At 48.3% G+C, this 63,195-nt stretch overlaps 1 protein-coding gene across 1 annotated transcript; it reads right to left on the reverse strand.

The window, feature by feature from the left end:
• Nucleotides 1-32,148: 32,148 nt before the first annotated feature.
• On the reverse strand, nucleotides 32,149-37,072 carry LOC142249229 (uncharacterized). Its single transcript, XM_075320843.1, has 3 exons — nucleotides 36,956-37,072; nucleotides 34,672-35,093; nucleotides 32,149-33,997 (listed from the first exon to the last, which is right to left on the reverse strand). Exon 3 carries the CDS (start codon nucleotides 33,967-33,969, stop codon nucleotides 32,872-32,874), a length of 1,098 nt encoding a protein of 365 aa, XP_075176958.1. The 5' UTR covers nucleotides 33,970-33,997; nucleotides 34,672-35,093; nucleotides 36,956-37,072; the 3' UTR covers nucleotides 32,149-32,871.
• Between the last annotated feature and the right edge of the window lie 26,123 nt (nucleotides 37,073-63,195).

Consider the following 63,195-nt stretch of genomic DNA (forward strand, 5'->3'; position numbering starts at 1 on the left):
AAATTCCTTTTCTTCTAGCTCCAATTGGGAGACCCAGACAATTGGGTGTATAGCTATGCCTCCGGAGGCCACACAAAGTATTACACTAAAAGTGTAAAGCCCCTCCCCTTCAGCCTATACACCCCCCGTACTGCTACGGGCTCATCAGTTTTGGTGCAAAAGCCAGAAGGAGGAAAAAATTATAAACTGGTTTAAAGTAAATTCAATCCGAAGGAATATCGGAGAACTGAAACCATTTAACATGAACAACATGTGTATACAAAAAACAGGGGCGGGTGCTGGGTCTCCCAATTGGAGCTAGAAGAAAAGGAATTTACGGTAAGTAAACAAAATTCCCTTCTTCTTTGTCGCTCCTAATTGGGAGACCCAGACAATTGGGACGTCCAAAAGCAGTCCCTGGGTGGGTAAATAATACCTCATAATAGAGCCGTAACGGCTCCGTCCTACAGGTGGGCAACTGCCGCCTGAAGGACTCGCCTACCTAGGCTGGCATCTGCCGAAGCATAGGTATGCATCTGATAGTGTTTCGTGAAAGTGTGCAGGCTCGACCAGGTAGCCGCCTGACACATCTGCTGAGCCGTAGCCTGGTGTCGCAAGGCCCAGGACGCTCCCACGGCCCTGGTAGAATGGGCCTTCAGTCCTGAGGGAACCGGAAGCCCCGAGGAACGGTAAGCTTCGAGAATTGGTTCCTTGATCCACCAAGCCAGGGTTGATTTGGAAGCTTGTGTCCCTTTACGCTGGCCAGCGACAAGGACAAAGAGATCATCGGAGCGGCGCAGGGGCGACGTACGAGAAATGTAGAGTCTGAGTGCTCTCACCAGATCTAACAAGTGCAAATCCTTTTCACATTGGTGAACTGGATGAGGACAAAACGAGGGTAAGGAGATGTCCTGATTGAGATGAAAAGTGGGCAAGGCAAATGGCCAGGGAGAAAACGCCTGAGCAGAGCACCACGACAGGAATATTTTCCACGTCCTGTGGTAGATCTTGGCGGACGTTGGTTTCCTAGCCTGTCTCATAGTGGCAATGACCTCTTGAGATAATCCTGAAGACGCTAGGATCCAGGGCTCAATGGCCACACAGTCAGGTTGAGGGCCGCAGAATTCAGATGGAAAAACGGCCCTTGAGACAGCAAATCTGGTCGGTCTGGCAGTGCCCACGGTTGGCCGACCGTGAGATGCCACAGATCCGGGTACCACGACCTCCTCGGCCAGTCTGGAGCGACGAGGATGGCACGGCGGCAGTCGGCCCTGATCTTGCGTAACACTCTGGGCAATAGAGCCAGAGGAAGAAACACATAAGGAAGCTGAAACTGCGACCAATCCTGAACTAAGGCGTCTGCCGCCAGAGCTCTGTGATCTTGAGATCGAGCCATGAATGTTGGGACCTTGTTGTTGTGCCGTGACGCCATTAGGTCGACGTCCGGCATCCCCCAGCGGCAACAGATCTCCTGAAACACGTCCGGGTGAAGGGACCATTCCCCTGCGTCCATGCCCTGGCGACTGAGAAAGTCTGCTTCCCAGTTTTCTACGCCCGGGATGTGAACTGCGGATATGGTGGATGCTGTGGCTTCCACCCACAGCAGAATCCTCCGGACTTCCTGGAAGGCTTGCCGACTGCGTGTCCCACCTTGGTGGTTGATGTAAGCCACCGCTGTGGAGTTGTCCGACTGAATTCGGATCTGCTTGCCTTCCAGCCACTGCTGGAACGCTTTTAGGGCAAGATACACTGCCCTGATCTCCAGAACATTGATCTGAAGTGAGGACTCTTGCTGAGTCCACGTACCCTGAGCCCTGTGGTGGAGAAAAACTGCTCCCCACCCTGACAGGCTCGCGTCCGTCGTGACCACCGCCCCGGATGGGGGTAGGAAGGATTTCCCTTTCGATAATGAGGTGGGAAGAAGCCACCACCGAAGGGAAGCTTTGGTTGCTTGAGAGAGGGAGACGTTCCTGTCTAGGGACGTCGGCCTCCTGTCCCACTTGCGTAGGATGTCCCATTGAAGAGGACGCAGGTGAAACTGCGCGAAAGGGACTGCTTCCATTGCTGCCACCATCTTCCCCAGGAAGTGCATGAGGTGCGTCAAGGGGTGTGACCGACCTTGAAGGAGAGATTGTACCCCTGTGTGTAGTGAACGCTGTTTGTCCAGCGGAAGCTTCACTATCGCTGGAAGAGTATGAAACTCCATGCCAAGATATGTCAGTGATTGGACCGGTGTCAGATTTGACTTTGGAAAATTGATGATCCACCCGAAACTCTGGAGAATCTCCAGAGTAACGTTGAGGCTGTGTTGGCATGCCTCTTGAGAGGGTGCCTTGACCAGCAGATCGTCTAAGTAAGGTATCACTGAGTGACCCTGAGAGTGGAGGACCGCAACTACTGTAGCCATGACCTTGGTGACAACCCTTGGGGCGTCGCCAGGCCGAACGGCAGTGCCGCGAACTGAAGGTGTTCGTCTCCTATGGCGAAGCGCAAGAAGCGCTGATGCTCTGGAGCAATTGGTACGTGGAGATAAGCATCCTTGATATCGATCGATGCTAGGAAATCTCCTTGGGACATTGAGGCGATGACGGAGCGGAGGGATTCCATCCGGAACCGCCTGGTCCTTACGTGTTTGTTGAGCAGTTTTAGGTCCAAAACAGGACGGAAGGACCCGTCCTTCTTTGGAACCACAAACAGGTTGGAGTAGAAACCGTGACCCTGTTGCTGAAGAGGAACCGGGACCACCACTCCTTCTGCCTTCAGAATGCCCTCCGCCTGCAGAAGAGCCTCGGCTCGCTCGGGAGGCGGAGATGTTCTGAAGAATCGAGTCGGAGGACGAGAGCTGAACTCTATCCTGTAACCGTGAGACAAAATGTCTCTCACCCAACGGTCTTTTACTTGTGGCAGCCAGGTGTCGCAAAAGCGGGAGAGCCTGCCACCGACCGAGGATGCGGTGTGAGGAGGCCGTAAGTCATGAGGAAGCCGCCTTGGTAGCGGCACCTCCGGCGGTCTTTTTAGGGCGTGATTTAGACCACCATGCGTCGGCGTTCCTCTGATCCTTCTGAGGCCTTTTGGACGAGGAGAATTGTGACCTGCCCGCACCCCGAAAGGACCGAAACCTCGACTGTCCCCTCCTCTGTTGGGGTGTTTTTGGTTTGGCTTGGGGTAAGGATGTTTCCTTTCCCTTGGATTGTTTGATGATTTCATCCAATCTCTCACCAAACAAACGGTCGCCAGAAAATGGCAATCCAGTTAAGCACTTTTTGGAAGCCGAATCTGCCTTCCATTCCCGCAGCCACAAGGCCCTGCGTATTACCACCGAATTGGCGGCTGCAACCGCCGTACGGGTCGCAGAGTCCAGGACAGCATTAATAGCGTAGGACGCAAATGCCGACGTTTGAGAGGTTATGGACGCCACCTGCGGCGCAGACGTACGTGAGTGCGTCAATTTGCGCCTGACCAGCTGAGATAGCTTGGAGTGCCCATACGGCTGCGAATGCTGGAGCAAAAGACGCGCCGATAGCTTCATAGATGGATTTCAACCAGAGCTCCATCTGTCTGTCAGTGGCATCCTTGAGTGAAGCTCCATCTTCCACTGCAACTATGGATCTAGCCGCCAGTCTGGAGATTGGAGGATCCACCTTGGGACACTGAGTCCAGCCCTTGACCACGTCAGGGGGAAAAGGGTAACGTGTATCCTTAAGGCGCTTGGAAAAACGCTTATCTGGATAAGCTCGGTGTTTCTGGACTGCCTCTCTGAAGTCAGAGTGGTCCAGAAACATACTCTTTGTACGCTTGGGAAACCTGAAACGGAATTTCTCCTGCTGAGAGGCTGACTCCTCTACTGGAGGAGCTGAGGGAGAAATATCCAACATTTCATTGATGGACGCAATAAGATCATTCACTATGGCGTCCCCATCAGGAGTATCAAGGTTGAGAGCGGCTTCAGGATCAGAATCCTGATCAGCTACCTCCGCTTCATCATATAGAGAGTCCTCTCACTGAGACCCTGAACATTGTGATGATGTCGAGGGAATTTCATAGCGAGCTCGCTTAGTCGGTCTGGGGCTGCGGTCCGTGTCAGAGACCTCACCCTGGGATCCATGAGACACCCCGGGAAGACATTGCTGTTCCAACTGAGGGGAACCAGGGGACAATGATAACACAGTGCCCCTGGCTTGAGATGCCGGCCTGGACTGCAAGGCTTCTAATATCTTAGCCATAGTCTCAGAAAGTCTATCAGTAAAAACTGCAAACTCCGTCCCTGTCACCTGGACAGTGTTAACAGGTGGATCTCCCTGGGTCACCCTTAGCAGAGGCTCCGGCTGAGAAAGTGCCACAGGGGCCGAGCATTGCACACAATGAGGGTCAGTGGAACCTGCCGGCAGTATAGCCGTACATGCTGCACAGGCAGCATAGTAAGTCTGTGCCATGGCACCCTTGCTATTTGTGGACGACATGCTGTTGTCTCCTCTGAGCAATACAGGAGGGTAAATAGCCACAAATCAACAGTGCACCATACAGTGTAAAGTATAGACTATAATCATATAAACTATAAATACACTTCTGCACTAGTGGGGCCAGCACCACAGGTGCTGCTTACCGCCTGCGCAAAGCGTTTGTATGGGCACCAGAATTCCTGCCTGGGTCTCCCTGAGCTTGTCTCTCCTCTCCAGCGTTAGCAGAGCTGAGAGGAATGGCTGCCGGCGTCCTGAGGAGAGGAGGGAGCCGTGGGCGTGACCCAGAAAAGTGCGGGAACTGGTGCCCCACTGTGCAGAGTGAGGGGGGGTGGAGTATGCAAAGCATGCTCCAGCCCTCAGTGCTGCCGACCTGTACAGCGTCCCGCCCTTCCCCTGACTGGCAGGGCTGGGGGCGGGAAAAGAATGAGACTAGGCCGCAGAAGCCGGGGACTATAGTTATAAGCGCGGCCGCCGTATAAGCGCGGTCGGCGCGGAAGTCCCCGGCGCACTAACAGTCCCAGCCGCGCCGCAGGCATAACCATGGCAGCGGCGGTCAGCGCGGCAGTCCCCCTACACAAATACACTCAGCAACGCTGAGTGTATAGTGGCACACATGCAGCCAGCGCTGCTGTCCCCGGTGCACTAGCACACCCAGCAATGCTGGAGTGTTGCTGTGCGCAGTCCCCACGGGGACACAGAGTACCTCCAAGTAGCAGGGCCATGTCCCTGAACGATACTCTGCTCCTATCCAGCATGGTCCTCAGGAGCTGTGGATGGAGCACGGTCTCCTGTGCCTGGAGACCGATGGGATCCCACTTCACCCAGAGCCCTAATTGAGGGATGGGGAAGGAAAGCAGCATGTGGGCTCCAGCCTGCGTACCCGCAATGGATACCTCAACCTTAACAACACCGCCGACAAAAGTGGGGTGAGAAGGGAGCATACTGGGGGCCCTGTTATGGGCCCTCTTTTCTTCCATCCGACATAGTCAGCAGCTGCTGCTGACTAAGCTGTGGAGCTATGCGTGGATGTCTGACCTCCTTCGCACAAAGCATAAAAACTGATGAGCCCGTAGCAGTACGGGGGGTGTATAGGCTGAAGGGGAGGGGCTTTACACTTTTAGTGTAATACTTTGTGTGGCCTCCGGAGGCATAGCTATACACCCAATTGTCTGGGTCTCCCAATTAGGAGCGACAAAGAAAAAATGCTTTTCTATACTCGTCTGTCTCCAGCACTGATGTCTTCAGTGCTGCTGTCACTTCCTTCCGACTCCCGTAAATTATGCTCATTGCATATTCATTGCACCTTGGACCGGAAGCAGCAGCAGTGACTGACACAGCAGCACCGTGGACAGGTAAGTATAGAAGTTCATGCTGTCTGTGTGCTATGTGGATGTCACACGGATAGCACACTGACAGCACACGCTAAACAAACACATACACACACGTGTGTTTTGCACGAACGTGTGAAAGAGGCCTTAGGCTATGTGCCCACGGGAGCTTGCTTGCGGATTTCGCCGCAGAAAACCTGCGGATTTATCTGGATTTTCCAGATAAATCTGCAGGTTTCAGCAAGTACAGACACTCCCCATGTTAACCTATGGGACATGGGGAGTGCTGTGTCCATGCTGCGGTATGTGCGGCTGCGGAATATGCTGAGGATGTCCCGCAGCCGCACATAACTGCATGTCAATTATTCCTGCGGAATTACCTGCGAAAATCTGCCTTGGTCCTTGATAGCAGACACCCGAGTCCCTTTCCCTCGGTGCACAGGAGCAGGAAGGTGGAGGAGGTGGGCAGGGCCTGCACGAGCTCCGGTCATGTGACAGCCAGAGCTAGTTCAGGCCCGCCCACCTTCTCCTGCACAGTGCAGATGCTGACAGACACGGTGGCCAGAAAGTGAAGTGCTGCATGATGGAGGTAAGTATGAACTCCCCGATCACCCAGCACTTGTTCTGCATTGAGGATGCAGTGCCGAAGCCATGGTACTGTATCCTCATTGCAGAATGCCCGCAGCATATCCACTGGACATTCCACAAATAAACCGCAGCATTACAGACAAACAGACAAAGTTGTGCTGCGGATTTCTGGGAGCTCCTGCAGAATGTCCTGCGGATATAACCGCAGGACACTTTCCCTGTGGGCACATAGCCTTAGGCTATGTGCCCACAAGACAACGTACACACCTATTTTGCCGAGGAAAACCTGCAGATTTATCTGGATTTTCCAGACAAATCTGCAGGTTTGCGCAAGTACAGACACTCCCCATGTTATCCTATAGGATTTGGGGAGTTCTGTATCAATATTGCGGTATGTGCCCCTGCGGAAAATGCTGCAGATTCCCGCAGCCGCACGTAACTGCATGTCAATTATTCATGCGGAAATATCTGTGGATGTCCAGCCTTTCCACTATGGAGATACAGGGCGGGACGTCCGCAGGTATTTCCGCACTTGTTCCGTAGGTTTACCGCAACAAAAATGCTCGAATCTCGTAGCAATGGATAGCTGCGGATTCCGGGGAGCAGCTGCGGGAAACCTGCGGACAAACCTGCGGCAAAATCTGCGGGTGCATTATCCCGTGGGCACATAGCCTTAGGCTGGTTGCCTTGTGCATTTGTCATTTTTGTCAATTTCTTTATGCCTGAGGGTTCAGACATCAGTGATTTTTCTCATACACACAGACAAAAAAAAAAGCCCAAGTTTCATTGTTTTGGTTTGTTTTTTTTATTAATGCCTCAGAGTATGGGCAACGACAATTTTAACTATGAGAGTTTGGTCAGAAAAAACAGACAGCAGACAGATGGCATTCGGGTGCTGGTTTTTTTTCCCCCCTCTGACTTATATTTTAGTTTGATCCAAGACGTGTCTCTGTACTTGGTTTACAATAATACACGCACATGTGAACAGCCCAATGGATTATAGTGATGAGCGGGTACTACCATGCTCTAGACTTGTAACGAGCAGTTGGATGCTCAGATGGGAGCGACTCAAGTATAATGGAAGTCAATGAGGAACCTGAGCACTTTTTTTCCAGAAGATCTTCCAGAAAAATGCTCGAGTACCCCATTGACTTCCATTATACTCCGGTCGTGCCCATCCAAGCATTAACTTCTCGTTATGACTGAGTACACAGCACCCAAGCATGGTAGTGCCCTCTCATCACTAACTGTAATAGATTCTATTAGTCCACAGCGTAGAAGCACAATTCAGACTCACGATTTATGCATGGGTTTGAAGTCTGGACTCCTACACCTGGCAGTCATGCGCACTATGAAGCCGGGTGTACGAGTCCTGGCTTTAAACCCATGTAGTGCGAATGACCGAAAGTCCGGGATCATGCGCACTGAGCCGAAATCCAGGACTCGGATCCGATGGCAGCGGAGAGGTGAGTGCGACCGTCCTCTGACGCTGCACATTCATTACCATGTTAGCACGCCCACAGGGGCATACTAATATGCTAAGCAGCCGACTAGGCAGTGGAAATCACGCCCTTGTGACTAGTCCCTGGCCTCAATAGCATACGATAAAAGATCTTTAGAAATACTCTGTCATATTGCACCGGACAGATTCCCTTTAAGAAGAAAAAAAAATACGTGAATATGTTCCAACATAGAGGGAACAAGACACCACAACGACATGCCATTATGAATACTTTTATGTGCTAAATAAATGCAACACACAGTGACTGACATGGCCTAAAATGTATCTGAAAAGTGCCCCACCACAAAAAAATAATAGTAATAACCATGGACATGGTGGCAGTATATGTGAAAATGTACCAGGCTGATATATTATACGTTATCCAGGGCAGATAACCTAACCCTTACCTGACTGATGGGGAATTTAGCAGTTGGGATACATACATAGTAATACACAATGTCTTTTTAGTAAGGCTTTATTGTAATTACAAAATGTTGCTGAGTGAAAAGAGGGAAAAAAAAAGCAGAGTCTGCTAGAAATTTTCATTATTAAATAAAAAAAAGGCCATTGCCGTTGTTAACACTATGTAGGGCTGAATGGTTTTGCTGATGCACCCGGTGGGATGTGAATGCGTGATCGTACCTTTCACCAGCTCTGTGTGTGACAACAGCCAGCAGCAAGGTGTCAAATCCTGGGTAGAGTCAGTGCACAGAGTAAGAGACAAAAGACCTGGGGATAAAAGGAAAACCAGAGATAAGCAATGTTACAGAATCAAGCTCTGACCTGCTAGAATCGGGAACCTGACCTCAAATCTGCTGCAATACGCACAAGTGGAGAGCGCTGCGGAAGACCCATGTATACAGGAGATATCCCGTACCCACAGCCCAAGCCACCGTGCCAGTAATGAACACCGCAACGTGAACGTCTACAGCGCAGGCTAAGAGAATAGACCTCAAAATCAGTGCCAGGACATATCTGAGCCCTATCATGGCCACCAGCTCTGGCCCAATCACATGGCCCTGTACTGCCCTATATTTGGGTTTAGTGCAGCAATCGTATCTTTATAGCCACAGAATCCACGACCTGCAGCTCTAGTCACCTCCTTGTAGCCACAATCTCAAGGCCAGGAAAGGTCGGGGAACACAAGTTCCATTTCTGGCGAGTGCTGGAAACCACATGGATCCACTGGGTAAGTGGAAACCCCTTAAAATACCTGCATTTAAAAAATAAATATAAAAAAACCATTTCCAAATGGGGTAATGCAGATAATTTATGAAGTGCTGATCGGCAGCAGCGGTCTCTAACAGTCAGATTACTCTGTATTGTTCCGTTCCATGCCAAACGTCAACGATCTGATATTGATGACCGATCCAAAATATAGTTACATTTCTCATTGAATTGAGGCAAAGATAAGATAAATTGATACTTTAAGAAGGGGCAGAGCTTTGGAAATTCTAAAAATGCACTAGTATTTAGGCACCAAATAAAAGATGGTGCAAGTGTTCAACTTTCTGCAGAATGCACCTAATCTAGCACTGCCCCAATATGCTGCGGTCTGACTACTGGATATTGGAGCCAATATGGTTGTGCACAGCATTTCTATTACAATAAGGACATGTCTGATGCACAGCCGTCCTGAGGTCCTAGATGAACAGATATCCTTTAGTATATATGCTGAACCTAGACACTAAGACTAATGGAAAAAAAATGAACAGCCCCATAAAAACAAACAAAAAGGAGTTTCATCAGGAACTGTAAAGTAGCAGATGTCTCATCTCATGCGGCGTCCAGTGTCAAAAACCATGTTGGCATCATGAGCAGAGGCGATGTACACCACTCCTGCAGTATGCCCAACCAGGGTAAACAGATAACAAAGCAGGTTCAGGATCCAGCCAGGGCAGTGTCACCTGGCATCTCCTTGTATACCGGGGTGTCCACAGATCTCAATTGGTGCCAAGCAGGGTTGGCAACAGTGCCCAAAAAACAATGGCATGTGTCGTCGCCGCTCTGCCCCAGTACCAGCAAACCAAGGCATATGCTAGGGGACACTATGCCCCAGTATCCAGGAAAACCAAGGCATGTGTCAGGGGACACTTTGACCCAGTACCCAGCAAATCAAGGAATGTGCCAAAAGATGCTCTGCCCCAGTAGCCACCAAAATAAGACGTAAAAAAGGATGCTCTGCCCCAGTAGCCAGCAAACCAAGGCATGTGCCATGAGCCGCTCTGCCCGAGTAGTCAGCAAACCAAGGCACATGCCATGGGCCGTTCTGTCCCGTACCCAGCAAACCAAGGCATGTGCCATGGGTCGTCCTACCCATGTTTCACTAGGTGACAGCCAGTATATACAGTGCAGGTGACAGCTACGATATACAGCTGACACCTGAGAGCAACTGCTGGGACTGGAGCTGGTCTCTTCAGGATCTTGCTGCTTCCATTCTCCTGCTTTGCTGTTGGCTGGGCGCTCTAGTGGCATGGTAGCTTGCCCGGACTGTGCTCTCTCGCGGGCTCTGGCAGAGGAAGCTTTGTCGCTACAGTATTCTATTCTCAGGATCTCATCCTTCAGCCACATCAGTAATCTGTGCCCACTGGACGGGGCCCTGAGAGTTGCTTCCTACCTCGTGACAGCTCCTCCACCTGGCGTGACGCACATTATGTCGCACCATGTTGGCCAATCAAAAAAAAAAAAGCCACAAATGAGGTCAGGGAGGCGGCGGCTCTCAGGGCTCCTGTCCGGGGGTACAGATGGATGGGATCCTGCAAATCGATTTGCTCCAACTCGACTGCAGCAAGGATGAAACCCCAGAGCACAGACTGGGCAGAGCAGCACTTGTACCCTGTAATGCAAAGAGCCAGCTTGTGCCACGCACTGCTTGCCTGGGTGACCATCAATGCTAGGACTGCAGGGTGGTCGGTAACCAAGGCAACATTATGTATACTATAGAATTAGAGCAATTGAGAAGTGCTGGGGGGGAGGAGCTTGGTTTGCCCCTCCTGAGCCCCATTACTCCCCAGCTGTCAGACTGCTGGTGCCTATGTCATGGCCGTCAGGGTTCTTTGGAGGCCGGTGTCTGCCATGTTTGTACACCCCCAGCCCAGCCCTCACAGATGGGCCCCTGTACACACCCTGCGGTATCACAGTACGGCTGTGCATCGTTCACGTCCCTCAAGGGCACTAAGAAAAAGTGTAAAAAAAAAAAACCATTGGGCCTGTGGGCCAAGGAGCCGCCTCAGCCCGGCGCAGGGCAGGCCGGCAGCCATAGTGATGCACAGACACCGGCAGCAGCACGGAGCACACGTCACCCAGCGCCAGGCCGCACCGTGTGGACAGCGCCACAGGTCCTGCACCTCACACTCTGCCACAACCGCAGGCCGTGCGCGCGCACCGCTCGTCCACGTCGCCTCACACACAACCCGGTCATTCCCCCACACATAGGCAGCGAGCAGCCATAATACCCAACGTCCAAACCCCGTGGACTCCCCGGCATTCCCTCTCACCGGTCTCCCGGTAACTCCCACCTCCGCCAACTCCGCGCTCCCCTGCCTGACTGCACCACAGCCCGCTCCGCCCTCTGGCAACAACACCACAACATGACTCGACGCGGCCACGCCTCTACGCCAGTACCATTGGACAAGAGCTTAACCAGCTTAACCTACGATTGGTTGAACTGACTGACAATCACAGAGACCCGCCTTTCGTTAGTCCTAGCTCCTTATTGGGCCTGTGACGAGCACGCCCTTCCGAGCGTCTCTCTGGCGGGATTGCGTCATGACGTAGGAGCGTGTGCGGGTCACGCCTCGGTTTCCGCTGTTACTGCGGGAATGAAGTCATTTCTGGAGGCTTCTGTGCCGCCAACCAAAGGCTGAGGACTGGCTGCCAATAGTAGCGGCTACACGCTGCGGCGCCATAGCAATGGCCGTGACGAGGGTCGGGGGCCATGTTTATACAGCATTGATATTCTATGTGGACGTGTACGCTGTTCTGTGGGGGGGTGCGGTATATGAGGGCTGCTCGGGCACTGACACGTTAATATCACGTCATTAACGAAAGAGAGACATTTCCACCCAAATTGTGAAGTTAGACGTAAATTAGTAACTCCAGGTTACCATAGCGACCGGCGTTGCTAGGGTTTGTGGCTTCTCTATAGCAACTGTCACCACAGGAATTGCCATAGCGATAGGTGTTGCTAGGGTTTGTGGCTTCTCTATAGCAACTGTCACCACAGGAATTGCCATAGCGATAGGCGTTGCTAGGGTTTGTGGCTTCTCTATAGCAACTGTCACCACAGGAATTGCCATAGCGATAGGCGTTGCTAGGGTTTGTGGCTTCTCTATAGCAACTGTCACCACAGGAATTGCCATAGCGATAGGTGTTGCTAGGGTTTGTGGCTTCTTTATAGCAACTGTCACCACAGGAATTGCCATAGCGATAGGCGTTGCTAGGGTTTGTGGCTTCTCTATAGCAACTGTCACCACAGGAATTGCCATAGCGATAGGTGTTGCTAGGGTTTGTGGCTTCTTTATAGCAACTGTCACCACAGGAATTGCCATAGCGATAGGCGTTGCTAGGGTTTGTGGCTTCTCTATAGCAACTGTCACCACAGGAATTGCCATAGCGATAGGTGTTGCTAGGGTTTGTGGCTTCTTTATAGCAACTGTCACCACAGGAATTGCCATAGCGATAGGCGTTGCTAGGGTTTGTGGCTTCTCTATAGCAACTGTCACCACAGGAATTGCCATAGCGATAGGTGTTGCTAGGGTTTGTGGCTTCTCTATAGCAACTGTCACCACAGGAATTGCCATAGCGATAGGTGTTGCTAGGGTTTGTGGCTTCTCTATAGCAACTGTCACCACAGGAATTGCCATAGCGATAGGCGTTGCTAGGGTTTGTGGCTTCTCTATAGCAACTGTCACCACAGGAATTGCCATAGCGATAGGTGTTGCTAGGGTTTGTGGCTTCTTTATAGCAACTGTCACCACAGGAATTGCCATAGCGATAGGCGTTGCTAGGGTTTGTGGCTTCTCTATAGCAACTGTCACCACAGGAATTGCCATAGCGATAGGTGTTGCTAGGGTTTGTGGCTTCTTTATAGCAACTGTCACCACAGGAATTGCCATAGCGATAGGCGTTGCTAGGGTTTGTGGCTTCTCTATAGCAACTGTCACCACAGGAATTGCCATAGCGATAGGCGTTGCTAGGGTTTGTGGCTTCTCTATAGCAACTGTCACCACAGGAATTGCCATAGCGATAGGTGTTGCTAGGGTTTGTGGCTTTTCGATAGCAACTGTCACCGCAGGAATTGCCATACCGATAGGCGTTGCTAGGGTTTGTGGCTTCTCTATAGCAACTGTCACCACAGGAATTGCCATAGCGATAGGCGTTGCTAGGGTTTGTGGCTTCTCTATAGCAACTGTCACCACAGGAATTGCCATACCGATAGGCGTTGCTAGGGTTTGTGGCTTCTCTATAGCAACTGTCACCACAGGAATTGCCATAGCGATAGGTGTTGCTAGGGTTTGTGGCTTTTCGATAGCAACTGTCACCGCAGGAATTGCCATAGCGATAGGTGTTGCTAGGGTTTGTGGCTTTTCGATAGCAATTGTCACCACAGGAATTGCCATAGCGATAGGCGTTGCTAGGGTTTGTGGCTTCTCTATAGCAACTGTCACCACAGGAATTGCCATAGCGATAGGCGTTGCTAGGGTTTGTGGCTTCTCTATAGCAACTGTCACCACAGGAATTGCCATAGCGATAGGTGTTGCTAGGGTTTGTGGCTTTTCGATAGCAACTGTCACCACAGGATGTGCCTCCATATTGGGCTGCCTGACAATTGTCAGAGTAGACGAGGAATCACAGGTGCCAGTCATTATGGCTGCCCGCAATGAGGACTAGGCCAATGGGCGGTTTTCCTCTTGTTTTTTCTTGCTGCCATTTTCTGCACCTAAAACTGCAAGAAAAAAAAGGAATGTGTGCACCGCACTTCAGAATTCTCATTGACTTTGCTGGGATAAAGACTGACATGCACATTTGGGCAACAAGCTGCACCCAAAAAGGCAACGTGCGCACAGGCCCTTAGTGCGGTAATATTCTCACCAATTGCCAGCTTCTCCGGTTTCCAGCTCCTCTTTATTTTATTTTTTGTAGCAGCAGCAGTCTTCATAAAAAAAATAGTGTTGGAAATAACAAAAACATGCATTACTCTTTCCATTCAATTGAATAGGTAAAATGAATGCAGCAAAAAACAAACTGCTGAGTTAATTTGCTGACGACTTAGTACCTGTTTAAAAAACTTATTTTGCTGCTATTGTAAAACACTGCGCGTAGTATGATTTTTAAAGGGAACCTGTCAGGTCCAATTTGCACCCAGAACCATGAGCAGTTCTGGGTGTATATTGCTAATCCCTGCCTAACCGTCCCTGTATACACTAGCATAGATAAAGAGATCTTTAGAAAAAGGATTTCTAAAGATCTTTTATCGTATGCTAATGAGTGAGGGACTAGTCCCCTGGGTGTTAGTTCCCCGGCCAGTTGCCCCCATTAGCTTGTTAGTATGCCCCTGTGAGTGTACTAACATGCTAATGCATATGCAGCGTCACAGGATGATCTCACTCACCTCTCCGCCACCATCGTGCCCGACGGGGGATTTCGGCTCAGTGCGTATGACCCCAGAGTTTGGGTCATGCGCACTACTTAAGTTTGAAGCCAGAACGCGTACACCCGGCTTCATAGTGCACATAACCCAAACTCCAGGGTCATGCGCACTGAGCCGGAATCCCCCATCAGACGCGATGGCAGCGGAGAGTTGAGTGAGATCATCCTGTGACGCTGCTTATTCATTAGCATATTAGCATGCCCAAAGGGGTGTACTAATATGCTAATGAGGGGCAACTGGCCAGGGAACTAACCCCCAGGGGGCTAGTGCCCTCGCTCATTAGCATACGATAAAAGATCTTTAGAAATACTTATTCTAAAGATCCCTTTATCTATGCTAGAGTACACAGGGGCTGTTAGGCAGGGATTAGCAATATGCACCCAGAACTGCTTGTGGTTCTGGGTGCATATTACACCTGACAGGTATTGCTAATTTGCATTTTATTGCATGAATTAACTATTTGATCACCTTAGGTAGATCACCAAGTATTCTGGCTCTCATAGACCTGCTATTTTTTGTTTAAGAAGGCCTCCTACTCTGCACATTACCTATATTAATTGCAGCTGTTTGAACTCGTTACCTGTATAAAAGACACCTGAGCACGCACTCACTCAATCACACTCCAATCTCTCCAGCATGGCCACGACCATAGAGCTATCTAAGGACACCAGGGACAAAATTGTAGACCTACACAAGGCTGGGATCGGCTACAAGACAATAGGCAAGCAGCTTGGTGAGAAGGCAACAACTGTTGGCGCAATTACTAAAAAATGGAAGAAACAAGATGACTGTCAATCTTACTCAGTCTGGGGCTCCATGCAAGATCTCACCTTGTGGGGAAAGGATGATTGTGAGAAAAGTCAGGAATCAGCCCAGAACTACAGGGAGGACCTGGTCAATGACTTGAAGAAAGCTGGGACCCCAGTCTCAAGGATTAATATAAGTAACACACTACACCGTCATGGCTGAAAATCCTGCAGGGGACGCAAGGTCCCTCTGCTCACGTCGACTCATGTCCAGGCCCGTTTAAAGTTTGGCAATGACCATCTGGATGATCTAGATGAGGCATGGGAGAAGTTCATGTGGTCAGATGAGACCAAAATAAAACTTTTCGGTGTCAACTCCACTCTGTGTTTGGAGGAGGAAGAAGGATGACTACAACCCCAAGAACACCATGAAGCATGGGGGTTGAAACGGCGTAGTGAAAAACAAATGAAAATTGCAGCTTTTCATCCGCTGCAACAACACTAAAAAAATGTAATAAGAGGTGATTAAGACATAGTACCTTATATACCCCAAAGTGATGGCAGTGAAACATTGTCTTACAGTACAAAAAAAAGCCCCTCACTCAGCTCCATATCTGGAAAAATGAAAAAGTTACGACTCTCGTAAAATGTTGACAGAAGAAAAATTTTAGTTTTTTTGCAAATTTCTAAAATAATTTTCACCTCTTGAAATAAAAACGAAACATGTTTGATATCTCAGTAATTGTACAGACCTGGGGAATCATAGTGCTAGGCCATTTTTACCATAAAAATCACACTAAATATAAAAAAAATCCAAAAAGGCAAATTGGACATAATTTCACACAAAACTCTAAAAATGGGCTGTACACTATTTTACCCACAATTTTGGAGAGGTGCCAACAATTTTGTCCAGCTCATTTTTGGAGTTTTGTGTGACATTATGTTCAATGTGTCTTAGTTTCTCTTTTTTTTGTGTGTGTGTTTTTCCAATACACACAAAGTAAATAAACGTGTATAACAAAGCGTGTAATTGCAATAATTGGGAGAAATACTTAATTTTCTGGAGCAGTTTCAAGGGTGCCAACACAACTCCAGGCACATTTAAGGGGGTTGAGAGCACCCAAGTGTCTCATCAGACCATTCAAAACCGTTTACATCTGCGTGGTCTGCATTCTAGACGACCTGCAATGTTACCTGACCACCCCATGAGGTACAGGCGTCATCTACACTGGAGGAGGGACCAGTGGGCCTCAGTGATGTTCACTTATGAAAGTCGAGCCTTTGGCTGTGGTGGTGTTTACAGTGTGAGCAGGTATGTCTAGGCAATAGAGAACTGCCCTACACTTTGTAAATGGGACTGTGACAAGCCCCTACTACTTTAATAACTTCATTAATCCAGTCATTGTGCTTCTGCATGAACAACACAGGCCTAATTTCATCTTCATGGATGATATTGCTCTAGCTAATCGAGGTCACTGTAATGCTTGCAGGTGCAAACAGGGAGTGGACCCACTGAGCCATTGTATACAGAATACCTAAAGGGGCTTGACTATGGCTTCACACCAGGTTTTCACCAGAGCCTCTGATGGTGAAGGTGTTGAGCTGCAGGTAGAAAACAAGTGCCACTCAAGGAGACTGTTGCTGCAACAGCTGATCCCAAGAGTATGGACATGGATTGTCTCTGATATGGTAGGTGCAGCTGGGACGGCTGTTGCAGCAGGCTCGGCCAATGGAGTACGATGCAACAACGGCCGGTAAAGCAGACTTGACCAATAATGTACGATGCAGCAGAAACCAGTATAGCAGACTTGGCTGACAGAGTACGATGCAGCAACAGCCAGTATAGCAGGTTCGGCCTGAGTGCATAGATGCAGCAGCAGTGGATACATCATGTACTGTAGCACAGACAGGTATTTGCAATATGGAACACAGTACTAAACAGCAGTAGCAGCACTTAGGGACCTGACAACTAGCAACGTATAGACCACATGGCCCAGGGACCTCCCTTGAGGGGAGGGTGCTTTAAATACCTGATGCCTGTCAGCCATAGACTGAGAGGCACTGTCGGGTTAGGGCATACTGGCCCTAAGAGCACTCCTATGAGGCCTGTGCGGTGTTTGCAGGCCCTGAGAGACAGCAGCAGGAACCAGGGATGGAGCAGCCACCTCTGAGTGGCGAGAAGGAGAGCGTGCCTGTTTCCTGCCGGGGGAGGGGAGCATGACAGTGCGGGATTCTGGTATCGGCGTTACAGTCGCATCATTAAGGAACGGCTGCTGAAGACTGGGGAACCTCAAATGGAGTGGCCTGCACTTTCTCCAGACCTGAATCCTGTAGAAAACCTATGTGGTCAGCTGAGTATAGAGGCTCATAACTCTGTACCCCAGAACCTCAATGACCTGGGGGCCGCCCTTCAAGAAGACTGATATGCCATGCCTCTGCAGACAATAGCGCCACTTGTGAACAGCAGGAGGTGTCGTTGTCAGCTGTAATTGATGCTCAAGGCCACATGACAAGTTATTGAGACACTGACATTTTGGGGGGTATAACCACCACTATTATTGGCTTTTGTTTCATTAAATTATTTGAGATGAGGAAATCACCATTGCATGCTTCTACTTAACTGCCCTACTTTCATGATACAATATCACTGTAGTGTGAATGTTTTACGTTTTAGCATACTACATGACACCAGCACTTTGAGAACTACTCTAGACAATATTACGTTGAGTAGATTATACAAGGGCATGTTCTAAGAGCTGTTACAAAGCTGTTTTACGCTACTTAAGTGATATAAAGTAAGAAAAATATTTTAGCAAATGTATCATCTGGAAATATAACCATATTGGATATCACTTTTGAAATTTTCTCAGAATTTGATTTTTTTTTTACCATTTGTCGGCATGTCTGATTAATAGCATAGGGCAGAGGTCCCCGACTTATCTGACTTTGAGAGCCACATCCAGCTCTGAAAGATGGTCGCAAGCCACATTTATCTGAGTAAGGTTCACGAGCCACATCCCAACTCCCATCTCCCCTCCAAGTAGTGAGACCTAGATCCCTCATTAAAGGTATAATGACTGCAACACAGAAGTCACACCAATGTGTATACCAAGTTCCATGGGTTCCCACCTTACTCCATTCAGATATTGTCTTCTATGTGGGCTTACTCACAAAAGTCACCATCTGGAGACCTACTATTCATAGCTGTTTCAAAAGTGTTTATATGCCAAGCTGGAAGACATCTGTGAGCTACTTGTGGCTCTCAAGCCACAAGTTGGGGACCTCTGGCATGGTGACACCAAGATGGCTTTTACTTTTGTTTCTTTTTTTTTTTTAAACGGCCTTCAGCTCAATCTCGAGCCATGGCGACTTGATGGATGATCACTGTAAGAAGATCGATCTTGTGCGAGTCTAGATAGGTCCACCAGGGTCTTCTCCGCCTAGATATGTCCACCAGGGTCTTTTCCACAGTTTTCTTGATTGTATCAAGCCCTCGGGTTGCTGGTCATCCTTCTCACTCTGTTACTTCTATTCTTCCGACCATGATGTCCTCCAGTTATTGCTCTCTCCGTCTGATGTGTCCATTGTAGGCAAGTCATAGCTTGGTGATGTTAAGGTGAACTCTTAACCAGAAATCACTAGTTGCCTACTGCCTGGCCTAATTGGTGTAGACCAAGTGCATGCGTAAAGAAATCACACCAGACACAGTCGGATGTGAAATCTCTTCTTGATCACAGTAAAGATGGCACCGAACAGAGCGAGTACAGAGCATGCGTCCTCTTGGTATAGGCTAGGGGCATACACAAGTTCAGATATGCCCATTTATTGGGACAGTTCATGGGCTAGCCAATGGGGAGATCTGTGTTGCTGTTGATGGGCGGGTCTGACTTCAGTGGATGAATCCATGGTGATAGGAGGGACGTCATCTGGTGGATCCATGCTGATGGTACGGTCTGTGATGTCATCGGGGGCCATCTTGGGTTCCTCTGAAAACTGACTGGCTTATGTATAGAGAATTCATTTCATTGAACACACTTCTCACAGTGCTCTATGTCCATGGGTAAATTAAGTATATCATCTTATGGCTTTCCTCAACAGTGATCATTGCTTCAAGTGACATGTCTGGCTTGATTTATTCCAAAATTTATTTATTTGTTCTTCTTGTCATCCATGGTTTTGATAACATTCTTCTCCAGCACCACATTTCAAAGGCGATAACTCTTCTTCTGTCTTGTTTCTTGTTCAGGTTTCGTATCCATATGTTACTACAGAAAAGACCAGACTATGTACGAGTTGTGTCTTTGTCAACAGTTACTACTTTTGCTAAATTGGCAAAAACAACTTATGATTTAGTAAAATGATTTACTAATATGTGTCATGTGTCTGTTTACTTTTTTGAGTGGCAATCTTGTTTAACGCATTAGCCAATCCCCTGAATATTTACTACAGATAGGCACAGCAAGAGTTGAGTTCTCTCAGTAAGGCCTGTTTCAGATGTCAGTGATTCTCGTACGTATGTGCTAGTTTTTATACGGACCAGAATCACTGACATATGCTGACCCATTGAATTATAATGGGTCAGCATATGTAAGTGATTTTTCACTGGCCGTGTCTCCGTGCGGCGTATACGCGTGTCCGTGATTGCCGCATGGAGGCATGTCCGTTTGTTTCTGACACCACTGATGTCCCACAGACCACACTATGGTGTGGTCCGTGAAACACGTACCAGAAAAACATGGACATTGAAAATAAAAAGCATTTTATACTGACCTTCTCCAGTGCTGCTTGTCTCCGGCCTCTGCTGCTGCTTCAGAGTCGGCTAATTACTGTCATGCATACTCATTTATACAGCCACAGCCGACCTGGAAGTAGCTGCAGAGGTCAGACAGCGGTGGCCGGATGCTGCATTGTGGGACTCTTCAGCACCATGGACAGCAGGAAAGGTGAGCTTATCGCCATGTGCAATCACGGATGACCGATAACGGCATATGGAGGGACATATGTGAAACAGGTCCAAACTGCAGGTGCCGGCCATGTTGTACAGCCAGCACATGCTTGTAAAACTCCTGTGATCTGATTAGATCTGATCACAAAAGTCCGTAGAGCCTCTGTTAGGAGTGTCAACACAGAAAACTAGCCAGATATCCCTCCAGGAAGGACCTAGCCAAGGAGTGGCTCTTTTTAGGAAACCACCATATTAAGTGGCCCTTTTAGTCAATATCCGACTCAAACGCAAACGGGGTAATAAGGAGTTAATGGCAGCAGCCCATAGCTGCCACTAAGTCCTAGGTTAATCATGGCAGGCGTCTCCCCGAGATACCCTCCATGATGAACCTGTAAGTTAAAGTAAATAAACACACACATCCAAAAAATCATTTATTTGTAATGAAAGACAAAAAAACACCCTCTTTCACCACTTTATTAACCCCTCAAAAACACCTCCAGGTCCGACGTAATCAATGCAAGGTCCCCCGACGCCTCCAGCTCTGCTACATCGGAAGCTGACAGGAGCGGCAGTAGAACACCGCCGCTCCTGTGAGCTCCATGCAGCAACTGAAGTGAGTCGCACGATCAGCTGTGCTGTCACTGAGGTTACTCGCAGCCACGGCTCTCAGGTGGAGGACTGGAGCTGTGGCCGCGAGTAACCTGAGTGAAAGCACAGCTGATCGCGTGGCTCACTGCAGTCACTCAGGGGATTTGCGATCACAGGTGAGTCATTCACGTGGCACCGCAAATCAAGCCGCGGCACACGCACAGAGCCGCGCGATCACAATGAAGTCCGGTGAAGTTCATCCGAGTTCATTCTGATCGCGTGGCACTGTCCGCAGCCAGCCATGACAGTGACAGTGCGGTCCCACTCGGCTCTGCTGCAAGTCTATGAGGATGCTGCAGAGCCGAGTGAGTGCGTTCTGTGAAAAATGTGCGATCTGGATGCTTTTCCCACTCTGTCTATGGCAGAGAAAGCATCCAGAACGCATGAATTCTCACCAGGAATGTCCGCACTTTGCGTTCTGCCGAATGCGTCTCAGAACGCAGCTTTTTCGGCTGCATTCTGAGACGCACACGCAGTGACTTACACGCTGCAGAATTGAACTGCAAAGTGCGTTCTTACCCTAAAGAAATGACAAGGGAATTACCAAGGCCAGGTATCCATCCACAGACAAACAACATCGTATCTGCAGCAATAACGACATTATGGAAATGAACAACGTGACACAGATCAGCGATTTTTTACGCTTTCGCGCTCGTTCATCGTCGCACCTAGGATTTACACATTGCGATGTCGCTACCGGCGCCGGATGTGCATCACTAACGACGTGACACCGACGATATATCGGTAGCGATGTCGCAGCGTGTAAAGCCCGCTTAAGACACTAGTGATTTTAGACTGATTGTACGGTTTGTATCATTTTCATGACAGCCTATCTACGGTACAAGTAAAATATTTTTTTATATCTACGGTACATAATCTATATAGAAGGGTGACGCACAGATGAGTTGGAGCCTGGTAAAAAAAAAAAAAAAATATTTCGAATGACAATATTATATTAAAATTGAAATAGCTGCATAAAAAATATGAATTGGATTTACAACTGCTTTAATTTTATTTATTTTTTTCTCAACATTTTACCAGGCGGCAACTCCTCTATGCATCACCTTCTACATAGACTATGTAGATACACTGTCGCGAAAATGATACAAGCCGAACAATCAGTAGAAAGTCACTAGTGTCGTAGTCAATAGTGTCCTAGCTGCTCACTTTGAATGAAACCTTTTTTTTTTTTTTTTGTAGGAGCGCAAGCGCACAACTCTGGCTTTAGGTCTCGTATTTCGTCTCACGCATGTATGCAGTAATTGTACTCAGCCTGCATTATGTTTCCCTCACTGCCGGACAGTGGTGTAACTAGAGTTCAATGGGCCCCGATGCAAAGTTTAGACCTGGGCCCCCCACCCCTCCTCAAGGTGCAGGATAATTAAAGTAACACTTGGCTCTTTCCCTCAGCACCCATTGTTCCCATACTCCAATATCCCAATAATATAATATCCAATATTATAATGCATCTCATAGTCCTCCAAATATTATAATACACTCCCCAAAGTCCTCCATACATTATAATACACTGCTCATAGTCCTCCATACATTATAATACACTGCTCATAGTCCTCCATACATTATAATATACTGCTCATAGTCCTCCATACATTATAATACACTGCTAATAGTTATCCATATATTATAATACACTGCTCATAGTCATCCATACATTATAATACACTGCTCATAGTCCTCCATACATTATAATATACTGCTCATAGTCCTCCATACATTATAATATACTGCTCATAGTCCTCCATACATTATAATATACTGCTCATAGTCCTCCATACATTATAATACACTGCTCATAGTTATCCATATATTATAATACACTGCTCATAGTTATCCATATATTATAATATACTGCTCATAGTCATCCATACATTATAATACACTGCTAATAGTTATCCATATATTATAATACACTGCTCATAGTTATCCATATATTATAATACACTGCTCATAGTCGTCCATACATTATAATATACTGCTCATAGTCCTCCATAAATTATAATATACTGCTCATAGTCCTCCATACATTATAATACACTGCTCATAGTTATCCATATATTATAATACACCCCCCATAGTCCTCCATACATTATAATATACTGCTCATAGTCATCCATACATTATAATACACTGCTCATAGTTATCCATATATTATAATACACCCCCCATAGTCCTCCATACATTATAATACACTGCTCATAGTTATCCATACATTATAATACACTGCTCATAGTTATCCATATATTATAATACACCCCCCATAGTCCTCCATACATTATAATATACTTCTCATAGTCCTCCATACATTATAATACACTGCTCATAGTTATCCATATATTATAATACACTGCTAATAGTTATCCATATATTATAATACACTGCTAATAGTTATATATATTATAATACACCCCCATGTCCTCAATACATTATAATACATTCCCCATATTCCTCCATATATTACACTATACTGGTCATAGTCCTCCATACTTTATAATACACTCCCCATAGTTCTCCATACATTATAATACACTAGCCGTAGTTCTCCATACATTATAATACATTCCCAATAGTTCTCCATACATTATCATATACTGCCCATAGTTCTCCATACATTATCATATACTGCCCATAGTTCTCCATACATTATCATATACTGCTCATAGTCCTCCATACATTATAATACACTCCACATAGTCCCCCATGTATTATAATACACTCCCTATAGTCCCCCATGTATTGTAATACACCACCATATAGTATTATGTACCTTCATGTAGTAGCATACAGCTCCCATATCGTTTAATGCACCTCCATAGCCCTCTGGCCACTGTGATTAAATACATACTCACTTCTCCTCGTTCCCTGCTGCTGTGGTCTCTTCAGCGCATCACCATTTGCAGCTCTGCTTATGGCAGCACAGCATGTTCCTCTAAACTAATGTAATATATAAATGTTCTAATATATATTAATAAAAATTATTGTAACCATGTCAGCATAGCGCACAGTGGTGATGTCATTGCGCTCCGCTGTGCTGAGCTGTCAGAGGCAGAGCGGAGACAGACACAGCAGGAGAATGATGAGAGAGGAAGCGCTCTGCTCTGTCTCTCATCATTGCTTTCCATTATATCTGCATCTCCAATGCCAATACATTTGATAGTGCGATCCACGGCGAGGGGCCTGATGACAGCACTGGCACCGGGCCCCCCTGAGTCACAAGCCCCACAGCGGTCGTATTTCCTGCAGCCATTGCCGATGCACCACTGGCTGAGGTCCTCGAGCCCCCTGAACCCCCAAACCCAGTCGCAATGGCGACCACAAATGTTCCACCTCTGCTTCCGGATTTGTGTAGTGAGCCATGCTGGAGATACCATGTGTCGTGTATGATTGTGGACTTGCATCAGCTGGTAAGCTCCTTCCTTCAATTAGTGACTCTGCTTATAAACATTGAACTAGAACATTCAACACTGCTTTCTATTTCTCTGCCCTTGAGAAAGCCACGTTACGTGGCGATACGCGTGGGGCTGCCTCCCTGTCTCCCACTTTCTGTATGCGGACTACTTAGGCTGCTTTCACACATCAGTTTTTTTGCATCAGGCACAATCCGGCTCAAAAACCTATGCAACGGATGCGGCGAAAAAAACGGATCCGTTGCATAAGTTCTTCCATGCGGCCCGTCCGTTTTTTGACAGATGCGGCTTGATACTGAGCATGCGCAGTTCAAAAAAACGCATCTGGCAGCCAGATGCATTTTTTTACCGCAGGGCGCCACATCTGGCGTCCATAGGCTTGCATTGTAAATCGTCTGCATCGCGCCGGAACCGGCGCAATGCGGTTTTTCGCCGCAAACAAAAAATGTTGCATGCAACGTTCCATCCGGCTGCCGCATTGGCTAAATATGCCGCATCCGGCAAAAACTGGACACAACGCAAGGCCATGCGGCACAATCCGGCGCTAATGTAAGTTTATGCGGAAAAAACGCATCTGGCAGCAAAAAAAAAACCGGATGCGTTTTTTCTGCAAAGCGCACAGCAAAAACCTGATGTGTGAAAGCAGCCTTAGGCATATGGTCTATTGGTGCAGAATGTATTACCAGGGCCAGATTAAGGTTAGTGGGGGCCCCTGGGCAGAAAATCTGGTGGGGGCCCAATAACGTTAACAGTAGAGTACGAACTGTAGCATTTAGATATAAATCCAATGAGCATGGATCTTATCCTGTTCTGCCACATTCAGATTTACAGTACTACAATACAGATACAGTCCAAGATCACTCGCAGCAGTCACATATACACAGTACAATACAGATACAGTCCAGGATAACTCACAGCTGTCACTTATACACAGAAAGTAGTTACTCACATTTTATTTATTGATCCCAATGTTAAGACAGCCAAGGAATAGTAAAAATGCAGAAAGGGAAAGTTTTCACTGGCAGCAATGGTTGCTACTGTATAACAATGTGCTCTCTATTGTATTATCTCCGGAGTAGTACATAGCAGCTGATGTCTGTACCCAGTATACCATACACAGTATCAGAGGTGGATCTAGGTTTATCTGCCCATGGGGTAAGAGTTCATTTTGGCGCCCCCTCCTATACAAGGTTTATGCGGTTTGAGTGTTTACCGCTCATGCGCCATTTTTACACCTAGCCACGTGCCGATGAGGTGCTCTTCCTAAATCTTTCAATGTTCACTGAAATACTACAGCCCATAAACAGAAGCAGGAAGAGAAGCTAATTGTGACTGGAAGTATAAAAATGACCTGCAAGTGGTCATGTGACCACTTCTGGAATTGGCAAGCAGAACTGAATCCTTAGGGGTACTTTGCACGCTGCAACATCGCAAGCCGATGCTGGGATGCCGAGCGCGATAGTCCCCGCCCCCGTCGCAGCTGTGATATCCTTGTGATAGCTGCCGTAACGAACATTATCGCTACGGCAGCTTCACATGGACTCACCTGTCCTGGGACGTCGCTCTGGCCGGCGACCCGCCTCCTTATTAAGGGGGCGGGTCGTACGACGTCACTGCGACGTCACACGGCAGGCGGCCAATAGGAGCGGAGGGGCGGAGATGAGCAGGATGTAAACATCCCGCCCACCTACTCCCTTCCGCATATCCTACGGGAGCCGCGGTGACGCCGGTAGGAGATGTTCCTCGCTCCGATGTGTGCTGCTGCTGGAGCGAGGAACAACATCGGACCATCGCGTCAGCGTAATTATGGATTACGCCGACGCTACACCGATGATACGATTACGACGCTTTTGCGCTCGTTAATCGTATCATCTAGGCTTTACACACTACGATGTCGCCTGCGATGCCGGATGTGCGTCACTTTCAATTTGACCCCACCGACATCGCATCTGCGATGTTGTAGTGTGCAAAGTACCCCTTACATTGAGTATATTACAGTTTTTTAGCATTAGGCAGGCTACGGGGCTTAATTTTATTATTAAAGGGGTTGTCCAGGTCCACAATTAAAATTTCTAGTTATTCTATATGATCTGAGACTTCTGATTTCTCACAGCTTGCGGCCTGAACGCTGTCATGATTTTCCCATGCCATGAACAAGTAGTCACGGGACTACAAGTATGCGATTTGCCTACTTCCAGCCACATTCAAATTAGACGTGTGCAGCCTCACTCAATATAAGTGAATTGTGATTACACTTGTGGTTACATGCCCTCAAGCTCTCACTGCTGGCATCGGGAGTCCTGACAGTGTGCAGTGTGCACACTGAGGATTCAGAAGTCTGCAGTCAGAAACTTTCATCACAATCCTGGACAAACCCTTTAATGCTATTAACATAAATACTAATGTAGAAACCCTTGTGGTCATGTAATTTGACAAATTATGGATTGCTACATGTGTACAGGGTCAGAACCAGTAAAATAAATACATCACCAGAACCACCAGCAGTTCCGAAATAAATGACTAGCACCCTCATCAGTAAAGGAATATATCACAAGAACCACCAATACATGACTACAGCACCAAGTTTACTACAACAATATATTGTAATGTCATATCTCCATATACATTTGTATCACATGAATTAACAACTCCCATTGTGTGGCTCATTTTGTGCTCCCTGCACAAAATGACCCACACAATGTCCCTCTTATGGTACATGGTCTCTTCTTTCAGTATTGGGCCCCCTCTTCACACCGTCCTCTACAATGTGTCCCCACTATACTTCCAAATGTCTATACTGTGCCTCCTCCTCCTCACACTCCCCCTCCTGAGCTGTACCCTCACAATGTCCCCATGCTATCCCCTCTCTATACTGCCCTCATCCTCAGCACCAAAATCACTATACTGCACCTCAGTCTCATTTTCCCTCTCTTCAGTATACTGTTTCTCCATACTGTGCCCTCACACTGGCCACCATGCTGCCCCTTCTCTATACTGCCTACCTCATTAACTATCCAGTCACTATACTGCACCTCAGTCTCACATTCCCTCCCCTCAGCATACTGTGCCTCCATACTGTGTCCTCACACTGCCCACCATGCTGCCCCATCTCCTTCACTACCCAGTCACTATACTGTACCTCCATCTCACATTACCCTTCCTCAGCATACTGTGCTCTCCATACTGTGCCCTCACACTAGCCACCATGCTGCCCCTTCTCTATACTGATTATCCCCCCCACATTACCCAGTCTCTATACTATGTCTCCTCACACTTTTCTCCACCAATACTCTCCACTTACAATATTCTCCCACCATACTGCTGCATCACACTTTCCAATGGTGCCCCCTGATTGCTCTGCAGGGGCAAATGTGCCGCATGCCCCCTAAAGGTACGCCCTTGTACAGTGTACAGGAGAATACATGATTGGTACACGATATACTGTGATACAGGCACGAGATGATATACAATATGCACATTATTATATACCATCTGATGCGTGTACACAGTATATCACACTACTCTGTACACTGGATGTGGTATATAATGTACACAGATATACAATGCCCTGCACTTATCATGTGTCGCCCAGGGATATGGGGTACTCAGAACCGGGCCAATGGGGTCACTTCTAGAGGTATCACGGTGGCGTGACCCGGTCTGTGATCCCAGGCTCCACAACAAAAGGGGAATATGGAAAGGGAGATTGTCTGTGACGCAACCCGTGGGTTACGGTGATGAGATGGTGGCACCGCCGCTGCCTCTGGGGACCGGGACTCATGGTGTGGGGGCAGCAAGGTGGGATCCCCTCCACAGGTAGGGGAGTTGTAGTCCCAAGGCCCAATTGGGAGTTGTGGTGGTGGCAGGGCTTGCAAGGTTCAGCACACTTACAGTTCGGTTGTCCTGGTGTTGGATGATGCTGCTTTCATGTGTAGGGTCAGGAAACACAGAGTCTGTTTTGTCAACCAACTTGCCAAATGGCCGGTCACCTTTGGCGGGTGTCTTCGGGGCCCACACCCAGATGTACAGCCAGGGCCCTTCTTTCCACACTCTCTGTGTGTCTCTTTCTTGTCTGGACTAGTCCGTTTGAATGGCCTCCAGATCAGGTCAATCTCCCAGCACCGGCGGGCTACAACCCTGTCCCGGTCGCCTCAGGATCCCAGCAACCGGATCTCTGTCGCCTGTGGCCCTCACTGCCACCTAGTCCAGTAGTCCAGGGCCCCAACCCCGGCTACCACTTTCTCCCGGGGATCTCCAAGTTTCCCCTGTCAGCTCTCCACTGACTACTGCATAACTGAGCTGAATTCTGCTCTGTCACTTCCTTAGCTCCTCTCGCCCCCTCCCTTTTTCCTGGGGAGGTGGTGAGTAGGGCCTGATTGTCTGATGTACATCTGTGTGGGGATTGTGTAGCTGCCAAGGAGGATTAACTCTTTCTGTGACTACCTGGTTTTGCCAGGGCATCACACTCCCCCTTGGTTGAATACAGCCCGTCCGCGGACTGTCCGGCCACTGACGTTTATTTTAACGGGAAAAGAAAAAGTTAACACATTACAACCATACATTTTCCCACATCGGGAGGTACGTTTGCTCAACCTTTAACCGTCCTGCGACCCCCCACCTGCTGTGCAGATGGCCTCTTCCGGAACATGAGGACGTTGGGTGACAGTCCATAAAACAGTCATTCTTTAAACTTGCGGCTAGCCGTCCATGTTTCGCTACCACTGCTGCTGGTGCCGCCACTCCCAGTACGGGTCACGGGTTCCGTGCTCTGCCTCCTGCTCAGGGGCCAGGCGCACTCGGATGCCCTCGGCGCCGGCTACATCCGACCTCGTTATCTGTTGAGGGCCCCAACGCTCAGTGGCCTGCTCCTCCTCTCAGCAGGTACACTCCCGCTGTTCCACAGCCGGGACGGGGCATTTGGGAGCGTCTGGCGCAGCAGCTGGGGGCGATTTCAGGACGGGTGCTGCCGTTGTTGCGGCCGGGCGGACTGCCGGAGCCGACGTCGTCTCCGTTGCGGCCGGGTGGACTGCCAGAGCCGACATCATCACCGCTGCGGCCATGCTCGGGGCCGGGTGAGATGTCATCGGGGTTGCAGCCTGGCTCGGGGCCGGACAGGATGTCATCGGGGTTGCAGCCTGCTGTGACATCTTGCTGCTCTTGTGTCCAGGAACGGAATTTTGCAAAGTCCTGGCATCCCTGCACTTTACAGTTCTGGTTACATGCTGCAGATTCTTCACCCGCCCCCCTTGGTCTTTTGCCGGCACTTCTTTCTTAGGCCTGCTAGTTTCGTTTTATGACCTCGGGGTTTATCTTCTGGCCGTGTTCCCAGGGGGCGGGGCTTCAACTTCGCGCTGTTTTCGGGGAAGAAGAAGATGGTGCTGTTGTTTTGGCGCCAAAAATGGCGGGCAAGATGGCGCAGGTCAAAATTTTCAAACAGTTCACAGATTACAAGGCGCACCTCATCCAGGTCACGGATGGGGTAAGAATCCTGTTTGTGACGCCAAAATTTGTCGCCCAGGGATAGGGGGTACTCAGAATCGGGCCAATCGGGTCGCTTCTAGAGGTATATCACGGTGGCGTGACCCGGTCTATGATCTCAGGCTCCACAACAAAAGGGGAATATGTAAAGGGAGATTGTCTGTGACGCCACCCGTGGGTTGCGGTGATGAGATGGTGGCACCGCCGCTGCCTCTGGGGACCGGGACTGATGGTGTGGGGGCAGCAAGGTGGGATCCCCTCCACGGGTAGGGGAGTTGTAGTACCGGGGCCCAATTGGGAGTTGTGGTGGTGGCAGGGCTTGCAGGGATCAGCACACTTACAGTTCAGTTGTCCTGGTGTTGGATGAGGCTGCTTTCATGTGTAGGGTCAGGAAACACAGAGTCTGTTTTGTTAACCAACTTGCCAAATGGCCGGTCACCTTTGGTGGGTGTCTTCGGGTCCCACACCCAGATGTTCAGTCAGGGCCCTTCTTTCCACACTCTCTGTCTGTCTCTTTCTTGTCTGGACTAGTCCATTTGAACGGCCTCCAGATCGGGTCCCTCTCCCAGCACCGGCGGGCTACAACCCTGTCCCGGTCGCCTCAGGATCCCCGCGACCGGATCTCCGTCGCCTGTGGCCCTCACTGCCACCTAGTCCGGTAGTCCATAGCCCCAACCCCGGCTAACACCTTCTCCCGGGGAGCTCCAAGCTTCCCCTGTCAGCTCTCCACTGACTACTGCACAATTGAGCTGAATTCTGCTCTGTCACTTCCTTAGCTCCTCTCGCCCCCTCCCTTTTTCCTGGGGAGGTGGTGAGTAGGGCCTGATTGTCTGGTGTACATCTGTGTGGGGATTGTGTAGCTGCCAAGGAGGATTAACTCTTTCTGTGACTACCTGGTTTTGCCAGGGCATCACAATCACACCTGGACCTACAGGACCTCACGTATTCTATGTGTAATATGGGCCATATACTGTAGTATAATCTGTCCTGCAGGCTCAGATGTGATCAGTGCAGGATCTGTGTAGTGATGTCTTTGCTCTCTGCTGGAGCTCAGTGTGAGTTATTGCAGGGGAGAGATGAGGCTAGAGCCGATGACCCGGCACTGACAGCCTGACCTGATCTGCAGCAGTTCACACTCCTGCAATAACTCACACTGATCCCCGGCAGAGCGGCCGCTGACACTATGGAATCCCGTCCTGCTGCCTTCTCACTGCATCCTCCTGCCCGGCACCATGATAAATGACGTCATACTCACCGTGTTCCACTGAGGCCTCCGCTCCGGTCCTCCCTCCAAGCTCCTCTACGGCAGGAAGAAGCAGCATCAGGCGCACGGTGACGTCATCCTTGCAGACACAGCCCACACAGCGTGCAGCGGGCGTGTCTGCAGCACAGTGATGGCCGCTATTGATATTCATTAAAGGTACAGTGCGGTCCTCCGGCGGCCCTGAACCACTGCTAGGGGATTGACCTTTTGCTCCAACGGTCATTCCGCATCTGCCTGCTGCGGCCCCACAGATAGTGGTGGGGGCCCCCTTAGCAGCTCTTGTGGTGGGGGCCCCGGGGCTGGAGCCCCCCCTGCCCCTCCTATAATCCGGCCCTGTGTATTACTCTGTATTTTTCCTATGTTTGAGGGGTTAACGTGTCTCTAATATCATCTGCTTTTTCCATGTGTTATAGCATGCACCCTTTGGCGTTATAAGGGTCAATTGTCAGGTCTATTGGTTTCATGGTGGTGCCAAGAGTGGGTTCTGACCCCTTGATTTTATCTCGGGTTGATATATGGAGTGGATGCTTTTTCATTTAAAGTATCCTATATTTGTATACTAATTTTAATAGCCTTTTGGCTTTCATCCACATGGTTATATTCATTGTAACCTGTTGTATTTGCAAGTGGGGTTGCTGTGTATAGGGGTTAAACGGGACCATATTATAGGTGCAGTTTGAGGGAGGCATGTTACTAGCCTAATAGCTTGGCTTTTAAAATGTTTAATGGTCTAGCTTTGTAAGTGTGCTCATTATTTATTCTTTGTATTTTTTTTTCCCAATTTTTATTTTGTATCTGTAATAAAATGTATCTATTTTGGGTGATCCTCTTGTCCTGGCACACCTCTTTTGTTCTTGCTTGTACACTTGTCTTTCATTTGTGCCTAGGGTGATCCCATTGGGGAGCAATGCTCTCCGCTAATTATTTGTGTCCAGATCACTGGTGATGTGACAGAAGTGGCAGTGGCAGATCACTGGTGGTGTGGCAGGATTGGTAGCAGCAGATCATTAGTAGTGTGGAAAAAATTGAGAAAAAGACACGCCACATGAAAAAGCAAGCACAGCCTATAAAATATAATAAAACATGACCTTTTATTATAACAATACAGTGTAGCAGATACAACAAGATCCCTGGTGGTGTAGCAGGAGTGGTAGTGGCGGCAGCAGATCCCTAGTGGTGTGGAAGGAGCAGCAGTGGCGGCAGATCCCTAGTGATGTGAAAGGAGCGGCGGTGGCAGCAGATCCCTGGTGGTGTGGAAGGAGCGGCTGTGGTTACAGATCCCTGGTGGTGTGGAAGCAGCGGCGGTGGCGGCAGATTCCTGGTGGTGTGGAAGGAGCGGCGGTGGTGGCAGATTCCTGGTAGTGTGGAAGGACCAGTGGTGGCAGATTCCTGGTGGTGTGGAAGGACCGGTGATGGCAGATTCCTGGTGGTGTGGAAGGACCGGTGGTGGTAGATCCCTGGTGGTGTGAAAGGACCGGTGATGGCAGATTCCTGGTGGTGTGGAAGGACCGGTGGTGGTAGATCCCTGGTGGTGTGAAAGGACCGGTGGTGGCAGATCCCTGGTGGTGTGGAAGGAGCGGCGGTGGCGGCAGATCCCTGGTGGTGTGGAAGGAGCAGCGGTGGTGGCAGATTCCTGGTGGTGTGGAAGGACCAGTGGTGGCAGATTCCTGGTGGTGTGGAAGGACCGGTGGTGGCAGATTCCTGGTGGTGTGGAAGTACCGGTGGTGGTAGATCCCTGGTGGTGTGAAAGGACCGGTGGTGGCAGATTCCTGGTGGTGTGAAAGGACCGGTGGTGGCGGCAGATTCCTGGTGGTGTGGAAAGACCGGTGGTGGCAGATTCCTGGTGGTGTGGAAGGATCAGTGGTGGCAGATTCCTGGTGATGTGGAAGGATCGGTGGTGGCGGCAGATTCCTGGTAGTGTGGAAAGACACCGGTGGCGGCAGATTCCTGGTGGTGTGGAAGGATCGGTGGTGGCAGATTCCTGGTGGGGTGAAAGGACCGGTGGTGGCGGCAGATTCCTGGTGGTATGGAAAGACCGGTGGTGGCAGATTCCTGGTGGTGTGGAAGGATCGGTGGTGGCAGATTCCTGGTGGTGTGGAAGGATCGGTGGTGGCCGATTCCTGGTGGTGTGGAAGGACCGGCGGTGGCAGATTCCTGGTGGTGTGGAAGGACCGGTGGTGGTAGATCCCTGGTGGTGTGAAAGGACCGGTGGTGGCAGATCCCTGGTGGTGTGGAAGGAGCAGCGGTGGTGGCAGATTCCTGGTGGTGTGGAAGGACCAGTGGTGGCAGATTCCTGGTGGTGTGGAAGGACCGGTGGTGGCAGATTCCTGGTGGTGTGGAAATACCGGTGGTGGTAGATCCCTGGAATGGAAGGATCGGTGGTGGCGGCAGATTCCTGGTGGTGTGGAAAGACCGGTGGCGGCAGATTCCTGGTGGTGTGGAAGGATTGGTGGTGGCAGATTCCTGGTGGTGTGAAAGGACCGGTGGTGGCGGCAGATTCCTGGTGGTATGGAAAGACCGGTGGTGGCAGATTCCTGGTGGTGTGGAAGGATCGGTGGTGGCAGATTCCTGGTGGTGTGGAAGGATCGGTGGTGGCCGATTCCTGGTGGTGTGGAAGGATCGGTGGTGGCCGATTCCTGGTGGTGTGGAAGGACCGGCGGTGGCAGATTCCTGGTGGTGTGGAAGGACCGGTGGTGGCAGCAGATCCCTGGTTGTGTGGAAGGAGCAGCAGATCCCTGGTGGTGTGGAAGGAGCAGCAGATCCCTGGTGGTGTGGAAGAGCGGCGGTGACAGCAGATCCATGGTGGTGTGGTAGGAGCGTCGGTGACAGCAGATCCCTGGTGGTGTGGAAGGAGCAGCAGATCCCTGGTGGTGTGGAAGGAGCAGCAGATCCCTGGTGGTGTGGAAGGAGCAGCAGATCCCTGGTGGTGTGGTAGGAGCTGCATCTTCTGATCATTGGTGGTGTGGTAGGAGCGGTATCTTATCTGAAAATAAACACACATCTGTCAGCGGGCATTTTTGCATTTTTTTCCCCATTTACAATAATTCTTCCCCTGACATCATGGATAACAACTGATGTTATTTCCTTCTTACTATTTAGAGAATAGATTTTTATACAATTTAGATAAAGCCAAAGTCTTTCTGCAGAATGTGACAACTTTCTAATGTGATGTTTGCACAGAATTCTCTTGTTGCTGGAAAGGATGAAGGAAGGAGTTGGGAGAAGTGACATTTCTACGTGCCGCAGTCTTTGCGGCCACTGAAAATATTTTTCATCTTACACCCTAAGTTATATTAGTATAAGGGAGACCCTGAAGCAGCAGATGCATTCAGCTAACCTCCCATAGTGCCTACAAGGACACACCACCGTCTGCTGGACGGAAGCATTCAGAGGAGACGCCATTGATTGATAGATTGATGAATTTCAACACTAGACTGATAGACGCCAAGAAAAATCTTAATAGACACACAGCTATTTCACTTCTATTGAGCTAAGCTGCAATACCAGACACAACCATGGACAGATGGGGCGCTGCACTACACTAACCTATAAACCACCAGATCTATTAACATCTAATTGTTTGTACCATTTACAATATATACACTATTCATACTATTCTCATATTTACAATGTATCTATAATATTATATTCACATACCTAATGTTGTCTGCGGACAGATGCCCGGCAGACAGGGCAGGTGTTCTGGTGGCGAAGCCACGTGTACAAGCACCTCGGATGGAAGGAGTGCCTGCAGGAGAGGGCAGTGATGTCTGCTTCCAGGGTGTCCAAGCAGATAGGGCAGATGGCAGCCTCATTTTCTGCAGATGATGGTTCTCCTCCTGGGGTGGCAGAGTCTTCTGTCCTGGCTGATCGGTTGCTGGAATTTGGGTTGATGTTATATTCTATTTCTATGGTCAGATTCAGGCAGCCTCTTCTCTCTGCTGACTCATAGGCCATATAGTTGTTGTAAATGGATCCTATGAGTTGGCTGAGGTCCTCCAGGGTTTCCTGTAATGTTGGAATTCTTGCTTGTACATTCTGTCGCTGAGAAGGCAGGTTGTTGTTATCTGGAAAGGGTCCTGAAAAAGAAATAGTACAGAAATAATCAATCATAACAGATCTCTATGGGACTATGACATTTAGTAAATGGTCTTACTGGTCCTCACCATGAGCCCGAGACTGCAATGTATAGGCGGGAATTGTACGGAAATGTTATATGAAGTATATATTGTGCATGAAATCACTATTTCTTCTCAGTATTATAGGGCTAGAAAGTTATAGTAGACCAAGCACAGTAAGAGAATAGAATAATAATGCACGTGTCACCTTGTACTGATGCAATAACTATATATACAGTATACACAGTGTATTCTTATGCCTTTCATGTACTTTGAGCTTTGGGGAGGGAGCACTTGTATTTGAAAAGTCAGTGATTGAATTCTCCTCCGGTCTCTCCTCCTACGTGGCATGGCGCCACGGTCTCTAAATCCTTGTGAAACAAGGGAGCCAAATCTCTATGATCCACAAGTGTCTCACTGGGAAATGGCAGCGGACGTTGATGTGGAAGGTTTTATGCTGAGAATTCTACATATCACAATCACCAATGGCTCCTCATGCCGAGGTCTCCAGCACCAGAACCGGTGTACACTGATATTATATCACTAGGGACCAGGAAAACTAATGTAATATTGGTTATCCCTTCACTGTACATAGAGGAAAATGGGAAAATACTACAACCACTGAGCAGTAAGGGGATTTTAAGTCTGCACAATCCATAAACTGTCAATAAAGCCCTAATAATCAGTCTATTCTACTTAATAAAATTAATACGGAGAAAAAACATTGATAATTCATTTTATTGATATTGCTAAGGTTGACATTTATTACATTTACTTCGTTTTTTTATATATTTTTTTTGAGGGGGAGGGGAGTGGGTGTTGTTGGACTTTCATTGATGATGTTGCATTGAGTAGTACCACTACTGCACGTGATAAATACAGCAATTCTGTCTGCAGGCGTCTTTTCTGCTATTACTAATTTCAGTGTCTTCCTCAGGGTTAAATGTCTAAGTTCTGAGTGAGCTCCTCAAGAGCTGAAGTAATGACACTCTCTTTTAGGTTAATGATGTCTAAAAACGTGGATTACGATTTACTAATTTTAAAGAGTTTTCTGTTCATATTGTTTAGAATAAAGATGCCAAAACACATAAGGGAAAACCAGTATCTGAGGAACACAAGCCCGGGCCCATTTATATGGTGAGGTAGACCCACTGTGACACATACAGCCATAGGACTCCCAAACCCATGCCTTGAATTATGTCTTTTCCTTCATTCCCCCATTAATTTGTGTGTAATGTACCACTGGTGCCCGTGGTGGGTTGTCACAACCATCAGCTGAATAGTAGTGGTGATGCCTCAGTGCTGGAGAAGAGGTTTTCTGATGTCATCAGTGGTATATTATACAGAAATAAAAAGGGAAAGGAGGACAGGACATGAGACAAACTGGACAACGGGGGACATAATGGAAACACAAGAGTAAGGGACAACGCAAATTCAGGTATCACCAGAGGGTACGGTCACCGGCATCCTACCCCTACCAGGTAAACATCTGCCAGTTCTTCAAAGGATCTACAGAGAGCGGTATCTTAAGACCAAGGTTCGGGATATATTTTAAGAGCACAGAAGGGCCATTATTTTGCAAGGGGATGTTACCTTATTGGGCCATAAAAAGTAATTAATAACTTGCAGGCACAAGGGGAATATCGACCTTCCTCAATTGAATACTTATTATCAGGTGAAGAAGGCAGATGGACAGATGAGGCGCCATAATTCTACATTAACTGGCATTTTGAGAACAGAAGCTCTGTGCAGTCTATGGGGAAGTTGTACTAACAAGTGGAGGAGGAGAAACCTTCAAGTGAAAAGTCAATGGATGAATTTACCTGAGTTCTGAAACCTATTTCCCCTCCTGTTTCTCCTCCTTCGTGGCATGATGTTAATGTCTTTCTTATCTCAAAATACTCGTAAAGCAAAGGAGCCAAAACTCTATCACTAATAAGTGTCTCGCTGAGAAATGGCACCGGGATGCTGATGTAGAAGGGTTTTACACTGAGAATTCTACATGTCACAATCACCAACGTTCCGTTTGTCATGGTCATATCTCACACATACAGTGCTGACCAAAAGTATTGGCACCCCTGCAATTCTGTCAGATAATACTCAAGTTTCTTCTTGAAAATGATTGCAATCACGAATTCTTTGTTATTATTACCTTCATTTATTTTGCTTGTAATGAAAAAACACAAAAGAGAATGAAACAAAAATCAAATCATTGATCATTTCACACAAAACTCCAAAAATGGGCCAGACAAAAGTATTGGCACCCTTGGCCTAATACTTGGTTGCACAACCTTTAGCCAAAATAACTGCGAACAACCGCTTCCTGTAACCATCAATGAGTTTCTTACAATGCTCTGCTGGAATTTTAGACCATTCTTCTTTGGTAAACTGCTCCAGGTCCCTGAGATTTGAAGGGTGCCTTCTCCAAACTGCCATTTTGAGATCTCTCCACAGGTGTTCTATGGGATTCAGGTCTGGACTCACTGCTGGCCACTTTAGTAGTCTCCAGTGCTTTCTATCAAACCATTTTCTAGTGCTTTTTGGAGTGTGTTTTGGGTCATTGTCCTGCTGGAAGACCCATGACCTCTGAGGAAGACCCAGCTTTCTCACACTGGGCCCTACATTATGCTGCAATATTTGTTGGTAGTCTTCAGACTTCATAATGCCATGCACACGGTCAAGCAGTCCAGTGCCAGAGGCAGCAAAGCAACCCCAAAACATCAGGAAACCTCCGCCATGTTTGACTGTAGGGACCATATTCTTTTCTTTGAATGCCTCTTTTTTTTTCCTGTAAACTCTATGTTGATGGCTTTTCCCAAAAAGCTCTACTTTTGTCTCATCTGACCAGAGAACATTCTTCCAAAATGTTTCATGCTTTCTCACGTAAGTTTTGGCAAACTCCAGCCTGGCTTTTTTATGTCTCGGGGTAAGAAGTGGGGTCTTCCTGGGTATCCTACCATACAGTCCCTTTTCATTCAGACGCCGACGGATAGTACGGGTTGACACTGTTGTACCCTCGGACTGCAGGGCAGCTTGAACTTGTTTGGATGTTAGTCGAGGTTCTTTATCCAGCATCAAGCACAATCTTGTGTTGAAATCTCTCGTCAATTTTTCTTTTCCTTCCACATCTAGGGAGGTTAGCCACAGTGCCATGGGCTTTACACTTCTTGATGACACTGCGCACCATAGACACAGGAACTTTCAGGTTTTTGGAGATGGACTTGTAGCCTTGAGATTGCTCATGCTTCCTCACAATTTGGATTCTTAAGTCCTCAGACAGTTCTTTGGTCTTCTTTCTTTTCTCCATGCTCAATGTGGTGCACACAAGGACACAGGACAGAGCTGGAGTCAACTTTAATCCATGTCAACCGGCTGCAAGTGGGATTTAGTTATTGCCAACACCTGTTAGGTGCCACAGGTAAGTTACAGGTGCTGTTAATTACACAAATTAGAGAAGCATCACATGATTTTTCAAACAGTGCCAATACTTTTGTCCACCCCCTTTTTTATGTTTGGTGTGGAATTATATCCAATTTGGCTTTATGACAATTTTTTTTTTTCATTGAAGACAAATTAAATGAAGATAATAATACCAAAGAATTTGTGATTGCAATCATTTTCAAGAAGAAACTGAGTATTATCTGACAGAATTGCAGGGGTGCCAAAACTTTTGGCCAGCACTGTATTATAACACTAATGACTAGAAAAAGTGATGTAATATAAATTATCCTTTTCACTAAAATACCCAAACCACTGATCAGTAAGGGTCATTAATGCTGCAAAATCCATAAACTTAAAATCCAGTAATATGTATGCATAGAAAATAGAAATATATAAACTATATTTTTCGATTTATAAGACGCACTGCATTATAAGACACACCCCAAATTTAGAGATGTATAAGGTAAAAAAAATAAAGGGTCGTCTTATTCTCTGGTGGTGACTTACCGGAGGAAGGGGGGTGGAGAACGTGCTAAAATGTTTCACAGCCTTGGGCTGTCTGATGAATTTGAAGTTACATCTTTTATATTTTTTTATATTCCCATTTGGACGACTTTCCTGAAAACCTTGGTGCTGTTAGCGAAGAGCGGGGAGAAGGATTTCATCATGATATCAGTGAGATGGAACCACGATGTCAAGGTAGATGTTACGTGACCATGATGGGGACGACTGCTGGAGGCTTCACAGAGAAGATCTGCCATCTTCTATAAGAGAAAAACGATCAAGAGAAGCGTAAAGAGAAAAGGAAAAGGAGCAATAATTAATTTCCAATATAGTTGCACAATCAATGTTCAATACATTTTTATTTATAATATTATGTACATTTTTGGCCACAATAAAAAAAAATTTCATCTCTGATGTACATGATTTCACTCACATTCTGTGCATCGTGGTTAAAAAACTAGAAGTGTTTCTTTTTTTTAATTCTGGGCATAAGAAAACATAAGAATCAGTCATTGGATTTGAAAAAAAAAATTCATAAACCCAAATTTTGCACAACTGTAATTTATGTATTCTAGATAATAAAATAAATACTGGGAGAAAACTTTATTAGATTGAAATTGCTAAAATTGCCATTAAATTAATTTGCTACATTTTTTATTTTGGTGAGAATATTGTAGCACGTCCAGGGAGCAATAATGCTACTGCTTTTGTTAAAAACCCAAAAGTTGGTCTGCATGAACCTTTTATAATTCATCTTTGATTAGCTAAATAAATTCAGAGGGAGCAGCCCTGATAATGACACTTTCATTCAGGTGCACGACATCTAAAAATGGGGATTATTTTTACTGGTTCTAAGGGGTACTTCTCACATAGCGAGATCGCTGCTGAGTCACAGGTTTTGTGACGTACCAGGGACCTCATCAGCGATCTTGCTGTGTGTGACACTAAGCAGCGACCTAGCCCCTGCTGTGAAATCGCTGTTCGTTACACACTGTTCTGGTTCATTTTTTGCTTGTTGGTCTCCCGCTGTCCAGCACACATCGGCTTGTTTGACGGCGGGAGACCAACAAGCACCAACTCTGTGTCAGCAGCGTACGCTGGTAACCAGGGTAAGTATCGGGTAACTAAGCAAAGTGCTTTGCTTAGTTACCCGATATTTACCCTGGTTACCAGCATACACCACTAAGCGCTGGCTCTCTGCACACGTAACCAGGGTAAATATCGGGTAACTAAGCAAAGCGCTTTGCTTAGTAACCCGATGTGTACCCTGGCTACTTGTGTAGGGAGCCAGCGTTAAGTGGTGTACGCTGGTAACCAAGGTAAATATCGGGTAACTAAGCAAAGCGCTTTGCTTAGTTACCCGATATTTACCTTGGTTATCAAGCGCAGAGTGCTGGTCGCTCGTGAGATCTGCCTGATTGACAGCTCACCAGCGACCATGTAGCGACGCACTAGCGATCCTGACCAGGTCAAATCGTGGTTGGAATCGCTGTTACATATTTTAGTGAGACGGTGCCCTAAGGAAGGAAGAAGGTTTCCATTCACACTGTTTAGAATAAAGCCCATTTACTGTATATGGTGGGGCAGGGCAACTGTGATACGTAGCAGTCACAAGGCTCTCAAGCCCATACTTTCAATAATGGCTTCTGCTTTGTTCCCCCATTTACAACAGAACAGAAGCATCTCCGTAAAGTAATTAAAGATGTTTTCTGGTTTTAGAAAATTAATTTAGTAGGTAAGTAAGGCCCGTTTCACACATCCGGCATTTCGTCGGATTGCAGGATCCGTCACACTCCAGTACAGTGTAATACAGTACAATGGCATCGCGGCAACCTCCGGTCACATGCTGTCATGTGACTGGAGCATGTAACCGGAGCTTGCGGTGCTGTCATTGTACAGTATTAACACTGTACTGGAGTGTGACGGATCCAGCAATCCGGCGAAATGCCGGATGTGTGAAACGGCCCTAATCACAGAGATCAAAAGTGCTCATAGGCTTATATATACAGGCAAGAGAAAAAGTAAGTACACCCGCTGTGATTTCTATACTTTTACATATTAGGACAGTAACTTAGCTAGCAGGGGGGCAGAGGGGGCGGTTGCCCCGGGCCCCGCGCTCAGATGGGGCCACCTGTAACTGCGGTAGAGCAGGGAAAAGTAGTTAGTAAATCTGGCATTTGCTGAAGGGGCGGGGTGTTGTGTGTTGTTATACAGTGCCTACAAGTAGTATTCAACCCCCTGCAGATTTAGCAGGTTTACACATTCGGAATTAACTTGGCATTGTGACATTTCGACTGTAGATCAGTCTGGAAGTGTGAAATGCACTGCAGCAAAAAAGAATGTTATTTCTTTTTTTATTTTTTTTTTTTAAATTGTGAAAAGTTTATTCAGAGGGTCATTTATTATTCAACCCCTCAAACCACAAGAATTCTGTTTGGTTCCCCTAAAGTATTAAGAAGTATTTCAGGCACAAAGAACAATGAGCTTCACATGTTTGGATTAATTATCTCTTTTTCCAGCCTTTTCTGACTAATTAAGACCCTCCCCAAACTTGTGAACAGCACTCATACTTGGTCAACATGGGAAAGACAAAGGAGCATTCCAAGGTCATCAGAGACAAGATCGTGGAGGGTCACAAGGCTGGCAAGGGGTACAAAACCCTTTCCAAGGATTGGGCCTACCTGTCTCCACTGTTGGGAGCATCATCCGGAAGTGGAAGGCTTATGGAACTACTGTTAGCCTTCCACGGCCTGGACAGCCTTTGAAAGTTTCCACCCGTGCCGAGGCCAGGCTTGTCCGAAGAGTCAAGGCTAACCCAAGGACAACAAGGAAGGAGCTCCGGGAAGATCTCATGGCAGTGGGGACATTGGTTTCAGTCAATACCATAAGTAACGTACTCCACCGCAATGGTCTCCGTTCCAGACGAGCCCGTAAGGTACCTTTACTTTCAAAGCGTCATGTCAAGGCTCATCTACAGTTTGCTCATGATCACTTGGAGGACTCTGAGACAGACTGGTTCAAGGTTCTCTGGTCTGATGAGACCAAGATCGAGATCTTTGGTGCCAACCACACACGTGACGTTTGGAGACTGGATGGCACTGCATACGACCCCAAGAATACCATCCCTACAGTCAAGCATGGTGGTGGCAGCATCATGCTGTGGGGCTGTTTCTCAGCCAAGGGGCCTGGCCATCTGGTCCGCATCCAAGGGAAGATGGATAGCACGGGCTACCTGGAGATTTTGGCCAAGAACCTCCGCTCCTCCATCAAGGATCTTAAGATGGGTCATCATTTCATCTTCCAACAAGACAATGACCCAAAGCACACAGCCAAGAAAACCAAGGCCTGGTTCAAGAGGGAAAAAATCAAGGTGTTGCAGTGGCCTAGTCAGTCTCCTGACCTTAACCCAATTGAAAACTTGTGGAAGGAGCTCAAGATTAAAGTCCACATGAGACACCCAAAGAACCTAGATAACTTGGAGAAGATCTGCATGGAGGAGTGAGCCAAGATAACTCCAGAGACCTGTGCCGGCCTGATCAGGTCTTATAAAAGACGATTATTAGCTGTAATTGCAAACAAGGGTTATTCCACAAAATATTAAACCTAGGGGTTGAATAATAATTGACCCACACTTTTATGTTGAAAATGTATTAAAATTTAACTGAGCAACATAACTTGTTGGTTTGTAAGATTTATGCATCTGTTAATAAATCCTGCTCTTGTTTGAAGTTTGCAGGCTCTAACTTATTTGCATCTTATCAAACCTGCTAAATCTGCAGGGGGTTGAATACTACTTGTAGGCACTGTATATACTATGTATAATTTCTTTGCCTAGATTATGCAATCATGGAGGTCTACCTGATATGTGCATATTAATTTAGGTACTTCAGGTATCACAGGCATTTATCCTGTTACTGATTTTGCAGGCCCCTTTGATGTCAGTATAAAGGCAATTTTTGCATAGTTTACTCTGACCACTGATCAGACAGCCCCATTTACTTACCACCTGGGTCCTATTCATTATTATTAATTGGTCCGTCCTTTTAACTGACACACATTTTTATGTATGATGGATCACACAGACCCACAGACCCCTTTATGTCTCTTTGTGCTATATGGATCATTCTATGTTCCAATTTATTTATATTTATGTCAATAAAAATTGTTTTTCTATTTTTTTGGTTCTGTATCCTCATTGTGCTTTTTCTGACTCCTCTTCCTTCTGTAATTTCAAGCTATTTTGGATTTTTGCCTTTTTTTGTAGATATTGTATTATGTTTGCATGGCGTTTAAAAAACAGTCATGCATTGTTGGAATTTTGTTTTGCTAAGCATAGATGATTGCAGTTGGCAAAATATACCAGTTCCCTATAGCCTGTGTCTGCTATATTTGCTGTGTGTAAGGCTGGAGTCACAATTGCATGTGATTTGCGCAAGGATCGCATCGCCTGGACCGGCCGGCGGCTCTCCTGGCAGGAGCGTGTCAGCCTCATGTATTTCTGTGCAGCTGACATGGCACTGTCAGGAGAGCCGCCGGCTGGTCCGAGGATTATCATGTGATCCTCGCGTGAGTCACACTCAAGTGTGACTTCAACCTAAATGTCGTGCTGTCATACACTAGAAAATGCAAATAACAACCCCCAGTGGCTGAAGTAATAAATAACAAAAAAAAACTATTACACCAGTTAATTCTACAGTGATAAGACTAGAAAAAAGAAGCGCTAATAGGTTATTACCAGATGACAAGAGTAATATATAAGATATATACACTCACCTAATGTGGTTGTGAAAGTCACAACCACTGCCAAGCATAAGATAATGGCGTCTGCCGCAGCCCCAAGTGGATGAGCATTCAAACAGGAGAAGAGAAGGGGTTAATGCCACACATCAGCCAAATGTAAATGTAGAGTTGTTGATGAATTAATATCTTTTTTATTTAATAGGTCTACGCGTTTCGAGGTTGAAACCTCTTCCTCAGGACCAGAACATCAACAAAGCATCTGACAAACAACCCATCTGTTTCGTGATACAGATGGGTTGTTGTTTGCCACGTTAAACAGAGCTGCTTCTGTAGATCTCACATCGTGGTCAGTTCTTCTTTGATTTTTTTTTTATTAAAGAGATTCAGCCTCAAATGCAGTCCGATGAGTCTATAGATAGAAATGCAATGGAGGAAAACATTGAGCGATTGTTCCTAGAAACAGTGGAATGCTAATCTATCCGATTACTAGGGGTCAGAAAGAAATTTTACACTCTTAGGGCTAAGTGACAGCCATACTTCAAGCACTCCTGTCGATGGTTGGGGGATGAATGGGGACTTATGATACATGAAAGTAATTGAAACTTATCTGACGTGTTAACCATTGATCTGGATTTTGTTTAGAGTCGACCATGTGCACATTGTAGCGTAAGAAGAATGCAACATGTCCCGCAGTCCCTGCAGTTCCATAATACAGTCATAAGCATTCTCTGTGCTGGCATATTTTCCCAAACAAGCAAAGCCAAAAGATTTAATTGGCAACAAAACGTCCAAATCAAGAGCATGTGGTGGTAAAGTTGGGATGAATAGAACTTCATCTTGAAGGTTGTACAAAACTGGTATAGTATATGTCAGTTTGACTTTTAAGCCAGGTTGTCCAAGCTTGTGGAAGATGTCTTCAGTCACTCTGTGACTAAAGAATTGTTAATTTGCACAGTGTACGCTGTCAAGATTCCCTGACGCTGGGAACGGTTGGTCATGAAACAACAACTGTGCAATTTGAATATTTCTGGCCACATTTCAATTAGACAGGCTTGGCTTTGCTCAAAACACTTGCACACAATGCAAATTGCATACTTGTGGTCAGGCGCCCGCCTGCTCCCGCAACCAGAGCATCCTGATATCGTGCACACTGCGCGCTGTGAAACTTCACAAGTCTGCAGTCACAGACAGTGACTGCGGACTTGCACTCCAAGCCTGGACAACCTCTTTTACTGTACAAGCAACATGTATATATTTGTATTTAATTGTTGTACCTGCAAAAAGGTTAATAGAATATTTGTCCACACTACACTTCTGCAGAATATCGGGCACATGCACCCAAGAGGTAAGCGCCCGGCAATGGGCACAGTTAGGATTGATGCCAGGACACCATTGTAGAGAAACATGAACAGCCAAGTATAATTTCTTTGCAGTAGCCCTCTATATAGGAGAGCTCAGTCTACTTTACTATAAAGTTAAATGGTATGCACTGTCAAAATGAGACAGTACAATGTAAATGCCGGCCGCGGTAAGCGCTCATTCACCCGACGCCATCGGAAGTCAAGTGACGTGACACGTGGAGCCAATGGTTCACATGGTAGGACATGGTCATGTGATGACTCCTGTAGCTATCATGAGTCACTTCCTCTTACTGCTAGCACAGCACCGTGTGTGAGAGGACAGCAGCATTTCAGCAGATCACAGCTCTGCAACTGTGATCTACAGATATGCACAAGTGATCAGACTTAAGGCTGCTTTACACACTGCGATCTCGCTAGCGAGATTGCTAGCGTGTGTACCTGCCCCCATTGTTTGTGCATCACGGGGAAATCGCTGCCCGTGGCGCACAAAATCGCTCGGACCCGTCACACTACTTACCTGCCTAGCGACATCGCTGTGACCGGCGAACCGCCTCCTTTCTAAAGGGGCGGTTCGTTCAGCGTCACAGCGACATCACTAAGCGGCCGCCCAATAGAAGCGGAGGGGTGGAGATGAGCGGGAAGAACATGCCACCCACCTCCTTCCTCATTGCCGGCGACCGCAGGTAAGGTTCGGTTTTTCATTCATGCGGTGTCACACATAGCGATGTGTGCTGCCGCCAGAACGACGAACAACATTGTACCTGTAGCAGCAACGATTTTTGGGAATAGGGGAGCATGTCGACGATTAACGATTTTGCACGATTTTGTGACCGTTTTCAATCGCACATAGGTGTCACACGCAACAACTTCGCTAACGCGGCCGATGTCGCTACGTGGAAAGTGGCCTTTAATAAAAAATATACACAGACTTGGTATCGCACTTTTTTTTTTTTTCAATTTTTCCGCACTTGGAATTTTTTTGCCGTTCTCCAGTACACCATATGGTAAAACTCATGGTTTCATTTAAAATTACAACTTGGCCCGCAAAAAATAAGCCCTTATATAGCAAGACTGATGGAAAAATAAAAAATAAAAAAGTTACGGCTCTCGGAAGAAGGGGAGCAAAAAAAAATAAAAATGCAAAAACGGAAATTTGCCTGGGGGTGAAGAAGGTTAAGGTGTTTAGGTATCAGATGCCCATCAACACCCCCCTCTTCATCATATATTTTGGGCGTAATAAGCCAATATCTTCATTAGAGGTTTCATCTTAGATTTGGCCAAAACTTTTTTTTTACAGTTTAGGAAGATTAGGGCAGCATGGTGGCTCAGTGGTTAGCACTGCAGTCTTGCAGCGCTGGGGTCCTAGGTTCAAATCCCACCAAGGACAACATCTGCAAGGAGTTTGTATGTTCTCCCCGTGTTTGCGTGGGTTTCCCCTGGGTTCTCTGGTTTCCTCCCACACTTCAAAGACATACTGATAGGGACTTTATATTGTGAGTCCCAATGGGGACAGTGTTGCCAATGCAGAGGAGTATCTAGGGGGCGCTGTTGGGCTGCCTGATGCAACGCAGTGAAAGTCTCCCTGGCAGATGCGTTTGGTGCCCCGTAATGGGAGCCGGCCATTCTCTGACTGCAGCTGTTAAGCTGACAGCCACACTCATAGAAACTTCAGCGCGCGGCTCCCACTGCTCAATTGTCTTGGTATCTGTCAGATGCGAGGACAATTGAAGTGGTGCCCGCCAGCGCTGACTTCTGGATCAGAGATACAGCTGTAGTGTGATCAGGTCAGCTGATCACACTGCTGACCTGGAAATCAGGGCTGCAGCGCAGAGGCGGCAGAGAACGCTGATGATAAGTGCTCCAGTGTGGAGCTGAAGACAGTGACATCGAAGAGGAACATTATGGGGTGAGGGGGGAGGTATCTATGGACACAGAATGAGGGGACAGAGGAAGGGGAGAGGGAACTATCAGTAGACACAGTATGAGGGGACAGAGGGTGGGGAGAGGGCAGTATCTATAGACACAGTATGGAGGAGAGAGGATGGGGAGGGGGTAGTATCTATAGACAGTATGAGGGGACAGAGTTTGGGGAGGGGGCAATATCTATAGACACAGTATGGAGGAGAGAGGATAGAGAGAGGGAACTATCTTTGGACAAAGTATGGGGAGAGGAGGGGAGGGTTGATGTATACAGATATAGTATGTGCAGCGATTGGGAAATGTATACGGACATGGTATGGGGAGCAAACGGGAAAGAAATTTTGAGGACACAGAATAAAGAGTGACATGGTATGAGGAGCAAGTGGGCAGGATGGGGAGTGAGGTGGAAAAGTATATGGACACACAGGAGGTAGTGAGAAAACAGTAAGGGATGAGAAAAATCTGAGGGGGCACAGACTATAGACTGGGTAGTGGAGGGGAGTGGTATGGAGAGGGGGCAGAATGGGAGGACAGTGTGAGGCCATAGCAAGGATGGGTGTGATGAGAGAGCACAGTATAAAAACTGGGTAGTATAAGGGGACACAGTGTAAAGGACAGTGTGAAGAGGCTCAGTATGGAAAGGAGAGGGCAGTGTGGAGGGAATGTACCATAAGAGGGACAGTGAGGGGTCAAATTTTGTGCACAGAACACAGTGAGGATCACTAATTATTCTGGGGCACTGGGTAGGGCAGATATTTTTAAATAGAAGTATTATAATCATTCTGCTATTTTTAGGGGCATCGTGTCGGGATGTGCTGCAGAGGGCCGGAGAAGATGGAAATCTGCAGAGACGAAATGTGAATGTGAAAAGTAATCATGGCGTCAGGACAAGGTGAAGAATAGAAAGAAACGACTAGAGACAACATTATCGATAAGGTACCTGAATGTAAATGTTTATTTGTGATACTATGTCTCATCATTAGTCCTTGGTCCCACTTGCGTATTGCTTTTGATGTGAGCGCAATAGGACCCCCACTGATCAGCTGTTCTTGGTGCAGGTGTCTGGAGATGCTTATTTCTGGATCTGCTCCGTCCTCTGATAGTGTCCGCGGCCGGGTACTGCACATCAGCCTCATTGATTTTAATAGGAGGCTGCTACCACTATCAGAAGACGGAGCAGATCCAGAACTGAGCACTTCTGGCCACCACTGGCACGGCAGCTAGAACAGGTGACTGACTGCGTGCCAGGTGCCGGACCCAGACCTATCAGACATTGGTGATCTATCCTAAGGAAAGGCCATCAATGTTAAAGTAGTGTACAATCTCTTTAATAAAGTCTTGTGCCGTCTGACAAGTAAAGGGTTACTATGTTTTTATTTATGTTGTTAGGAGCATTAAAGGGGTTGTCCAAGTTTGTGATAAGTCTGCAGTCACTCCATGTGTAACTCCATGTGGCTGCAGACTTCTGAAATCTCACAGTGCGTACACTGCACACTGTCAGGATTCTCTGGTGCCGGCGGTGAGAATGGGAGGTTACGAAGCTACAAGTATGCGATTTACATAGATGTGGTCACATGCTGAACAGACATGCATGGCCTCGCTCAATGAAAATTAATTGACTGAGGCCAGACACATCAAATCAGAATGTGGCCAGAAGTATACAAATCTTGAATTATAAAATGAAGCAGTGTAGTATCCTCAGTTCTAACAGCGTGTAATATACTCATTGTCAGAATTTAGGTCTGCTCGCTGGTTCCAGCAGTTACCACATGGCCACTCCACTCATATGTGATTTCATACTTGCATGTGAATATTAGCTTTTCTTCATACGTTTCTCATTGAACATTGAGAGAATTATTAAGAGAAGTCGTTATCATGTGACTAAAGGCCGCTTTACACGCTGCGATATCGGTACCGATATCGCTAGCGTGTGTTCCCGCCCCCATCGGTTGTGTGACACGGGCAAATCGTCACTGAACCGCCGCCCAATAGAAGCGGAGGGGCGGAGATGAGCGGGACGTAACATCCTGCCCACCCCCTTCCTTCTGCATTGTGGCCGGGAGGCAGGTAAGGAGAGCATCCTCGTTCCTGTGGCGTCACACGTAGCGATGTGTTCTGCCGCAGGAACGAGGAACAACTTCGTTACTGCTGCAGTAACAATATTTGAGAATGGACCCCCATGTCACCGATGAGCGATTTTGCACGTTTTTGCGACGATGCAAAATTGCTCATAGGTGTCACACGCAACGGCATCGCTAATGCGGCCGGATGTGCGTCACAAATTCCGTGACCCCAACGACTTTGCATTAGCAATGTCGTAGCGTGTAAATCCCCCTTTAGTGTGCAAATCACATATGAGTGATTGGTTACATGACGACCACCCAAATTGCTTGGTGGGCGAGGGGAGGGGGGGTGCCAAACCGAATTCTTGCCCCGGGTGATGGAAAGCCTAGATACACCTCTGACCAATGTATGTAAAGTGCTGTGGAACTAATGGCACTATATAAATAAATATTATTATTAACCTCATAACGACGGCCGTACGACTTTAAAGCGGCGGGACGAAAAAAGCCTGTAGCGCCCCCCAGCGACCGAAAATCTCGGGGGTTTCAGCTACCGAGGGTAGCTGAGACCCCCCAGATTATGAATCGGGGTGTTTTTGTGGACCCCGATAATGTGATCGCCGGTATACACCGTATACCGACGAACACATGAAAAAAAAAGAAATGACCGGTAAAACTGATTTCTTTTTCATCTGACGTGATCAAACATGTCAGATGAGAAAGAAATATAAACCCCTAGTGCCCCCAAAGCCCCCAATACCGGAGAGTCCCCCCCCCACCTCCCCTCCAGAAGTCAAAATGGCGCCGAAGCGCACAGAAAACTGCCGCCGCCGGCTCTGCATTCATTTCCCTCCGATCTGAAGTGATCAAACATTTCAGATCAGAGGGAAATGTCCTCCCCCTGACTCCTCCTCCGGTACACCGGAGCTCCCTGGACCCCGGAGCCCCCTCCGGTTCTCCAAAGAGCCCCCCGTTCCCCCTGCCGGAGCATGCAAGATGGCGGCGCGCAGCGCACAGTTGCGCGCGGCCGCATTCATCCTGCTTTTTCTGTCGCATGTGACACGTCACATGTGACAGAAAAGTTGTCGCCAGGTCCTGCCAGGTCTCCCGCCGTCACCCCCCGTCAGCCCCCCGTCAGCCCCCGGTCTTCCCCGTTACCTGTCTTCTGCTCCGTCCCCACGATCACTCCGCCTCCTACTAGAAAGCTGGCGGCGCATGTGCAGACAGCGGCTGTCAGCTGGATCCTTGCAAGGAGGGACGCTAACCTTGCTGCTGCACTGTGGACCGGGGGAGAGTGAGTGCAGTAATCTGCAGCCACACTCCTCAGATGGAGAGCCTGCTGTTCTAGAAAATGGGGGGTACGTTCTGTGAGCGTGCCCCTCATATTCTGGAATGAGGTTACTGCAGGTCACTCTGCCCTAGGTTGGACCGGGGCAGTGTGAGTGCAGTATTCTCAGATTACTGCACCCACACTGCTCATTTAGAGCTTGCTCTTCCAGAAACGGGGGATATGTTCCCTGAACGTGCCCCTCATATTATAGAAGGTCCAGAGTCGTCGAGGGACCTCCAAAATGGATTACAGCGACCGGAATTTGTTTATTTTCAATAAATTGGTGAAAGAGGAATGTTTCGGGGAGTTTTTTTTTCAAATAATTTTTTTTTTTTGTCTTTATTTTTTTCTATTACTGACTGGGTTAGTGATGTCGGGTATCTGTTTAGATGCCGTGACATCACTAACCCCAGGGCTTGATGCCAGGTGACATTACAGCTGGTATCAACCCCGTATATTACCCCGTTTGCCACCGCACCAGGGCGCGGAATGAGCTGGGGCGAAGCACCAGGATTGGCGCATCTAATGGATGCGCCACTTCTGGGGCGGCTGCGGCCTGCTATTTTTAGGCTGGGAAGAGTCCAATAACCATGGCTCTTCCCACCCTGAGAATACCAGACCCCAGCTGTCCGCTTTACCTTGGCTGGTGATCTAATTTGGGGGGGACCCCACGTTTGTTTGTTTGTTTGCCTGGGGAGCCCTCCAAATTGATCACCAGACAAGGTGAAGCTGTCAGCTGTGGTTTGCAGGCTACAGCTGTCTGCTTTACCCTAGCTGGCTATCAAAAATAGGGGGGACCCCCACGTCGTTTATTTTAATTATTAATTTTTTGGAGGGCTAAATACAAGGCTAGGCACCCTTTAGTGCCACATGAAAGGCACTAAAGGGCGCCAGCTTAGAATATGCAGGGGGGTGGGATGTTATATATGTTTGACATCTATCCATTCATCCATTGTAGCATTTTAGGCTGTGTGCCCACGATCAGGGTTTGCAGCGTTTTCGGCGCAGTGTTTTCCCTGCGTCCATAACGCTGCGTTGTGCAGTAGAAGTACAGTGGAAGGATTTTTAGAAATCCCATGCCCACTGTGCTTCTTTTCTCCGCAGCATACACTGACCTGTGGCGCAGCTTCCCGAGCCTCAGCATGTCAATTTATGCTGCGGAGACAAGAGTGTTCTCTGCAGGTAGCATAGAGCTCCACAGCAGCCTGAACCCAAATCGTGGGCATGGGCAGCTGCGTTCTCCCGTGGACAACACTCACATCTCTGCAGGAAGGCTGACACTGTGTACTAGACGCCATGTTGCTGGATCATGGCCACATAGCCTAACAGTGAGAAATTTGTTGCTACAGCAACATTTTTGTGAAGTACCTGTGGATTCAAAATGCTTACTATACTCCTAAATAAAATCCAGTTTCCAAAATGGGGTCACTTGTGGGGGGTTTCTGCTGTATTGGTACCCAAGAGGCCCTGCTAATGTGACATGGTGCCCATTTATTTCAACTTTTCCAGAATTCAAATGGTGCTCCTTCCATTCCAAGCCCTCCCATTTATCCAAACAGAGGTTTTTGGCCACATGTGGGGTATCCCTGTGCTCATAAGACATTGGATAACAACCTGTTGGATCCACGGTTTGTTGTTGCCTCTTGAAAAAGTAAGAAATATGATGCTAAAGCAACATTTTTGTGAAAAAAATGAAAATTTTCAATATGGCAACCTAAGCTTATCAAATTCTGTGAAGTACTCTTGGATTCAAACTGCTCACTATATACCTAGATAAAAGCCTTTAGGTGTCTTGTTTCCAGAATGGGGTCACTTGTGGGAAACCTCCACTGTTTAGGCACCTCAGGGGCTCTCCTAATGCAACATAGCGTCCGCTATTGATTCCAGCCAATTTTGCAGTCAAATGGCGCTCCTTCCCTCCCGAGCCCTGCTGTGCACCCAAACAGTTGATTTCCACCACATATAAGGTATCGCCAAACTCAGGAGAAATTGCACAATAAATTTCATGGTGATTTTTTTCCTGTTACCCTTGTGAAAAAAAAAGCTACCTGGTTGAAATAACAATTTTGTGGTAAAATTTTATTTTTTTATTTTCATGGCTCAGCGTTATAAAATTTTGTGAAGCACCTGGGGGTTCAGGGTACTCACCAAACATCTAGATAAATTCCTTGAGGGGTCTAGTTTCCAAAATGGGGTCACTTGTGCGGGGTTTCTGCTGTTTAAGTACCTTAGGGCAGAGGTTCCCAACTCCAGTCCTCAAGACACACCAACAGTGCATGTTTTCAGGATTTCCTTAGTATTGCACAGGTGATAATTTAATCAACTGCAAAGGTGCTGAATCCAACACCCATGCAATGCTAAAGAAATCCTGAAAACATGCACTGTTGGTGTGCCTTGAGGACTGGAGTTGGGAACCTCTGCCTTAGGGGACCTCCAAATGCGACATGGTGCCCGCAATCTTTTTCAGCCAAATTTCCTTTCCAAAATTCAAATATTGCTCCTTTCGTTCCAAGCCCTCCCATTTGTCCAAACAAAGGTTTCAGACCACATGTGAGGTATCACTGCGCTCATAAAAAAGAGGGTAACAAACCTTGAGGTCAAATTTTTGGAATTACCTCTTGAAAAAGTGAGAAAATTGATGCTAAAGCAACATTTTTGAGAAAATTATTAAAATTTTCAATATGACAACGTAACGTTAACAAAATCTGTGAAGTACCTGTGGATCCAAAATGCTCACTATACCCCTAGATATAAGCCTTGAGGGGTCTAGTTTCCAAAATGGCGTCACTTGTGAGGGGTTTCTTCTGTTTCGGTACCTTAGCGGACCTGTAAATGCAACATGGTGCCCGCAATCTATTTTAGCCAAATTTGCTTTCCAAAATTCAAATATTGCTCCTTCTGTTCCGAGCCCTCCCATTTGTCCAAACAGAGGTTTCTGACCACATGTGGGGTATTGGCGCGTTCATAAGAAAGTGGGGAACAAGTTTTGGGGTTCATTTTGTTGTGTTATTTCTTCTAAAAGTGAATAAATTTGGGTTAGAGCAACATTTTTAGGGAAAATTTAATTTTTGCTTTTTTTCATTCCACATTGCTTTTGTTCATGTGAAGCACCTGAAGGGTTAATAAACATTTTGAATGTGGTTTTGAGTACTTTGATGGGTGCAGTTTTTAGAATGGTGTCACTTTTGGGTATTTTCTGTCATCTAGGCCTATCGAAGTCACTTCAAATGTGATGTGGTCCCTAAAAAAATGGTTTTGTAAATTTTGATGTAAAAATGAGAAATCGCTGATAAACTTTGAACTCTTCTAACTTCCTAACAAAAAAAAATGTTTTTTCCAAAATTGTGCTGATGTAAAGTAGACGAGTGGGAAATGTTATTTATTAACTATTTTGTGTCACAGAAATCTCTGGTTTAACGGTATAAAAATTCAAAAGTTGAAAATTGCTAAATTTTAAAAATTTTTGCCAAAATTCAATTTTTTTCATAAATAAACGCAAAAAATATTGTCCTAAGTTTGCTACTAACATGAAGTCCAATATGTGACGAAAAAACAATCTCAGAATCACCGGGATCCGTTGAAGCGTTCCAGAGTTATAACCTCATGAAGTGACACTGGTCAGAATTGCAAAATTTGGTCTGGTCATTAAGGTGAAAATTAGCTCCGTCACTAAGGGGTTAATAAAACTCGACAGATCTTATTATTGTCAACAGGGTCCAGCAGGTGGCGCTGGTGTCTGTTATGTGGCATCTCCACCTTTTCTGTTAATCGTGTTCTGCTCCATTAACATTAGTGCTGATGGGAGCAGAGCCTGAATTGTATTTTTCATGATTGAATCAATAAAACTGCAATAGAACAGAGACATCTAGTGGTAAAGAGTAAAAAGTATTTCCCCAAATCATTCAACCAGGAAAATGAAACTATTCACATGCATAGAACCATTTAGAATATAACATGCAGTGGTATATACATCTGTAATTTTAACAAAAATATATATTGTTTTTACATTTTCTGCCCATTAGTAATCTGTTGCATATTAAAAATGCAGCTTTAAAAGAAATAAAGTCTAAATATGTCGCGGGCGGAGGAGGGGACGCTGCGCTCTCCCACTGCTCAGGTCCGGCCGCCGCTGCTGCTGCGGCTGCTGCTACTGCTCGGTGGTGGCTCGAGCGGTGGGCCGGATCCCGGAGACTTGAGCGGCGCTCCTCGCCCATGAGTGAAAAGGGGATTTTGGGATTGATTGTGGGGGATTTTAGTTATTGTCCGTGACGCCACCCACGGTTGTGGTGATTTTGGTGACACCACCGCTGCTCTGGACGGGGATCCCGGGAGCGGTGACAGGGAGCAGCTTTGTTGTTAGTTCTCCCCTACGTGGGTAGGGGGTTGGTTGTCCCGGGGCCCGGTGATGGGGTAGGGATGTGTTACGAGGGGGACCCGGGGAAGCGTGCCAAGATGGGAAATGGACTGCTTCCGCCGGTCAAGGTCCACTGTGCGGTGTAAGGGACCGCCGCTATGGTGGGTGAAGAGTGAGCGGGTTGCTGCTAGCGATCGTCTGGAATGTCACAGACGATCTATGTACACCGATCTGCCCTAACCCCTGAGGGTTGTATGGCACAGATCTCACGGCTCGGTGTACCTGTTGCACGGGGAAGCACAGAGGTGCCCACGCACGTGTGCCAGTGGAAGTCACGAGAATATGGCACGAGGGTAGCACAGAGGTGCCCACGCACGTGTGCTTTCAATAACCAGGTGAGTCCTATGGAGACTTGAGGAGCTCACCTGGGACAGGAACACGGCCTGTTGACGGGGGTACTGCCGGAGCAGCAAGGCAGGAACACGGCCTGCAAACGAGGTACTGCCGGAGCAGCAAGGGCCAAGCCCACAAGAGACAGTAATGCCTGAGCAGTGGCGTGGCAGCACGCTGCCAGACATCCAAACATAGAAGGACGGTCGCGCGCCGCCATGATGGCAGGGGGAGCTTTTAAGGAGGTGCAGCTCCACCCGAGGGCGGGCGCGAGGCGGAGATGACGGACTTGACCCAATCAGGGTCCACGACGTCCCAGCCTGGCCAGTCAGGATTCACCACGTCACCAGCCTTGTCATCAAGCCGTGTGACGTCAGTGAGCGAATCAGGACCCACCACGCATTGCACATGCTCACCCTCCTGCCTCTGGGAAATAGAGGCGGGATCCTCGGTCTCACAATGTGCAGAGATAACGGGAATCTCACTGCTTCCCTGAGCAGTAAACCTCTGCACATTGCGCAGCCTCGCAGACCTTCGGGGCCGCTGAGCAGGAGAGTCTGCGGCAGGCCAGGAATGGGAGACCGCTTCACTCCTTGCAACAGGAGAACCACTAGGTGTCACCCTTCTGCTGCCTCTCTGAGAAGGTATCTCCTGCACACTGCGCAGTCTGGCAGACCTTTGGCGCTGCTGAGCAGGAGCGCTCGTGGCAGGCAAGGAATGGGAGACTGCCTCAGTCCTTGCCCCAGGAGAGCCACGAGATGTAACAGGGATGGATGGCAGGCGGGTTGCGGGGCCTGGTGAGGTGCAGGGTCGCGGGGGCAGCGCTGTGCCGCACGGCACGGTGGTACTCACTCAGCCAATGATGAGGACACAGTTCTCGGTAAAACACACGCCTGGATGGACGGGTCCCACAGACGGCTGCAGTGTTGTTTCTCCCGGCAGGTTGGTGGTGACTGCCTTTCCCTGCACCTAAGTAGTTTGTACGGTTCCAATGGGTTCCCACCGGTAACCCGCTCCCCGGCTTGGATATGGGCCAGAGGAGCCCCTTTTGCCCGCAGGCGCTGGCCCTGAGAAACGGTTGCCTTGGCGGTGGCGGTGTCTCTCTCACTTGGTTGGACTGTTGCCTTCTGTCGGGACTTGGTCGTTGGGAAACCCAGGAGGTTCCCTTCACTAACGAATTCGGCAAATTCACGGCGACTCCTAGCCTTGCCGGGGTCCGTAAGCCCCTGCCAGTTGGTGCTGGCTTCTCTTAGCGTACCGGTCCGGTACCGCAGGGCCACCACCCGTCCACGGTCCTTACGGTAGACTCCAATCGGCCACTCCTGCAGATGGTCACCACCGTCTGCCAACCTTGCTGATCTGTCCGGGCCACACACCCGGACAAACTTCAGGCTGCTTAGCTGTCACTTTTCTCCTTCCACTTTCACTACTCAAACTGTCCTCTCTCCTCTCCAAAACTAATCTCTCCACTCCTCAAACTGATCTGCCTGGTTTTTCCCGCCTCCAGGACTGTGAACTCCTCGGTGGGCGGGACCAACCGCCTGGCCCACCCCCTGGTGTGAACATCAGCCCCTGGAGGAAGGCAACAAGGGTTTTTGTGTTCTGACTTCGGTGTGCCTGCTGGGAGTGTGGGGTGTGTTGGTGTTGTTCTCTGTGGCCACTGGCTTGCCCAGGGCGCCACATTCCCCCTTAGTAAAATGCAGACCGTCCGCAGGCTGCCCGTCCATCACCGGTTTTATTTTCACCAACTGCAAAAGATAGAAAAAACGGTAACAGACATACAAGTATAATAACTTCTTCCCACATCGGGAGGTACTCTTACTTTAAACGTTACGATTACGGCTTCCGCTCTCTCCCACCCAAGCAACCTGGCCCTGATGCTGCCCCTAAGCAAATGGGCAGCACCCCTTGACCCCAGTCCTGCACAAGTTGCCCGAGCGGGTTCTGTCCTTTCCAGGGGACCCACGTCCATGGGGAACCCCTGAAACCCCCAGAGGACTGCCACCGGTTCCGGTGGTGGCTGGGCCCCAGCCTGCTCCACTGCGGGCCCTTCCTCCAATCTGCCTCTCCGGAGGCGGTAACGGTAGAAGCCACAACAACATAATTATTTACAGGCCACAAGTTTGTGGTTGCCTTGCAAGTTCTCAGGCTTGTTCATAAGTAGTTTCTTATGCAAAATCGGGGGGTCCCAACGGGGACCAGTTGCCAGCAACGAAAGGTTTAAATCACAGTAGTAAATCAGGTGACTTTCTCAGTATTCATTTACTTATCATTTTCAAAACTTTTCAAACTTTTCAACTTTAGCACACACACTGCTGGTGGTCCCAACGGGGACGGTGACAACGGCATTCCGCTGCCCTTACTCCGACTCTTCGGTGTCTGCTGGGGGAGGGGATGCGGTGGACACCCGGGCCTCTTGGCTGCCCCTCAGCTTGGCATCCAGCGCAAGCCACCCCCTCTCCCCACGGTGCCGGGTGTACTGCACCAGGTCGCCTGGCATCAGGTTACGGCCTGGGTGCTCCTCCGGCAGGTGGGCATTAACATCCCGCCGGGCTATGAATACTTCGGCCTCCAGGCCCGGTTCATATATGAAGCCATAGCCCCGGCGGACATCAAACCGCCTCACCTGCCCTTCATACAGGGGGCCCCGGACACGGAAGGTCGCTTGTCTCAGGCTCTCCTTCTCCCGGATTGCACGGGTCACCAACTCCGCTTTCTGGGCCCAACGGTACCGGCTCCCTATCCCAGTATGGCGCTGCTGCGAGCTCCGATGCACGGGTCGGGCCCCGCGAGACCTTTTGGACACTGCCCACTGCTGGTGATCTGGGCGGAAGGTCCCGCGGTGACTTGGCCTTGGACGCCGCCTTGCAGCGGCAACCAGGCGCAACCTCAGCCGAGGTGTGGGGGATGGGCACAGGGGCTTTCTTCCGCTGGGCCTTTGGCACGGAGCGGTCTGTCGGCTCCGGCTCGGGGAATCTCTCGGGGGGTGCCTCCGGTTCAGGCTTCGGGGCTTTCCATGGTAGCACCTCCGGTGGGCTACGGGCTCTGGCTACAGGTCGGTCCGCCTGGGCGGACATGCTGGGTATCGCTACCGGTTGCGGGGGTAGCGGGCCTAGTGGCGAAGTCACGGCAGCCGGGACGGGTGGCGTGGGAGGCAGTAGGGCGAGGGGGTTCAGCCACGATGACCGACCCACTAGGGGTACCGGGGCGTGGGTCACTCACCCTCCCTTCCGCAACTTCCTCCTCGCGTCTCCGCACGGTCGCTATGACCTCCGTCATCTCGGTCTCCCACTCCTCCAAGAGGAGCTGCATTTTGACCTGCAGCCGTTGTTGGAGCTGCGCGGTCCGGATCTCCACCCACGCCGCGGTTCCAGGCGCGGGGGCTACGGTGCTACGGGACGGCATAAACATCTTGCTGGCGGCCTCTCCCAGGAACTAGATGGCCGCAGAGTCCTGGTGTCCCTGCTTTTATAGCTGCGCTCACATGCGACCAGCCGCCATTTCATCCCCCTTAGCCTCTTTCCGGCTCCTCCTCTATCGGGGTGGGGTTTAGGCCTTCGCACCTCCACTACTCGAGGAGACGCTCGAGCGGGAACTCTTCGCGCCCAAGATGGCGGCTTTGCAAATTTTTCGGCCGGACACATCCGGCGGTAACAAGGCGCACCTCTACCCAACGGCAGAGCGGTAAGATCCTGTTCGTGACGCCAAGTTGTCGCGGGCGGAGGAGGCGACGCTGCGCTCTCCCACTGCTCGGGTCCGGCCGCCGCTGCTGCTGCTACTGCTCGGTGGTATCTCGAGCGGTGGGCCGGATCCCGGGGACTCGAGCGGCGCTCCTCGCCCGTGAGTGAAAAGGGGATTTTGCGATTGATTGTGGGGGATTTTAGTTATTGTCCGTGACGCCACCCACGGTTGTGGTGATTTTGGTGACACCACCGCTGCTCTGGACGTGGATCCCGTGAGCGGTGACAGGGAGCAGCTTTGTTGTTAGTTTTTCCCTACGTGGGTAGGGGGTTGGTTGTCCCGGGGCCCGGTGATGGGGTAGGGATGGATGGCAGGCAGGTTGCGGGGCCTGGTGAGGTGCAGGGTCGCGGGGGCAGCGCTGTGCCGCACGGCACGTTGGTACTCACTCAGCCAATGATGAGGACACAGTTCTCGGTAAAACACACGGCTGGATGGACGGGTCCCACAGACGGCTGCGGTGTTGTTTCTCCCGGCAGGTTGGTGGTGACTGCCTTTCCCTGCACCTAAGTAGTTTGTACGGTTCCAATGGGATCCCACCGGTAACCCGCTCCCCGGCTTGGATATGGGCCAGAGGAGCCACTTTTGCCCGCAGGCGCTGGCCCTGAGAAACGGTTGCCTTGGCGGTGACGGTGTCTCTCTCTGTTGCCTTCTGTCGGGACTTGGTCGTTGGGAAACCCAGGAGGTTCCCTTCACTAACGAATTCGGCAAATTCACGGCGACTCCTAGCCTTGCCGGGGTCCGTAAGCCCCTGCCAGTTGGTGCTGGCTTTTCTTCGCGTACCGGTCCGGTACCGCCGGGCCACCTCCCGTCCACGGTCCTTACGGTAGACTCCAATCGGCCACTCCTGCAGACGGTCACCACCATCTGCCAACCTTGCTGATCTGTCCGGGCCACACACCCGGACCAACTTCAGGCTGCTTAGCTGTCACTTTTCTCCTTCCACTTTCACTACTCAAACTGTCCTCTCTCCTCTCCAAAACTAATCTCTCCACTCCTCAAACTGATCTGCCTGGTTTTTCCCGCCTCCAGGACTGTGAACTCCTCGGTGGGCGGGACCAACCGCCTGGCCCACCCCCTGGTGTGAACATCAGCCCCTGGAGGAAGGCAACAAGGGTTTTTGTGTTCTGACTTCGGTGTGCCTGCTGGGAGTGTGGGGTGTGTTGGTGTTGTTCTCTGTGGCCCCTGGCTTGTCCAGGGCGCCACAAATACATTTAACGATCTGTTGGCAATTGTCACCAGTTTTTCCATATGATGGTATAATATGTTTCATGATACTTTTCTACTCCCCTGAATTGTCAGGAACTACTAAATAAATGGGAAAAGATTCCTAACCTTCCAGCAGAAGGGAAAGTCTTAGGGGTACTTTGCACGCTGCGACATCGCAAGCCGATGCTGCTATGTCGAGCGTGATAGTCCCCGCCCCCGTCACAGCAGCGTTATCTTGTGATTGCTGGCGTAGCAAACATTATCGCTATGGCTGCTTCACATGCAATCACCTGCCGTGCGACGTCGCTCTGGCCGGGGGGGCGGGCCGTGCGGCGTCACAGCGACGTCACACGGCAGGTGGCCAATAGCAGCGGAGGGGCGGAGATGAACAGGATGTAAACATCGCGCCCACCTCTCCGCATTGCAGCCGGGACGCAGGTAGGAGATGTTCCTCGCTCCTGCGGCTTCATACACAGCGATGTGTGCTGCCGCAGGAACGAGGAACTACATCGTACCTGTCGCTGCACCGGCATTATGGAAATGTCGGACCCTACACCGATGATACGATAACGACGCTTTTGCGCTCATTAATCGTATCAAAAAGGATTTGCACACTACGATATCGATTGCGACACCGGATGTGCGTCACTTTCGATTTGACCCCACCGACATCGCACCTTCGATGTCGTAGTGTGCAAAGCCCCCTTATACAGTTTGCCATCAAGGTCCATTATGAGTCGATGGCTGTACATAGTGTTAATTCCTAATGACTGCACTACTCACAAAACGTTAGGGATATTTGACTTTCAGGTGAAAATTTAGCAAGATTGTTTCTTGCTAAAAAGTGCATCTTAGGCGGTGTGCCCACGATCAGTGTTTGCAGTGTTTTGGATGTAGCGTGTTTTTGCGGCAGCCAAAACGCTGGCATGTATAGTACAAGCACAGTGGAAGGGATTTCTAGAAATCCCATGCCCACTGTACCTATATGGCTCACAGCAAAAACTGATCTGCAGTGCGGCTTTCCGAGCCACAAGCATGTAAATTCTTTGCTGCGGGGTTGCAAGCAGTCTCCGTATGGAGAACAGAAGAGAGAGACCACAGCAACCGAACCCTGATCGTGGGCACCAGCAGATGTGGTCTCCTGCGGAGGAGACTCGTGGCCATGCAGGTAAGGAGCCACCACATCCAGGACACAGCGGGTCCTGATCATGGGCACATACCCTTAGGGTACGTCCACACGATCAGTGTTAGCAGTGTTTTGCATTGTACAGTACAAGCACAGTGGATGAGATTTATAGAAATCTCCTGCTCACTGTGCTTCTTTTCTATGTATCATAAACTGACATGCGGGGCAGCTTTCCGAGCAGCAGCATGTTTTTTAATGCTTACGAAGATGTGGGCACAGACTGCTGTGTTCCCCCGCTGAGAACACTAGCGCCTCCGCAAGAATAATGACATATCTCCTGATCGTGTGGATTTAGATGTAGCCTTAAGGCCGCTTTACACGCTACGATTTATCTGACGATATGTCGTCGGGGACACGGTTTTCGTGACGCACTTCAATCATCTTTAGCGACGTCGTTGCGTGTGACACCTATGTGCGACTCCGAACAATCGCAAATAGGGTGAAAATCGTTGATCGTTGACACGTCATTCAGTTTCAAAATATTGTTCGTCGTTTGGAATGCAGCAGACATATTGCTACGTTTGACACCCTGCCAACGAAGAACAACATCCACACGACCGCCTTGGTCAAACAATATATCGCTGAACGATGTAGCGTCGTTTGTGAGATGGGTACGTGTGACCGCTACTAAACGACCTATGAGCGATCTCGGCAAATCGTAACAACGATCTGGGCGTGTCACACCGCTGACGAGATCGCTACCGATATCGTTGTGTATAAAGCAGCCTTTACAGTCCGAAAGATACCCTACAGCAGTGATTGAGAACATTTTTTTTCCAACAATGAAAAAGCAGGATTGAGGTAGATAGTAAAACTTCATATTTATTGACTGGAATAAAAAATAGTGCAGCAATAAAATGTACCACAGAAACATGGGTCAATCCTATGAGTTTCAGTAATAATCCTTATTCATGCTTACAACTGTAAATGTGAAGTTTCATTATCTATTCCTCAATCCTGCTATTTCATCGCTGGAATTTTTCCTTTCTCAATTGTCTTCTGACCCACACCAAGGTGGCTCTGTGCGAGGACTATGATCCTATGCACGTGCTGTCACGGGTTTGTCATGTTTGACAGACAGGCCTGTGGTGTCCGGCTGTAGAAGGTGACAGCATTTGGCTACACAAACTGGTCCTTGACTTTCCCTTTTTCCCTGCTTGGGTTTTGTCCCTTTCTCTTTAGGACCCTGCGGATTTCCTCACAGTTCAGCTATTAATCATCAGCACTTCCTTTTGTGTCTTTAACTACTACACCATTCCCCCTTGCTGTTTGCTGGTGATAGGTTTAAAAACCCTTTACAGGTCTTGAGTGCAAGCAGTCGGCTTGCATTCATCTGGAGAAACTTTGTTGTTGTTGCAGTTCTTCTCCTTGAGTCATCTGAAGATAATTATTCATATACTTTTCCATGTGTGTATTCCCTTTGTGTTCTTTAGTATTTAGTGGGGTTGACTAAGCACTCATCCTATCCATTCCCTAGCTAGGACCCAGCTCAGAGTTAGGCTGGAAACACATCTATGCGAGTAAAATCGGTCCGACTGGGCTGAAAAAAACTCGGCTGATTTTAGTTCACGTTAGGTCCGAGTGTAACGCAAGTGCAATGCTATTTTGGAATAATTTAATGATTTGGCTAGCGTGTGTAATGCGTGTGTGTTCCTTTTTTTTCTCAGCAGCTGTCATCTTCCATTGAGCTCTGCTACATGGCCGCTGACAGCAGACACAGACAGAGCCATGTAGCAGAGCTGTATGGCCGCTGACAGCAGACACAGACAGAGCCGCACGATCAGAATGAAGTTGGATGAACGTCACCCGACTTCATTGTCATCCTGC

The sequence above is a fragment of the Anomaloglossus baeobatrachus genome, chromosome 8 (genome assembly GCF_048569485.1).
Source record: "Anomaloglossus baeobatrachus isolate aAnoBae1 chromosome 8, aAnoBae1.hap1, whole genome shotgun sequence".
NCBI lineage: Eukaryota > Metazoa > Chordata > Amphibia > Anura > Aromobatidae > Anomaloglossus > Anomaloglossus baeobatrachus.

Coding starts and splice junctions, on each gene's coding strand:
- LOC142249229 (XM_075320843.1), bottom strand. CDS start 33,969: ATGATCAGAAGATGCAGCTCCTACCACACCACCAGGGATCTGCTGCTC.